This window comes from Zonotrichia leucophrys, chromosome 4A (assembly GCF_028769735.1).
Source record: "Zonotrichia leucophrys gambelii isolate GWCS_2022_RI chromosome 4A, RI_Zleu_2.0, whole genome shotgun sequence".
Classification (NCBI taxonomy): Eukaryota; Metazoa; Chordata; class Aves; order Passeriformes; family Passerellidae; genus Zonotrichia; species Zonotrichia leucophrys.
The window spans coordinates 5100475-5170622 of record NC_088174.1 but is presented as its reverse complement, the minus strand read 5'-3'; the positions used below and the strand labels follow the sequence as shown (position 1 = coordinate 5170622).

At 43.8% G+C, this 70148-nt stretch overlaps 3 protein-coding genes across 13 annotated transcripts; 1 reads left to right on the top strand and 2 right to left on the bottom strand.

Annotated features, from left to right (window-relative positions):
• Window positions 1–3278: 3278 nt before the first annotated feature.
• On the bottom strand, window positions 3279–6521 carry LOC135447955 (leucine-rich repeat and calponin homology domain-containing protein 2-like). The gene is made up of 4 exons (XM_064713237.1): window positions 6232–6521; window positions 5763–5800; window positions 4519–4582; window positions 3279–3745 (listed from the first exon to the last, which is right to left on the bottom strand). Exons 1-3 carry the CDS (start codon window positions 6509–6511, stop codon window positions 4571–4573), a joined length of 330 nt encoding a protein of 109 aa, XP_064569307.1. The 5' UTR covers window positions 6512–6521; the 3' UTR covers window positions 3279–3745; window positions 4519–4570.
• A 2536-nt stretch (window positions 6522–9057) lies between these two features.
• On the bottom strand, window positions 9058–21072 carry LOC135447953 (UAP56-interacting factor-like). 6 transcript variants are annotated; one of them, XM_064713234.1, is made up of 9 exons: window positions 20925–21071; window positions 18507–18650; window positions 14681–14823; window positions 13283–13407; window positions 12386–12470; window positions 11903–11946; window positions 11747–11821; window positions 11007–11118; window positions 9058–10249 (listed from the first exon to the last, which is right to left on the bottom strand). In XM_064713234.1, exons 1-9 carry the CDS (start codon window positions 21004–21006, stop codon window positions 10154–10156), a joined length of 906 nt encoding a protein of 301 aa, XP_064569304.1. In that variant the 5' UTR covers window positions 21007–21071; the 3' UTR covers window positions 9058–10153. The 6 variants fall into 6 exon arrangements, with proteins under 6 accessions (XP_064569304.1, XP_064569305.1, XP_064569300.1 ...); XM_064713235.1 differs by having other exon boundaries at window positions 11903–11943; XM_064713230.1 differs by having other exon boundaries at window positions 9058–11118; window positions 20925–21072.
• Window positions 21073–29097: 8025 nt separating this feature from the next.
• On the top strand, window positions 29098–69536 carry LRCH2 (leucine rich repeats and calponin homology domain containing 2). Of its 6 annotated transcripts, XM_064713223.1 has the most exons (22): window positions 29098–29387; window positions 42855–42999; window positions 44126–44252; window positions 45069–45174; window positions 45280–45416; window positions 45643–45776; window positions 45905–45992; window positions 46284–46395; window positions 46711–46808; window positions 46912–46979; window positions 47210–47314; window positions 48818–48895; window positions 52245–52313; window positions 53663–53711; window positions 54830–54946; window positions 56907–56951; window positions 57347–57397; window positions 58449–58506; window positions 59166–59278; window positions 60380–60517; window positions 60815–60892; window positions 62022–69536. In XM_064713223.1, the coding sequence occupies exons 1-22, from the start codon at window positions 29108–29110 to the stop codon at window positions 62139–62141; spliced, it is 2316 nt and encodes a 771-aa protein (XP_064569293.1). In that variant the 5' UTR covers window positions 29098–29107; the 3' UTR covers window positions 62142–69536. The 6 variants fall into 6 exon arrangements, with proteins under 6 accessions (XP_064569293.1, XP_064569297.1, XP_064569295.1 ...); XM_064713227.1 differs by lacking the exon at window positions 48818–48895; XM_064713225.1 differs by lacking the exon at window positions 52245–52313.
• The last annotated feature ends 612 nt before the right edge of the window (window positions 69537–70148 follow it).

Sequence of the window (70148 nt, the reverse complement as noted above, 5' to 3'; positions counted from 1 at the left end):
ACAGCCCGAGGCCATCAGACGCCGGAAGGGTGCTGGCCAGGAATTGCAGAGGGGCGTCGGCCTTTCGCCCTCAGCTAGTCGGATTCTGAACTTCGGGCCACATACGTTCATCTCTGCAGATATAACTGCACCTTATTCAAATCTCTGTGGAAAAAAGGTCTGTGGATGTTGATTTCTATGAATATATATTGTATGTACACAAACAGAAGTGAAGCATTTCATGTAAATGTAAAGTAAATGTAAAGAGAAACCAGAATACAAGGAAGCAGGGAGTTGACAAGTGATGAACAAGTAAATAATTTTATGTTCTCTAGCAATTTAGAGCACAAACTCCCAATTTGTCCTGCCTTTTCGCAGGAAGTGAGACAGACCACCAACAGCTCAGCTTCCTGTCAGGAGCTGATGCTTGATGATGTTTGAACTCAAGCCCTTAATAAAACCCTAGTTCTGTTGATTTGACACTCATCATGGACTGGAATAAAGGCAGACACCTCTTTTATTCCAAAAACAGAGGGGTTTTTGACCTTCAGGGTTTATGTGAGATCAGGCAGCAGCAGTGGAGCTGTGCTGGAGGCGCAGCATTGCTCATGATGCTCTTTGAACAAGCCCACGTGAGACAGGCTGTCAGCAGGCTGGGTATCACTGCCCGTCACTGTCACGGGGCTTTGGCAGGGCTCTGCTCACTGAGCCAGCCCAGTGGTGCTGGAAGATGAAGGGCTGGATATGAATGATGTAAATGTTCATGAATGGATGCACTGCGCTGTGATACTGGCTGTCACTCAGGCTCACAGAGTGCAGAGAATGTTATTCCGTGCTGGAGGAGCTGGGTCTCAGCAGTTTGAGGGGATTTCTGTTGTACAGAATGAATCCTAACAGACAAGATGAACTGCAGAGACATTTCCTGAGGAGAAAGTAGCAAACATGGGCAGGGATAAATGTTGACAGGGGTGGTTCACACTACATGCAAGTGAAAGCCATGAAATTGAAGGCAGAATTCCCCGAGGCTTTATTGTAACCAGAGTTTCTCTCTTGATTCCTAACCTGGACATTTGTTACTTCCAAGTACTAAGAGCTGCTCCCCCCTGCCTTGCCTTTCAGCAGTTTTGGTTTGGTAAACAGCCTTGACATTGTTTGTTAAACTGACTTCAAGTGTTTTTTGATCAAGACTTGGCTTAACAAGGTGTAGAATGTAGCCCCCTTTCTGTTGAAATGTTAGCTTTATAAGATATGTAATAATTGCCTTTATTCAATAATTATATTACCTCACTTTTTGATAGGTAATTTCTCTCAAAAATAATTTTACCTATGAGTCATCATTGGCCAAAACTGAACAGATTTCCTCCACTGGCAAGAATGATGGTGTAAGAATCAGACAGGAATGGCAATGGAGAGGTAGGAATGTTCTTGTATTCTGACTCTTGAATACAATCACTCTCCAGGTTTTGACTCGTGTGTCTCCCACAAAAAGAAACAATAAACTTAGGTTCATTGCTTTTTACTTTAACAAGTAGTTCCCAAAATACTTAGCACATATTTAAGAAACAGAATCTCAGGTTTTGTTTCTCAATTTTTATTTTTGCTTTTTAAAACAAACGAGAAACTACTGTGAAAAATACCCCTTGTGTGTCAGAGAGTTAAAAGGCAAGTTAAAAGGCAGAAAATAGATTCAAAACTATTTTTAATCTTGAGAAAAGGAGCATTAAATTGGTTTTGTGAACGTTCCTTCCCCATCCCAGTGATGGTAGTTTGGCTTTTCCCGGTGACTCCCTCGCTGGAGTTGTGAGGTGAGATTGAGGTGCCTAATGCAGGCACAACTTGCCATCTCGTGGCATGTTTGCGCACTACCGCGGTTTAAATTCTTACAATCGATTAAGGATTTTTACATCCAAGAAAGTGGAGATCAGCGAATGTAGGCCCCCATAAAGCACCTAGCCTCTCATGAGATAGCTAAAAACCTAAGGGGGGCAGGTACCCACTGTCGATTTATCAATCACGGCGTCTTTAATTGGCCTTGAGTGATGCACGGACGAGCCTGGAGGATCCCCCCAGCTCAGCGGCCCCGCGTGGGGAACGGACACACGACTAACGGACACATGGGCCAACGGACACACGGACTAACTGACAGACGGATCAACGGACACACGGACCAACGGACACTCGGACTAACGGGCACTCGGACCAACGGACGCATGGACTAACGGACAAACGAACCAACGGGCACTCGGAATAACGGGCAGACGGACCAACGGACATCCGGACTAACGGACACACAGTCTCGGCGCTCCGGCGGCCTCCCTGCCCCGCTCCCACTGTTTCTCTCGCCCCCCTCCTCCCGTCCCTCTGCCAGGGTCCCCGTCCCTCCCGGCCCCGGTGCCGCCTCCGCTCGGCTCCGCCCGTTCCGGCGGCAGCGCTGCCGGGCGGGCACCGGTGGAGCTGATGCCGTCCGGAGCTGTCCCACGTCTGTCTCCGCCTGGCTCGCCGTGGCTCCAGGAGGGACACTCGCTCTGCGGGCCCTGGAGCTGGGCCGGCCCTGACAGACGCGTCTGGCCCGCGGGGAAGGCGGAGGAGGCCCTGCAGGAGCAGTACGGGTGGGTTCCCTACTGGGGAGCGGCGGCTGCGATAGCACCTGCTCCGGGATCCCCGGTGAGAGCAGGGACGGAGGGAGGAGGAGGGCAGAGGAGGACGGGACGGGCAGCGAGCTCACACCGATGCCTCTCTTGGCTCGCAGGTGCCACCAGATGTGTATCCCGGGATCGCATCTTCTGCCCACAGCCTGCAGCACCCACCCTGTGCCGGGATGGGCCCGGGCTGCTGGAGCCAGCACCACAGGAACACCCGTGGAGCCAGGAAAGCCCGGACGGCACAGAATGGCACAAAGGACGCTTTGGATTGCAGGGACGAGCGGCCTGAGCTCCTCCCCTGCCCTGTTTTGACTCGCCCTTGATTCAAGTTTTTGGCCGAAGTGGGAGGGGATAAAGGCAAAGGGTTTTCTCGGCCACTGGCCGTGCTTTTCCCTTGCATGGAACAGTTGGGACTGCCCCAAGCCCCTTGTGCCCTCCTCCAGCACCAGGGGCATTTTTCACCACCCAGAGTTTGTAAACAAGAAACAGATGCACTCGAGAAGGCATCATGGGCCTCCTTCCAGCCCGGCTCTGCAGATGCTGAGGCTGCTCCAGGCTCTGCCAGGGCTCAGCTCTGGGCATGGCTGGGCCCACTCTCCCCTCCCATTGTTCAGGTCAGACGAATTGCAGGGTGATAAGGAAGAGACTTCAAGGGAATTGAGGTTTAACAGAGTTTTTATTCAAAAAACACGAGGGTAAAAACTTTGCTTTGACAGGCAAGGAGTGCAGTGCAGACAAACTCCAGACAAAGGGTCCAAAGTAAAGTGGAGAACAGCAAACAAAAGAGAGAGCAACAGAGTACAACAACAGTATGAAAGAGTACTAGAAGAGAAAGAGCAGAAGTGCAAGGATACTTATGGGGAGTTCATTTAAAAGGCTATCTCTTCTCCGGGGCATAAAAACAACACAGAAACAAAGCTCTGAGCATGAAGCCATTTCTGTTCTCACCATCTCTTTCAAAGGACCATCATGTCCAAGCCATGAGCAGCACAAGCAGGAGCCCTCACCTCACAGCTGACAGCTGCCATCCCTCCTTCAGCCAGATGTGTCTGTCTAACAACATCCTGTGAAGTTCCTCCATCCATGGACTCCATCACCAACCAGAGATCTTCATCAACAGGTAGCTGAAAGAAGAAGACAATGGCATGGAGAAGAACGTGCACAGCTAAATTACCTTATGGAAAAGACTGCAGGGGAGTTTTGCTTCCAGGTCACTTGTAAATGAACACAGAGTAAAATGGAGAGACATTCCTGTAGCTACACTGTCCTTGAAATCTGCACAGTCGAAAGGAGAAGGAGATGTGAAAAAGGAGATGCCTTTCATGGCAAACACATGAAAAATGTGCTTAGGAACACCCTAAGATCAGTCTGGAACCCACAACACTTGGTGAACCAGCTGGTTCACCACCTTAACTCAGCAATTCCATCAGTAACTCCTCAACTCTCAGAGTAATCCATGGGAGGGGACCACTTAGCACAAAAGTGGTCAATTGTCAGGAAAACCTTGCTTAAAGAACTTTCAGAAATGGGCAAGACAATTGAAAAATGGGCAAAATACAAGAATCTCATCTTCCTAGCATCTACAACAAAGGAAAAGAGTAGGGGAGAAGGTAGGCTGGGGCCAGGGCTGAGAGAGCAAGGCAACAGCAGCAGGCCCCAGCAGGAGCAGCCCAGCCATGATACAGTTAGGTTTATAGTTTTCATACACCCCAGCCTCTCCCAAAGTCTGCCCATGGACAGGAGACCATTGGTCTGGTCTAGACTTTCTTGGCCACCCATTGTGGAGACCATCACCATGCATTTAGTTGATGCATTAACATTTTTAGAGATTAAGACCACGCCAGCATGTCCTGCTCTGAAAGGTATCACTGCCAAGAAGTCACTGACTTGAACTTACCCTTGGCCAGCTGGCTCAGCTTCAGTGTGTTTCTTGGCAGGTTCCCCCAGGCTCACAGTGTTCCCTGAAAAAAACAACAGGAAAGGTGGTCACTCCAAGATGGAGACCCCACCCTGCAGGAGAGCCAAAATGCAGCTCCATGCTCTGGGTGGGCAGGAGCAATAAAGGACTCTGACATTCAGCTGCAGAGGAACACTGAGCACAGCTGATGCTCAGACACACACACACCTCACACCCTGCTCTGGCAGACAGGACAGGGAGCAGATGTGCTCAGCTGCATGAAGCACCTCTCTCCTCTCCTCTCTCCTCTGGCTGTGAGGCTGTGCTGCTGTCAGAATGCTCAGCCCATGATGCCTCAACAGAGAGAGGGTCACTGTTCTCTTCACAGACTTAAGGGAGGTTCACTGTCCTCTTCCCAAAAAGGTGGTGCTTCACCATCCTCTTTCCAAACAGGGGGATGTTCATTGTGCTCTTCCCACACAGGGAGGTATTGTCCTTCCCCTTCCCCCATGGTGTGATGTTCACTGTGCTCTTCCCACGCCAATGGATGTCCCCTGTCCTGGTCCCACGCCTCTGGCTGTCTGCCCTCCTCTTCCCACACTGTGAGATCTTTGTTCTCCTTCTTCCTGCAATGAGGATGTTCCCACTCGTCATCCTACACTGCAAGACATTCCCCATCCTCAATCCACACTGCTGGAGCTTTGCTGTCATCTTCCAAAATGGTGGCAAATTCAACACCATCTTCAAGAACCGTGGAAAGTTCACCCCCACCTCAGAGAACAGAGGGAAGCTCACTTTGTTCCTCCTCCCCAGCCTTCTTGTATTTCTGCTCTTCAGCCTTCTCTCTGGAGACAGACAGAGCTAGAGGAGCCCCTGATGCAGCTTCTGTGCTTTGTGGACAGACAGCAGGGTGAGGGACAGAAAGTTGTATCACATTTATGGCCTTATTTATCCTCAGCAGCACAAAGGAGAAATAGCATTCTGGGATGTTCAAACTAACAGTGGGCTAAAGTAGACATTGCCACTTATGCTTGTGAATTAGGTACTCCACCATGGCTAAAAGCAGCACGCAAATCTTCTGTTTGCAAAATCCTCCCTGTAGCTGTTCAAAAGCTCTTCAACAAAAAAGGAGAAAACAGCCAGGGATCCCTCAGCTTCTGCTGCTGCAAAGGCACTGACAGGAACTTTCAGTCAGCCCACCAGGCTGGCAATCGGCTGCAACACAAAGGTTCCTATCCACTCACCAAAGGAGGAGCTTCTCCGTAGCCACGCCTGAGGTGCTCTGCAATGCGAGAGGGAAAATTAACCAGATGCTATCAGGAAAATAAGCTGTTAGTGCTGGAAAATCCCACGCAACAAGGCAGCCCCGAGAGAGCGTTCAGCTTTCACAATATCACTCCAGGAGTCCTTTCAATGAAACGCCGCTGCCTGCACGGAGAGCCCCCCCAAACACGGAGCCTCCCCGCTGTCCCCCAGTGCCCTTAGCCAGCGGGATCCCCGCTCCTCACCCACAGCGGCCGCTCCCGTGTCACCCCTCGCCTGCGCCCCCAGCCCTGCCCCGCCACCGCGGGGATCCCCCCGCTGCATCCCCGCTCCCGGGCCCCGCACCCGCCACCGCCCGGCCCCGGCGGCCGCCACAGCGGCTCCAAGCCCCCCGCCCTGGCCCCGCTGGGCGCCCGCAGCCCCGGCCCGGCGCTGCCGGGGCCCCCTCACCTGCTTGCGTGGTGTCGCTCAGGTCGCAGCCGCTGCCGGGGAAGTCGCGCAGCTTCCTCCCGCTCAGGCACAGGATGCCCGAGCTGCCCGCCTCCTCCAGGGCCCGCTCCAGGCTGCGCACCGTGTGCGACTGCGGCAGAGCTGCCGCGCCCCAGTGCGGCCCCGACGAGAAGGAGAGAGTCAGGTGCGCGGGGATGCCGAGCCCCGCCGCTCCGCTCCCGGCCGCGCTGCCGCTCCCGCTGCCGTTGTTGCCGCCGCCGCCCCCCTGCCCGGCCGCCATCTTGACCGGCCCCTCCACAACAACGGCCGCGGCCGCTGCGCAGGCGCTGCGGGGCCCGCAGGGGGCGCCGCGGGACGGGGCGGGGCCTCGCGGCGCTCCTCGGCAGCGCCAACCAATCCGCGGCGGCGGCGGCGGTGTGGGGCGGGGCTTGGTGAGGGGGCGGGCGCCTGTGTGCCCGAGGGCTGGTGTGCCGCTAGGGGGCGTTGCCGGGGCTGAGGGAGCGGATCGGGATCCTCTTGACAAGGGAGGCATCCCGGGAGCGGGGGCAGCACGGGAGCCCGGTGCTTCATATTTCTCTTCCAAAAAATGGCTCTAGAGCTGTGATTAGGAAATGCTAAAGAAAGCCGCATAGACCCATATTTTAAGACAATCGTCATCTGTTTGATGAGCAGAATCTGCTTTTAAGCCTTGAACCTCAGGAAGATCCTTGAATTCTGGAATTGGTTTGGGTTGGGTTTTGTTTATTTTTGCATGCATATGTCATGCCTAATTGGGGGATCTAAGGGAAATTCCCTCTCCAGGGGCTATGGAAGAGACTGGCCTTCAGCCAGCAGCATCACTGACAGACAGCTGAGCCATTATTGATCACTGAGGGCCAGAGCTGAAATCCGATGTGGCTGATGGTGTCTGGGTGACATTCAGCACAACCACTGAGCCAGGATCGGTGAGCAGGTCCCGAACAGTGCAGGGTTCAGTGCAGAGCTCTGTGGGTTTGGGGATCTCCCTGTCCTGGCACACAGATTGCCCTTCCAGCCAAGAGACTCTTGTGCAAAATGCAGCTGTTGGGGGGGGTCCCATTGTCACCTGCAACAGGGTGGCTGTCTGCCTTGCCTCAGCTCCTCAGCTCTGCCTCCTCACGGGGGGCTGTGGCATTTCAGATGAATACCTGCCAATCAGTCTGGCTGGGCCACAGCTTCTGCTCCTGCCCTGAAAACACCAATCATTGCCTGGATTCCCAACAAGAAAATCAGGCCAGCCTGTATAAACACTGCTGAGTGCTGCCCTTGGTTGAGGTTCCAGCCAGAGGGGGTGGAGGGTGAATAAACCCAGACTGGTGTTGGGCCAAGTGTGTAGGATGATTTTGTCTGCAGACATGGAGCAGGAGGCACAGTGGCTCTGCAGCTGGTGAGAGGCCCTTTAGAATTACAGATAAATAGAAAGCAAAAAGCAATACTTGAAAAATCCTTCACCAGGTGCTGTGGAATGCAACGATACAAGTGGCTAAAGACCCAGGTCAATGGCACTGTGGTTTCAGTGCAGTGACCAAGCAGGGCCACACACCTGTGATGGTGTCCCCCCTGCCCTGGGATGCACTGTGGGGACTCTCTTCTAACCCTGAGCAGTTGCTTCTTCATTTTTAAACTTCTCAGTCACCATGGGAGATGTTACTCTGGAGGTGGTGTTGCCTGGCTGACAGAGAGCAGAAGATTTCCAGGTCACAGAGCTGCCCTGGTCACTGAGCTGCCCTGGCCTGTGTGCAGCCATCCTGGCTGGGAGCTGCTGCCACCCCCAGGTGGGGAACTGCTGGGCCACCTGTCCAGCACAGGACAGTGCACAGGAACTGAAATGTCAGATGAGCACAGCTCCTGTGCCCCAGCGAGGGCTCAGGAGGCAGCTGAACTGTGTCACACAAATACCCCCTGTGCAGGAGCTCAGCCTGTGCACAACAGCAGGGATAATTCTGTTAGGGACAATCACTCTGTGGGTTTAGAGACCATCCCACTGTGGCAGAATGGGGTATTTTATGCCTGTTGGGCTGAGCTCACACTGTGCCCTCTCCCAGTATGTTTTTTGTGTGATGCTTATGCATTTTGGCTGCTTGTGAATTCAGTGCAAAGCCTGTTTTATCTCCTGCTACATAAAAAGTCACCCAGCACTGCAAGGGAATCAAGCTAGGAAAAAAAGCAGGTTTTATCACCTAAGCCCTCAATATAAATTTCAAGAGTGGTTAAAAGATTATAAGGTACAGATTGCCATAAAGCATTTCTTTGGAGAAGAGAATCAGGGTGCGATCTGAACAGCAGAACAATGTTTCCCACTCAGCTTTCAGTTCTTTCAGGACTGAATGGCTCCATCCCTTTCCAACCTGACTGAAGAAGTGCTCAGGTTTTCCTAGTGAATCTGCCATCTTCTATCCATATTTATAGTCAGGAGGCAACTGAAATCAGGGCTACTGCCATTTGTGACTGTGTTTCTTGTTCAACTTTTGAACTTCCATACAGATTATTTGCAGAAAGGGGTGATGTCTCCTCCAGAGTTCATTAACCTGGGTGTTGGGGTACATTTGTTTAATTTTGAACACACAATTTTGAGTAGCCAGGACTGCTCTGATAATTTTGCCAATAACATTCAAGGCATAAGAGATCACAGCAAAGATTTTACAAAATACCTATTGAAAACCTCACACTGCTTTGGAGGCAGATTTTAAAGCAGTAAACTGCCTGTAGGTGGGCACCAATGGGGGCCAGTTTCCCCCAAAGCACCAGTGTCACACAGAAGCTGAACTTGCACCAAAGAGCTGTTGAAGGAAAGGAAATAACCAGAGGTGACATTTGACAAGTTAAGATTTTTATTCAGTGCACTGGACTCATACATCACTGCTTCATCAACTAAAACATTTCACACATTCCTATAAAACCAATGCCAAGTCCAGTCTCTTAAAGATGCTTGGTGTAAAACATAAAGCAGTCTATCAAATATTTCCTGTTGTAAGTATAGCTCAGAGCCCAGTAACAGGCTGTGTCCAGCATGTTCAGTGCTGGGTTCCAGCAATGGATGGAGGATGAAGCAGTTACTCAGGGTTGATGCAGGGCTTCATTACAAATGTCTAAACCCAGCTCATTTACATCTCACCCAATGTTTATCAGAGTGCTGCTGCTGGTTTGATTATGCTGCTGCTTTGAGTATGGGTGGAGCTGCAACTACAAAAACCCTAATGCAGAACTACTCAGCACTGGAAAGAAAATGTGATCTGGGCTGGGGCAGCCTGTCTGGCTCCGTGCTGAGGACAGTGACTCCAGCAGCACGGCAGGGCACGTCTCACCCTGTCCCTGCAGCAGCAGTCAGGGCAGCACAGCAATCCACAGAGAAATGCAAGCTGCTCAGGCCTGACTGGCAGGGCAAAGCAACAGGTTTCAGGGTGGAGGGGTCTTACACTGCAAACCTCTGGGCAGGGATGCCTGCAAACACAACTTGGGCAGTCAGGTGGATGCTGGTGACTGTGGACAGCTCCAGCATCCCCACTTTGCTCTGTCTCCCATGTGGGCAGGCACATGATGCTCAAAGCCTCCCACCCCAGACAATGTAGGGAAGGCTCCATGGTACACCCTCCCACTATCAGCCATCACCCTGGTCAGCACAGGGTGCCCTGGCAGGGGGACAGGGCTGGTGCCAGCCCTACAGCTTCCCAGCAAATCCATCTCTGCTCATCCCCCTCCCTGCCCGTGTCCCACCTGCCCCGTGCTCTGGCCCAAACGCTCATCCTGCCTGATCCCTGCCCTCACTCACTCATTCACTCTGTGTGGAAGGAAGGAGACAGCACATTGCCAAATCAGCTATCTCAAAGGGAATCTAAGGACTTTTATTGAGGCCGTGTCGGGGAGCCTGGAGTGTCCCAGGCAGTCCCTGTGCCGAGCACGTGTCCTAAGGCATGGTGACCGTCCGCCGGGCGCTCCTGGCCGCTGTAAAGCGCCTCTTATTCCTCAGACCAGAGAACCTCTCATCCAGAGTCAGGCTGGTCTGCAGGGGAAAGCGAGAGCGAGTCAGTCCCCTGTCCTGTGGCAAAGCACAGCCAAACTCGTAGCAGGGGTATTGATTAGAGCCCATCAGTCAGGCTGGTGATTCACAGCTGGTTAGTCAATTAAACCACTCAGCACACAGACACAGGGAGCTCGACAGACTGTGTGTGGCTGGAAAACCTCCAAGCAGCTCCCTGCCCCAGGACACAGGGCATCCTCGGCAAGAACAGGAGCAAGCAGATGGCATTTGAGCACAAGGCACCAGGTAAAACCAAACCGTCCACACAAGAAACGCCGGCAATGAAGAAGGTGGAGCAGGATTTCTCAGCTGCCCCAGGGCTCTTGGACCATACTTCAGTGTAAAATGTGACACCAAGAAGGGCACCAAAGCAAAGAGCGAGCAAAGCCCAGAAGTGCCACGTGTCTCTGAGGAATGGGAAGCACTGACAGTGAAACAGTCCCCTCTGGCCAGGACTACTCATCAGCAGGACCTCCCTGCTCCAAGCAAGCACACGGACAGGCCAAGACAGGCCATCAGAGTGGGGAAAACTGGGCCGAGTCTGTAGTTGCTGAACAGTCTTCTCAAGTGCCTTCAGTTTTGTGAACAACCTGGCCAACACAGCTACGGGACTTTCCTCCCAGGTTGTGTTAGATAAACCCAGCTGGCAGCCCCAGAAACCTGAGTGTGACGTTAAGAGCTCAGTGGCAGGGCTGCTGCAGGGAGCCAGGTGCCTCCTGTGCCGTCGACAATCCTCTACCTGGTTGGCCATGGCGCGGAAGTTGAACCTCAGCAGCACCCCCCTGGGCTGGGGCTTGGCCACCTGTGCTGGGGCTCTCTGGCTTCGCAGGAATGGGCGCTTGGATCCAGGCCTGGGGAAAGCACAGAGCTGCTGTCACTCAGGATGCTCAGGCAGCACTTCCCATCCTCTCAAACCAGCACGGAGAGAAGGACACAGCCACACACTCCACCTGTCCCATGGCATGTCTCCCTGGCAGAGCAGACATGCAGGCAGAGTCCAGCATGGGGACTGTCACATCCAGGCTATTGAGGGGTGCTCTCTGCACCCAGGACATGCACAGTGCCCTCACCTACCCTCCTCTCTGCCCCCAGCTGGGTGCCAGCTCCTGCAGCTGCCCCTTTCCAGCCTCTGAGCTCCTCTTACACAGCAAGCACAGGGTGTCCCTTTGGGGCACACAGCTTCTCCCAACACCCCACAACCAGCACAACCAGCCTGCCACCTCTTCCCACAATGGTGCTTCCATTTCTCCTCACTCTGCATAACAAATGAGGGCAGTGTAATTACAGATTACCATGTAATTACAGGTAAATAGAGGAGATTCTATCTCCTTCTGATATGGTGGGAAAGGAACCAGACATCATTTGCTAACCATTTTGGGTCTGCACACTCATTACAGAAGTGAAGCTGCAATAATGCTAAAGGGATTTGCAATGGCTTTTGTAGGGCTCCCACCCTAACAAATCACCTCATTTACTTACAGGCTGAGCTGGCCCGCCTGGGGATTAAGCACAGAAACCGTCAGAATTGCTCCCGGGCTGGGTTTCACTTGCCACCTGCCGAGACAGGGAGATTTATCCAGCTTCAAGCCTGAAAGAGCACTGTCTATTTGCATTGTGCCTTTGTTCACCAATTACCTTCTCATCCTTGGCGGTTTCCCTTCTCCTTGAGAATCCATCTGCTGTAAAATATATTTAAAAACAATTACTTCAAAGAATTAGCTCTCAGAAACAGTGACTCCTTTTCCAGGATTTTGTTTGGTGTATCTGAAGAGCTCCTTCCTTGTGAGTTGTGAAGAAATGTGCTAATCTGGGGTTTCCCACTAGCACAGTAATGTGTATGAGGTGCCTTTACCTTGCCCTGCTTGTGCTGCTCTATAAATTGCAAGGTTTATTTTTATCACCCTCCCAGGATTTATTTCCCAGCTGCCAGAATACCAAGCTGCATTAAAAACTGCCTGCAAATGCTTTCCTACCAATACATGCAGCATTCAGGTCTGCATAACAAATGAGGGCATCTCTCCCCCAGTTACTTTAGGAAGCAAAGCTGCAACTGGGCTGGTAACACGTGAAGGTTTGTCACTAGCAGCAGGCTGCAGAGCAAATGTCTCAAGCACTGACCCATCTCTGGAAGGGAGCTTTGTAGAACCATTGCTGCATCCGCTTCTGCTGGAATGCTGCTCCTCTGTTCAGCAGGAAAGGCCTGCTAAAGGAGAGAGACAAAGAGGTCAGCATCATACCAGGTATCTCTAACACTTAATGCCAAAATACCTAACCCAAGCTGGTCTAAAAAAGCAGTGTAAGAAGCAAATGAGGCTGTCTGTTACAGAGTTCAGCCCAACAGGTTTTTCTGCCAGCAAAGGATTTCAGAGGAACTTGATTTCCTGCTCAAATGAGGCAACAGTTTGTGTGTTCTGAGCTGTGCTCATTAAAAGCAAAAAACATGGGAGGAAAATCATAGAAAAAAATCAGGTCAGAAAGGACCTCTCAATGTTATTCAGTCCCTGTTCTGCTCAGAGCAGATGAAGGATTGCAAGGAGCTTCCTTTGAGCTCAGAGAACATAATGATCTTGATGAGACAGTGCCCAGCACCTGGCACACTGCCTTCCTCCCAGCTCCTGGGGCACAGCCTGCTCCTGCAGCCCCTCACTGGGACACACTCCCTGTCTGCCCATCCCTTATGGCTGGAATCTGTATTTCCTGCCTGTATGAAAATAAATGCTATTTCACCCTTCAAAAGTTTCCTAAAGCAACTAAGTTTATTAAAAATACAAACGTCACATTTTCTGTGCTTCCTGAAATAAAATCACAGATTAATATAGGCATCATTAACTATGAGCACGAGGCTGTTTCCTTTCCAAGTGCCTTCCTAACATACCCAGGGGTATTTTTCTAGTGCTGCACATGCACATGGCTGTAGCCACACCTAGCTGGCACATACAGAGAGAGAAACCCCATAAACTGCACAGGTAAAAACCACTGAAAGCCAAAATAACCCAGAGTTACCAAAGATTTTACCTCCTCCCTGGGGCACGGATGCTGGCAGCATCTGCTCTGAATCTCTTGGGGCTTGCAGATGGCTGTGGCTGTTCCTCCTGCTGCCCACCACTGCTTTTGGCAAAAGCATTGCTCTTCTTGGTGCCCTGAAAGAGCAGGGAAACTTCAGCAGTTGTCACCTGCAGCACAATCTTGGTACAAGAGCAGGGGGTGAGGGCAGGGACAGCACACGAGGGGCTGCTCTCTGCTGATAACAATCAGTCAGGGGGCGCCTTGCTTCCTGAACATGGAACTGCAGGTGCCAGGGAGAATGTTGCATTCTAATTCTAATTCATTTCATTCTGATGCTACAGAAACCAAAGAAGAAATACAAGACCAGTCCATGCAGAGTGAATCTCACAGAAGCTGTGCATTACAGCCCTGCTCAGGTTTCCTTTTCCTTGTCTGGACAGGTGCATTGCCTGGACCATGCCCTGCTGCATGGAACACACCAGAAGAGCCTCAGCAGAGTCTGTCCTGCAGTTCCAACACACACTGCCCCAGGCTCCAGCCTGGTGACTTCTGTGGGACAGCTACCATCATGTTAGTACCAACTAACTGAGGTCTATTTCCATATTCTTCCCCCTTGGTTTATTCCTGCAAAGTGGAAGCTGCTGTAGGATTCTGCCTCCTAGCAACTGCTTATTACTCTGTAAATACCAGCCACACTCAATATCTGAGTCATCCTGGTCTTTCTTTTCAGGAATAACCTCACTCCTTGCACATGCATGCTCAGTTTAGGGCTTTCTTATTTACACCCCTACAACACATTCACCAAATGTGCCATCCTGCTCAGCACTTGCATTTTTTTAAAAACTCACTGAACATCTATGACCTCCTAACTGAGTGGATTTTCATCAGTGCAGGAAAACCCAGCTGCCTCTCACACTCTGTCACAGCACTGGCAATCAGTGTCTCTGGTGGAAAGTATATCTCTGAACCAGAGTCACCTGACAAGTCACCAGTTCTGTCCTTTGACTTCATAGGACCTTGGAAAATGCTCTGGGTGGAGAACAAATAACAAAGAATCTTAACACACCTCCTCTAAATGATAATATTAAGATGAGGTGCCATGGAATTGATTTTTATGGAAATATTTTTAAACCTTTTCATACTAATTTTAAAAAATCTTTTTTAGCAAAACCCATGGGAACTGATCAGTAAAATTATGCTAAGTCAGAAGCTTTATAAAACTAACTGTAAAATTGCTATTCCATATTCATGTATGTCTGTACTCACCTATGCATACAAATGCTGTGCACAGGCATTAAAAGATGGTGTTTTTTATGCAGATTGCTCTTTGGGGTGATCCAGAATCATAAAATTGAGCAGATTTCCACATGACATTAGGGAAAAGCCAGACCTTCCTCATTGCCCTACCTCCTGGGCCGAGTCCTGGCGGTTCAGAGGGCTCACTCCTTGGAATGCAGCAGCCGCTCTTCTCTTGCCACCAGGCAGAGCATTCCTGAACTGCCTCCGATTGAGCTGCTGCTGTCCAAAGCCTCTTCTGAAACGCTGAGGTCCTAAAAACAAAGCCCTCTTACTTTAGCATCATTCAAAATTCAGTTTATGGCTACAGTTTTATAAATAGATTACAAGGTTAACTTAATGTGATACTACAGAAGTAGTGGTGCAAAAGTCACGCTGAATCATAGTAAATAATGAATTTTTCCAATGTCTCTCTAGCACTCTTATTGTATATAGGACTGCCATACACATTATTTGATGTGAAAGAATACAGAACAGAAAAGCCTTTCACAATTCTGATTCCTCATAAAGACAGGAACACCCACATCAGGAGACCTGTCAATCTCTTGTTAGAGCTCACGCTGCTATGAATTAACTATGAAACAGAAAAAGCCTTTAGATGCAGATATACACATGACTTGAGCATCCCAAAGCCAACCCCACAGCAGCTCTGAGGGCCTACATCATAGCACAGTTTTTATTTATATATATATATATATATATATTTGTTTTCTTTTAGCTTGACACACCATAGTTTCTCCTATTGTAATAGAAGCGTCCTGCTGTTCTGCCATGATACACACACACCCGCTGTACGTCCTGCATTTAACCTTCTCCCCTAAGCCTGCTGATGATTTTGAAGAGTGCTGAAGTGTTGAGCGACAGGAAAGCCCTGTCACACTGAGGCACAGTGCTTCCAAACCTAATTACTGCACATAATAAAATTCTGTAGTCGTAATGAGACAGCAAGTCTCTGAGTCACTGTGCGAGCTGCCACAGGCACAACAACAACAATCACAAAGCCTCAGCTGGAATGCCAGGATGGAATTTCTTTCTGTTACCTCACAAACCAGCAGATCCCTGAAGCAACACCTAAGCAGAGCCACTTGGGCACAGTCAGCAGCACCATTCAGCTTGGCCTGGTGATGGTGAATCACCAGGCTGCCCTCAACATCAGTTTATCAAGGGTTTGTCTGCACAGGGTCACCACCACGCTGTGCTCCCTGAACCAAGGCAGGGAGCTCAAGCATGTCCAGAAGGGTGCCCCAAGCCTACCAAACACCTCCATTATCTATAACCAGATGTTCTACTGCTCAGTGCACACAAGGGTAAACAGCAGATGTGTGCTTTCCTTCACTGCTGCTTCACACTTTGCCATCCCCAGCTGCAAGGTCACTGAAGCCCCTCTGTTTTCAGCCCATTTTCCCCAACAGCTGCTGTACCAGTGAGGTGTGCCCACACCTTGGGGTGAATAAATCAGGCACAAAGCTGTGCATGGCAGAGGGCAGTGGGAGTGCACTCAAACCCTGGATCTCACTGACACAAAGCACAGAGCAGTGAGGTGCATATATTGATCTTACATCAACTGCTATGTGACAGCAATTTATACTGCCTTGGAGCAACTGCAAATGAAGTGTCCTGAGGCAGCAGTGGCATGGCTGTGAGGGGCCACCACTGCCACAAGGAATGAAGGCTGCAGCCTCAGGGCGTCACACCAGCCTGAGCTGCTTACACTGGAACATGCTTCAAGATGATTTGAGCTGCTCTGGCTCTAAAACAGACGGGCACCAGGACAGGCCCGTGGGAAGCAGATCCCAAACACCATGGTGGGGTGCTTAGTGCCCCATGGCCAGAGGTGCTGCTTGGGAACATGCACAAAAACACAACACAGTTCACAAGCTCTGGGGCCAGCTGCTATTTCCTTTGCAGACAATGCCCTCTCATTGCAGGGGTGCAGGTGTGTAAATGTTCCTCTCATGACAAACATTCAGTTTCTTTTTGACCACATGCAGATTTGATGTCGTCAATGTCCCTTTGATTTTTTCTCCTGCTTCTATTCTCCCAGTCTGTTTTTGCCCTGCCTTGTTTCTCCTTAGCCCCTACCCTGGGCCTGTCCCTATCTCTTGCCTGTTGGCTGGGCTGCTCTGCTCCTGGACACCCAGCCTTGCTGCACAGCTCTCCTACACCCTGGAGAGGACAAGAGGCTGAGCTCAGCTGCCTTTCCTGGATACTCTCAGGGCAATGGCAGGGACTGCTGCAGAAGGCAGCCCTGACTAGAAAATCATGTCCCTGTCAGTCTGTTCCTATTAGAGAGCCTGTGCTCAGCAGGGCACTCAGGCACAGCTCACCCAACACAAATGACACATGACAGAGCCATCAGCCTCCAAGGGGGACCCCATCACACCAGCTGGGGACCAAGGCCCCGCTCTGTCATCTGTGTCCTGAAGTGTGTGACACATGGGAGGCTTCATGTCTGCAAAAGGTCTGGCAGATATTTAATAATGTAAGAACATTTCAATAAAACCCCACGGCATCAGCAGCTGGGGAGGAACCCCCCCACACACATCCCATGTTTGGGTGTGTGCTCAGAGCCTGGCCCTGAGCACACCTGGGATGGCCAAAAGGCACCTCTGCTCAGCCAGTCCAGTCTGGGCACAAGTTCCCATGTCTGACAGACTCTTTTTTCCAAGGAGATTTGAAATTCAAATTTCTTGTCATTAAAAATCATCTTTCCCCCACTAGGGAGGTTTAAGCCATATTCCAAGAGGGATTAACAGCACTTTGCTTGCTGGTTTAATCAGCATAATACCCTTCCCCCTCCTCTGTCATTACAGTGCTGGGCTCCTCAGATCATCATTTTGATAATGGTTATCACATCTCAGCCCAGAAGGGACTGCATTTCAGCAGGGACCAAAGTGAACTGAGCCCCTGATGAATTATGGGCTAAATTCCCAGTCATGCTGAGCTTCCCCAAATTGCTACTGACAATCAGCACCACACAGCATGGCAGGTCTCTGCACTTGGCAGGGCTGAATTCAGACTCCCTGAAAACCTATGAAATACTAAAACTAGCAGAAATAATTATATAAATTAACAGAAAAGCTCTTCCATCTAAAAAATAGGGAAAAAATATTTTATTGGATTTGCCTCTGGGTGCAGTAATTGCTTGAGTGCAAGAGAATATCAAAGCCTGTGGGTTCTAATAGAAAAATCAATTTGCTAAGGGCATTTATCACCTTTATGATTTGAACTAGAACAATCCTCAGTAAGGCACTGTGTGGTGGTCACCAAGAACACAAAGGTGGGAGGCAGAGCAGAGACAAGCAGGATTGCCCCCAGTGATCCCACTGTCCTGATGTATGATTGGCGCTCCAATATAAGACTGAAAAGATATTTCTGAAAAATATCACTAAAATCTTCAGGGAGTGACTTAGCAGTAATTAAAAAAAAAAAAATTCATAGAGATGTCATTTCATGCAGCAGACAACTTTGGTTTGTAGGTAAAAGCCAGTGGAACAAAACAAAGGTGCGATCACTCAGTATTATAAAAAAACCTCACCCTAAAAATAGCATGCTTGGCAAAAGTGACAGTTTAGCCTCAATAACTGAGCTATCAAATACAGTTACTGAGGGGGTAATTTTGATAATTTAAGTCTGCTCTGGGAAAATGAGGATTAGGAAGAGGCATAATTAAAATATGCAAAGCCAAGGGGAATACAGAATAGATGTTAAGTCACTTTAAATTAGTAATTCATGAGAGTGGAAGGGAGAGAAATGGATGAATTATGCTCTGAAAGGGCCCTGATATTCCATTGTTATGGGGAGAAAAGCTAATCAGGGCCTGAGCACATCTCATCCGCACACAGAAATTGGATAGGAGAAGGATTTAAGAGCTGGATTTTGCTAAAAATGCCTTTCCCAGCCTGGCCAGGCTGTGCTGCCTCAAGTGCCCATGTACCTTGCAAATTCCTCTGCTTCCAGGCTCGGTACCGGGGCCGCCCATAGCCGGGGGCCGAGCTCCTGTTCTTGACCTGCTGCCTTCTGCTGTCGCCCACGGCGCTGGCATCCGGCTGCTCCTTCCTGTGCCGCTTTATGATGTCATCTGGAATGAAATGAGGAGAAATCCATGGAAACTGCACTTTCCACCAACAGCCGTTCCCTCTCTGGGTGCTCAGAATTGTCCGTGGTAAACACAGAGCTTGCTGTTCTGTGAGCTCTGCTGGGCAGACAATGAAAGATTAAGCTCAGTTTAGAAAGTATAGGATCAATTTACTGGGCTCCTGCAGGCTGGAGATTAGAGAGCAGCAAATGATTTACAAATGTGCCACCATCCAGCACGTCCCCAGCACGGGCAGGACAGAGATTTCAGACCCCATCCATTGAGGGATCTGGTCCTGCAAGCTTCCCACAAGCAGAAGGGAAGATGTTCTGCAGGTGCACAGGAGCTCAGTGCTGGGCAGAGAACTTTTCTGAGAAGGTCTGACTTGAATTGCTGTAGGAAAGGTGGCCAAAGGGGGGAGGATGTGACAGCTGTTGAGCTACTTGGATCATGCACAAAGCAGTGCCAGGTGCAGAGCTCTATCAAGAAACACCTCAGGCCCCTCCATTCTCAATCAGCTGGTCTGCAATCAACGGGATCTTCTTAACTCAAGCTCTTCTGATGAAGAGGAATGGCAAAGGCAAAGGGATGTCTCTTCAATAATTCATGTCTTCCAGCATTTTCTTCTTTTAACCTCAAATCTTCCAGAAAATACTTTGCAAATAATAGAAGGCACATCTGTGAAGCTGCAGGCAGAATGTTTTAACTTGAACAAATTAGCAAGAAATGAAGCATCCAAAACAGGCCCTTTCCCAGCAGTGGCTACTCCAGCTCCTTAATGTATCTCTGGAGTCAAAGGACAGAAGTACCATCAGCTTTCAGCAGGTGCTTACCATGAATTCTCAGACCTCCAGCTTTGCTCCCTTGTCATGTCTTATCACGAAACTCCTGTGTCCAAATGAATATAAAGCCCAAGGAAAAGAAACTAGAGCAGATGTAAGAATAGGCTGCTTTTGTGATTTTTCTTTCAAGTCTGCCAGGAAAAGAATAGGCTGAGAGATGCTGGGCCACGTTCTTGTGATGAATTTGCTAATGGTCTCAGCGAAATGTGCCTTTGGGGCACATGTGATTTGGAGCACAGGATGCTTTGAAGCGTTTTGAAAGCATCCCTGCATGCTCTGCAGGGAGGTGACCACACTCATCCGAGGGTGGTCTGTCCACAGCATGAGGAAATGAGAGGGGCTGAATGCTCAGGTGCTTGATCTGTCACCTTTCAATGTCTTTTCTGTTTGGGTATGAGTTGTTACTCTGCCTTTTGTGCCCAAAAACATGATGGGGTTAACAGAGCGATGTAATGGACTACTACATAAGGCTGCAAGGGGATCCTGAGAGGTCATTTCTGGTACATCTATGCTCTCAAGTCAGAATGAGATCTATCAGGGCAGCTATAAAGCAATTCCAGCAGTTTTTTGTGACTGCTAACTCATGTAAGGCACAAATGTATCTGAAAAACCATCTGATGGAAAAAGTTCTTCACCAGGGGCCTCCTGTCTTCTAGCATGAGTAAGGTGTATTCTGGATGGAATATGGAGTTGGACCACAGGAGGTCTGACTCAGAGAAGCACTAAGGGAGAGGAAAAGCAAAGGGAGCATCACACATCAGCAAAGAAAAAGAGAGTGCAACACTATGTGAGAAAAATAAATCCAAAATGAGTGATCCACTGTTGCTATAGCTCCTCATAGAAACATTAAAACAAGGGTGCATAAGCCAAGGGATCAGTTTGAGTTTGCAGTGGAAAATGTTCATCGTTCCTAACAAATGACTCTTCGCTGGGAAGAAATGACACAAGGTTTCAGTTAGGAAGCTGACCCAGTAACAAAAGGCGCTGGTGGATTTCCTTTCACAGCAGAGACACCAACACGATAATCCACCAAGATCTCTCATCCATGCGTCAGAATCCAGGCCTGGGGAGTTCATGGCAGGGCGGCTGTCGGTTGTTTATGCTCACTGCACATTCCCGGTGCCAGAGGAATGGCGAGCATCGCAGCAAGCTGCTATAAATAGCACTGCGAGGCCATGGCCCCCTTCTCTGTCAGCGGGGCTGCTCTGCCCGAGCCCCCGGGCCGCTGTCCCGTGAGCCCCGGGCTGCTGCCAGCCCAGCCCAGCCCAGCCCAGCTCCGAGCCCGGGCCCGCACACGGCCCCTCCGCCCGAGCGGCACCGGGACAGGGACACTCGCACGGCGGGGCCACCTGCGGTCCGAGCCCGGCCCGAGTCACTGCGCACAGCCCCCCGGCTCCCCGCCCGCACGGAGGGCCCGGCAGCGCCCCGCACCTACCCAGGGACATGTCGATCTCCTCGGCGCCCGGCTGCGGCCCCGCCGCGGGGCCCGGTGCGGGCTGCGGCCCCGCCGCCTCCATGGGCCCGGAGCGCTGTGCGCTCACTGCGCCTGCCCGGAATGTGCCGGCCCCGGCCCGCCCCGGCCGCTCCTGCCCTCGCCCCGGCTGTCCCTACCCTCGTCCCGGCCCCGCCCGGCTGTCCCGGCTGCCGTGTCCGGCTGTCCCTGTCCCCGCCCGGCTGTCCCGGCCCCCGTGCCCCACTGCCCTGTCCCCGCAGCGAGCGGCACCGCCTGCAGCCAGCGCTGCTCCCCGCCCGCGCTCAGCCCTGCCCCGGCCGCCTGCCCTCCGCACCCTCCCCGGCCATCCCTTCCATCAGCACCTTCCCTCCATCTCTCTCTGCCTCAAGCACCGTGCCCCAGCCTCTAAACTGACACTTTTCCGCTTTTCCCCACGAATCCTCCTCCTCCGGGGTTCATGCCAGCGGCAGATGTATTTTAACAACCCGGCAGTCAGTTCTGAGCCGTGTGAACGATGGAATGACCTTGCTTCCTTCTGAAGACCAGAAAAACAAGCAACTCTACGAACAGAGATACTCGTGGCTCATATTCGTGCATGAAGTCTGTTCTCATTTGTGAGCGCCCGGAGGAGGATGCACCCATTTGGGACTGGTCTCGGGCAGCATCCCCATCACACACAGAACTCAGATTCTTCAGGGATCTTTCAGTCTCTGTAACATTGGTTATGGCACCAAAGCTATTCTACAGTTTGAATACAAAATGCGAGCTAAACAATCTTCCTCTACTTTAAAAGACAGGTGAAGAAATAAAAAAGAGATAGGAGAACAATATCTTCCAAAGGGCTGCCATGCATCAAGTGAAGAGCATGCTTTTCCCTGAAGTTTCCATAAGATAAATGCTGTGAAATAAACTTTCTCACCACGTACATAATAGGGGACACATAAATAGTGAACAGCATCTGCATGTTCTATGTTTTCAATACAGTGGTTTTTTTCCATCTTGCACCTCAAATGGGAGAGGAGTTTCTACAAACAATCAATCAGGGCGAGAATTGCCTCTTGGTATGTGTACAGCTCTTGGAAAGATCAAGTGCTTCTGAAAGTGTTGGTTGAGGGAGTTGTTCTTTCATGAAAGAAAACAATGGAACAGTGCTGAGGGAGCAGCAAATAACCTTTGCTGTATTTTGCAGTGACGCTGCAGAACGACCATGGAAGCAGACTGGTGTGAGATGTGAGGAACTGGAGTTGATACCTTGTTTGCAATGTTCTGGGGTACACAAGGTGTGCTGGGGCTTCTGCTGTTCTCTGGGGAACCTGGCTCTAATGCTGCCCTAGTCCAAGAGAATTCCTCCAAAGAGAACCCTTGAGATTTCCCAGCAATTTAGGCAGAGTATCCAGAGAAGCTGTGGCTGCTGGGAAAGAACTGGAAGTATCCATATAAGCCCAGCTTTTAGTGATGTACTGGGAGAGGAGGTTTAGAGCTGTATCATTTCCTAGCACCCAGGAAGGGTGCAGGACAGGGCTCTGGCAGTGTCCTGCAAAGCAGCAGCTCTCCGGAGACACAAGGGAAGGGCTGCAGCAGGGCTCTGGAGTCTCCTCAGCTACAGGCTGAATGACCCAGGTTTTCACACGGGGCAGCAGCTGGAGCTGGTCACTCTGTGAGGTCAGTGTCATGAAAGCTTTCCTGACTTTCTGTAAAATCTTGGACACTTGTATCTTCAGAAACTCTGGAAACAACAGCTGAGAGATTTCCAGCAGTGTTTCTATTTGATCACATTTAGTGAAACAAACATTTGGGACCAAGGAAGACAACGGCAGAGTTTAGAAATGGCAACTTCTAAAATATTCAAAGGACATTTTTTCATGGAACTACAACACAGCTTTTGCAGCAAATTCCACTTCACCAGCTGAGAGGTTTAATTAGCTGCTTTCCTTCAAGTGCATAGCATTAAAGGCAGAGATAAAACCTTTCCAAGCCACATTTCTTCATCTGGGAAGTATGAGCTGATATGTGCTCTTATCTCTCAACTGCCAGTCTGTGACCTCTTAACATCTTGGCAAGTGTCCCATTTGCTTAGTGTGTCTGAGCACTGCCATCACCTCAGTCCTGAGCAATTTCTCACATCAACAGTGGAGGTGACACGTGCTGGAGCTGGTGAAAAGGCCTGAAGAGCCAGAGCCTCCTCTGAAGCACAATCCCCCTGCCCTGGACTGCAGGTGTCTGGCAGACAGACTTCACTCTGCATCCTCAAAAAGAAATGTCAGGAATGTGACTTTCACAACTAAAAAGAGAGATAAATAAATGAACAATGAAAAAAGAAACAAAGAAGGGGGAAAGGGGGGAAGTATTTATGTTATGCTTTCTTCTAGAAGTGTTTTGTGTTGACTCACTGATACTGTGGCAACAAACCATCAAGCTGAGCCCTCAAAGAGCACTGGGGCACCTCTGCCAAGGGCACCAGGTATTCCTTCCCTTGTTAGGCACAGGCAGGACCAACTCGTTCCAAAAGAGCAAGTGTTACTTTGGGGCACTGGGCCTTTCAATTTATCAGATGCTCTCCTTGTCATACAATGAAACCTCAAGGAGCCCTAGAAGGCTTTTAGTTAAAACTAAATAAAAATAAACTCAGTAGGAGAAAGGAACACATGGCAGCAGTCAAACACTTGTATTATCTGAAATGTGTTCTTGGTCTCTAAGTAGATTTAGGAATCTTCTGCATGTTAAATTACTTGTCATGATTTATTGTTGCAACAAATCTTCTGCCATGATCTCAGAATTAACACTGGCCACTTTGTCTCTTACTCCCAGGAGCACCTCATATCACAGTTACTTAATACAAAATTGCAAAATATGTGACTGTTCACTTTCATGAAATGGACTTAAAACTACATGACTAAATTGCTAATAAATGTTTAAGTTTTTTTCTTGGGAACTAAGCCCTGGTGGCTGTAGGAATATGTGTCAAGGTAAGGCTTGGAATCTGCATGCACACATTTTTTATCTGAGGGTGTGGAAGCTTTCCAGCCTCTCCCAGAATTGCTCAAAGCACAAACAATCATTTAATTCAATGGGCCAAAACTCTGATCACTTTTGTGACACTGTATTTTGCCCACAAGGGCGATGTTTAGGCCTTTTCATTCATGAGAACCCTAGGACCATCACTCTCAGCACCTCACAAGGAACACTGGTAGCAGTACAGCTACAATAGCTTGCTCCAAAATTGGAGAAGCACCACTAGAAAGAGCTCATGTTCTATTGTTAGATGCTGAATGTGGCCTTTCAACCATATGTTACCACTTGAAAATCATCTTCTTGAGAAGATGGAAGAAAACAAAACACTTCTTCGGGATCTTGGAAGAAAATTCCAGTGACACCACTATTTCTTTATTTTAGCCATACCCAGAATGAACTACATTGATGATGATAATTCAGTTTTTATGCAGAATGTATGCACTGTATGCCATAAAGTGGCTGAGGTACACACATCACTGAGCTCTGCTCAGGGAAACAAGATCACATATAATGACAAAATCCTTTGCTTCTTACAATTTAGCAGATGCAGCCTGCAGAGAGCAAAACTGAGTTTTTTAGAGAGCAGTTATTGGCTTTTTCTCTCCCTCTCTCTCTGTATGTGTATTAAAATTGTCATCTCAGCCTGGCACATGCAAAACCACTGCTACAACACCCATAAGCTGTACCTCTGGACTATGCAGAGTGTCCCACAGTGATCCCATAAAAAAGCACATGAACAGGATGACAGGGAGCTGGAAGCTTCAGTGCAATCTGTGACCAGCCAGGTAACATTCCAGTAAATGGAGATCCACAGGTACACCACCCTTGGCTCTGCTGCTTGTTGTCATGTAGGAGTAGTTTCAGTTTATCCTGCTTTTAGGGACCTCTCAATGTCAAAGTAAACCTTCACTGAAAGGGCTTCATTTCTAATCTCTCCAAGAAACAATCAAGACAAGTGTGCTACTGCACAGCAAACAAGTCATTCAAAATAGAATAAAAGGACAAATCCTGCTTGAAATCACACCAAAATGCTCAGTGAAGGACAAAGGCCTCTGCAGCACCACAAAAAGAGATTTGCAGTGCAGGTAGCTGGGATAGGTGGGGATTGAAATGATGCCTGTAAGGAGAGATGCTCCCTCCCCACTGCCTTCAGAACTGTTTCCTGGTGCTCAATGAAGCATTGCTAGCTGTGCAATGAATCAGATGCTCCCAATGGGAAAGGTATCAGGAATATTCTCATTAATGGATCTGCTCTCTCATTGTGGTCTGTACAAAAAGACTTAAAGAACAGATATTGCTTGCCAAGGCAGACAGACAGAATCCTGCTTGCTTCTTTTCTTTTCAAGCATCAGATGCTGGAGTATTTTGAGCTGTTTCTAGCTCTTTAAAATGGTGTTTCAGATAAATGACTGCCCTTTAGCAGAGATAGAGTGGCATTTGCCTTTTGATCTAAGAAGGAATATATGTATAATTTCCTTGCTTCACTTTCAAAATGGGCCAGATGGTGCCACTTTAGTGTGAATCTTGAATCCAGGTATTTGGAGATTATTTTAACTGCCTGTGGGAAGCTGTGCACACCTGCAGGTCTCAAAGTAGAAAAGCAATATCCATGACATATATAGCATGTGCTGATAAGATAAGTAAACACAAAGGACTTGAAAAGGCATCAAGGAGATGGCACCAGGATCCTGGGAGTGTTGAAGGAACAGTGGCTGTGTTACCTCAGTGTCTCACCCATGGAGGAGTACTGAGTGTAGTTATAAAGAAGCACAGCAAGAGCAGTAGGAAAGCTCTTGTTTAATTGCTTAAAGCAAAAGGAAGTCTCTAAAGGATGCAAAAAAGATCAGTGCTGACATTTCAGGAGGATTTAATTTCTCTAAGAAAATGGCAGTCCAGACTGACAGAGCCCTGCTGTGTGTCCACCTCAAGGACTTTACTCAGGAGCACTGAAAGCTTCAGGGGTGTCCCTGCTGTTGACAATCCCTGCTCTTGGCCAGAGGTGGCAGAGCTTGTGGAGCTGCCAGCACTGTGGAGGTGTGGAGGGAGCATCACTCTGCACAAGGCCCTGGGCAGCACCTCGGCCTGTCACTGTGCTGTGATGTCCTCACCACAGCGCTGGCCTGCCCTGGGACTCAGCCTGCAGAGTGACAGAGGTGACCCAGGACCGCTCTCCTGCTGTCCCTGCTGCCACAATCAATTTCACAGCAACACTGCAGATAATCCTGTCTGGCTGTCTGCAGAAGGCAGTGCCCTGGGGAGCTCTGTGAGCCATGATGCTGAGCAGGGCTGAGAGGAGCAGCAGGCAGAGCAGCAGGACGGGCACACAGCTCTCACTGCCTGGTTCTGAGCTGTGCCAAGGGCTGCCTCACTGCAAGAGTTGTGAGCAACCACATCTTGCACTCCATGGTGAAAGTCAGATAGATCAAAGCCTGATCTAGATCTCATTCCTCCAGGCATTAACATTACATTTGTTGAAGTCATATCTTAATGAGGTTTCATCTCATCTGGGGCAGATGTGGGTAACCACAAAGACTTTCAAAGTGGAAGCTCTTCATGGCAGTGTGAGATTTTCAGAAATTTTCAAACTCCTGAAACTTGACTCTGTCTGGCATGGCTGCAAGAAAATATGTTTGTCTTGTGCAGTCTCATGACAACATCTGAGTGTTTCCACCTCTTCTTCTACTCAACTTCCATAATAAACAAGAAATGCAACAATCTCTCTTTTCCAGGAGAAACTGAGAGATGGCACAGCTGTGGGTCATTGTGCCAGGAAGGTTGGTTTGGGGAGCCTTCTGCCACTAGACTAGCAACTCTGGTTTTGCTTGTGAAATGACAAAGAAAGGAGGGCATGGGAAAAAAGAACTGTTGAAAGGCTGTGAAATTAGAAATAAAAGTAATTAGACCTTAGCATTCCAGACATCTGTTCTGGTTGTGCAGCTACTGGAGGTGATAAATGACCCCCACAGGTAAATCTGCTCTACCACAGGAATGTGCTGTCAGCTTTCAAGATTTTGCCTGACTCAGCACCAATTTGCTCAAGACAGTTTGCAGATTGGGAATTTTTGGTGAACAGTTAGGAAAAGCCTCAGACATTGCTTCCAGCCCACAGCATAGGAAACTTCAGTTCCTTTGAAGATGTGAGATGTGAGAACGAGCAAGCTTGGCTTGCTTTTTGTATGGGCACCTGCAGGTACAGTGATAAAAAGGCCACTAATATGTGAGAACTCTGGTGACAAAAAAATGCTTTAACTCTTTGGTAATTTGTCAGACCTATTTCATACAAAGAGAGCTAACCTTTTTCTTTATCTAAGTTGGGCTCTAAAGAGCAAGAGGCTGAGTGATGTGGCTGAGAGGGAGAACAACCAAACTGCACCTCTGAGCTGGCCCTGTGCCGTGCCACACACTTTGGAAACTCAGAGCAACTATCTCTAATGTTTAGTAAAATTTATGTGCTGGAGCTGGTCCTGGCTCCTGCTCTGCTTCACTCTCACCAGCTGCAGAGCCACTGTGCCTCCTGCTCCATGTCTGCAGACAAAATCATCCTACACACTTGGCCCAACACCAGTCTGGGTTTATTCACCCTCCACCCCCTCTGGCTGGAACCTCAACCAAGGGCAGCACTCAGCAGTGTTTATACAGGTTGGCCTGATTTTCTTGTTGGGAATCCAGGCAATGATTGGTTTTTTCAGGGCAGGAGCAGAAGCTGTGGCCCAGCCAGACTGATTGGCAGGGATTCATCTGAAATGCCACAGCCCCCCGTGAGGAGGCAGAGCTGAGGGCAGAGCAGGCAGACAGCCACCCTGTTTGCAGGTGACAATGGGACCCCTTCCCCAACAGCTGCATTTTGCACACAGAGCTCTTGGCTGGAAGGGCAATCTGTGTGCCAGGACAGGGAGATCCCCAAACCCACAGAGCTCTGCACTGAACCCTGCACTGCTCGGGACCTGCTCACCGATCCTGCCTCAGTGGTTGTGCTGAATGTCACCCAGACACCATCAGCCACATCGGATTTCAGCTCTGGCCCTCAGTGATCAATAATGGCTCAGCTGTCTGTCAGTGATGCTGCTGGCTGAAGGCCAGTCTCTTCCATAGCCCCTGGAGAGGGAATTTCCCTTAGATCCCCCAATTAGGCATGACATATGCATGCAAAAATAAACAAAACCCAACCCAAACCAATTCCAGAATTCAAGTATCTTCCTGAGGTTCAAGGCTTAAAAACAGATTCTGCTCATCAAACATATGACAATTGCATTAAAATGTGGGGCAGTGAGGCTTTCTTTAGCATTTCCTAATCATAGCTCCAGAGCCATTTTTTGGAAGAGAAATATACAGCACCTAGCAAGGACTGATTACCTGGTAGGAGAGGTAATTATCCATCCACCCAGAATGCCACCAGGTCTGTTTCATTTTATTCAGGTAACTGGGCCCTGGACCCTTCAAGGGGCTTCTGATTTATGTGTCCCCACTGCCCTTTCACATTCTGAGCTCGGCGCATTCGTGGGAGTGGGGCTTTTGTGAGCGTTCCTTCACCCATTTCAGGGTGAACCGCTCGCTCCATTTGCCTTTGTTCTGCCACAGACAATTCGTGGTGATTTTTGTCGCTGCCACACGCGGGGATCCGCAGTCCTTGCCGGCTCTGCGGGTGCCCGGCTTTGCGAGGCAGAGGCCACAGAGGCTCCGATGCTCCCGGCACAGGAGAGCTGCGGGCCTGAGGAGCGGCCGATTCTGTGCGGGGCCGGGGCAGCAGCGACGGCACCGGCGAGCGGGGCCTGAGGGCAGCGGGCAGAGCCGAGCGGGGCATGAGGGGAGCGGGCAGGGCCGCCCTCCCAGCGGCGCCAGAGCTGCCGAGCCGATGATCCTCCTCCTGGGCTCCCGCCGCTGCCGGGATGCCTCCGTTACCAAGAGATCGGTACCGCTCCGATCCCCGTCCCGCTCCCTCAGCCCCGGCAACGCCCCCTAGCGGCACACCAGCCCTCGGGCACACAGCCGCCCGTCCCCTCACGAAGCCCCGCCCCTCGCCGCCGCCGCCGCCGCGGATTGGTTGGCGCTGCCGAGGAGCGCCGCGAGGCCCCGCCCCGTCCCGCGGCGCCCCCTGCGGGCCCCGCAGCGCCTGCGCAGCGGCCGCGGCCGTTGTTGTGGAGGGGCCGGTCAAGATGGCGGCCGGGCAGGGGGGCGGCGGCGGCAACAACGGCAGCGGGAGCGGCAGCGCGGCCGGGAGCGGAGCGGCGGGGCTCGGCATCCCCGCGCACCTGACTCTCTCCTTCTCGTCGGGGCCGCACTGGGGCGCGGCAGCTCTGCCGCAGTCGCACACGGTGCGCAGCCTGGAGCGGGCCCTGGAGGAGGCGGGCAGCTCGGGCATCCTGTGCCTGAGCGGGAGGAAGCTGCGCGACTTCCCCGGCAGCGGCTGCGACCTGAGCGACACCACGCAAGCAGGTGAGGGGGCCCCGGCAGCGCCGGGCCGGGGCTGCGGGCGCCCAGCGGGGCCGGCGCGGAGGGCGGGGGGCTTGGAGCCGCTGTGGCGGCCGCCGGGGCCGGGCGGTGGCGGGTGCGGGGCCCGGGAGCGGGGATGCAGCGGGGGGATCCCCGCGGTGGCGGGGCAGGGCTGGGGGCGCAGGCGAGGGCTGACACGGGAGCGGCCGCTGTGGGTGAGGAGCGGGGATCCCGCTGGCTAAGGGCACTGGGGGACAGCGGGGAGGCTCCGTGTTTGGGGGGGCTCTCCGTGCAGGCACCGTGCCGGGGTGTAGAGGATGTGGGGCTGCAGTGTCCGGGCCCCTCTGGGCGCATTGGGTCGGTTCTGCTGTGTGAGTGTGGGGCGAGCCTCCGTGCAGGTGTAGCTGTGAGCGGGGCACGCCGAGCCTGCGGTGTGCGAGCGGAGCGGGGCACCCGGCGGTGCCTGGGGAGGCGGGGGTAGAGCGGTTCTGTGTGAGCGTGTGCGAAAGCACAGGGGCGTGTGTGAGTGTGGAAGGGCACAGCGCTCTGTGTGTGTGTTGTATGTGCGGGGGCAAAGGGGCTCCCGGCACAGCCCGGCCTGCCTGTCCGAGCTCTCGGTGCTCGGGGGTGGAAGTCGCTGTCCCCTGGGTGCTGGGAGCGGAGCCGGCGTTGTCGCTGTGCCCGGGCCCCGGGGCTGTGCGGGGCGGAGGGGAAGGTGCTGCAGTCTGTGTGCCTGCAGGGAAGAGGGGCGGTCTCAGGGAACCGGACATTTGTCCCTGTGTCGGTCCATACGTGCCTTAAGGTGGGGAATTGCAGCTGCTGTGTCCGGAGCAGGGTGTGCAGGGCGAGAGGAGCGCTGGAGTTCGCGCTCGGTGAATGAGAGCTCCGTGTTGTGGTTGAGTTGTACCTTCAGGGGTGTCTGATTCCTTACAGTAAAAGCTGTGTAAAACCTGGGTTATCGCCCTCCCTGCTCAGCAGCACGGTGGTTGCAAGTGCGGGTGCGAGGGATGTGTGAGCATGCAGCAGTGAGTGTGGAGAGCTTGGTGTGTTCGTTGTGTTGATATCGTGAGTGTGGGCCTGCATTCACCCAGGCTTTCAGGTGCAGTAAATATGGAGGCATTTTCCTATACGGTCCTGGAAAACAAAGCTACCTTTTCCACGGAGGTTCTCTCGTATTGTGGCTTATCTCCATTTGCTTGTGGGTTTTTTTGCTGCTGGGGTAGTTGCTGAAAATAGATAATTGTAAACAATGTGCTAGACGAAAATATAACTGTGAGGCCCAGGATCTTTTGTTCACAAATAGTAGTGGCTTTTCAAAATGTTGTTTGAGTGAATTGATGCTGTGGGAGGGTTTGTTTTGGGGCTTTTCTTTCCCCGTGGGTTATGAATAACTGGCATATTGTTTGGAATAGGAAACTGTCCATGGTGGCAGCTGGAAATAAAAAGAGGTTCTATGAAATAATGGAAGCTGGAGTTTTCCTTGTAGCAGCATAAAAATGTATTTAGCAATATTGTTAGTCACTGCTTTGTGTAGATACTCAATAACCAAAGCATTAGGTGTGTGGGTAATCTGTTATTAAAAAGATTTTCTGTATCCTGAAGCTGGAGCATCAAGGTCTGTACTTTTGTTGGCTTCTAATTATTGCTGTGTGCATTTTGGTAGGGTTTTTTTGTCCATTTATTTTGAATCTCAGCGTTTGAGTCAGAGCCTGTCTACAGTGATCTTGTGTCTGTATTCTAGGATGTAGTAGAGCTCAGTCATTCCCATCAGGATTTAATTGTTATTGTGAATGGTGGTGTGAAAATGTTTTAAGGGCTGTCTCTGGCAGAAATAGCTTTATTGCTTGCTGCTCTAAAATCCTGTACTGAAATAGTTAAACTGCATCTATGTAAGTCCCATCTTGGGAGAATCCTGATTTAGTGTAGTCCTGGTTTATGAATGAATCCTGGTGAAATACAAATTTTAGATGGCTCTCAAAAGATGCTTGTAAAAAAAGACCTGTAGTCTGTATTTTGACTTGATCTGTAGGAATTTTTGTCAAGTGTGTAAATGGTGTTGTGCTGGTGAATCACAGACATCCTTGGCAGTGTCAGTGTGGCCGGGAGCTCCGTGGGGAATCAGCAGCTGCCTCAGAGGCAGCAGTCCTGCAGTTACTGGTATTTCTGTAGCAGCTCTCCGTTTCACATGCAAATATCCCCACCAACAAGGTTCTGGACTGAGGAGCTGGGGGCTTGGGTCACAAATCTTCCCAGGGTTTCACTTTCTGTTTTCTGTCAGTGACTCTGAAATTCAATTCTGTGGTACTTGAAACAAATATTTTAAAAAACCCCAGTTTCTAGCCCGTGTGGATGTAAACAATTTCTTTTCCATATCACCAGCTCTTAGGCAGCAGATCTGCAGTGTTGCTGTAAACCCAGAATATTCTATCTTTATATCAGTAAAGTCAGCAAGAGCTATGTTGAAGCACAACTTCTGTTGATTTATCAAAAATAGCTTGGGATTTTATTTTGCATCTAACTTACATAATGGCTTGCCAATACTTAATTTGCAAATACTGAGGCATAGTTTTTGTACTTTAAATGATGTGTCTAAAACATAGTGACCATATCTGGCTGTTTAGCTCTTTTTGTTTGTTTGTTTGTTTTTAACTGTGAATTGTCCTTGCCACGCTTTGGCCAGGAAATCCTTATTTTGTTATATATCTGAATTTGTCTTCTGGCTGCCCAAACAGATCTTGTGTTGCTTTTAATGAACTTCTGAAAAGAAAAGAAAATCATAGTTCTTAAGATATCAGGAGATATCTTGAATATTCCAGTAATTTTATGTGTATCTTTGCTTCTGTCTGCATGAACAGCATTAGGCCCTCTGGCAGTTAAGTGATTGAGTCTATCACATCAGTGTAATCACAGTCTGCTTAGCTGGAGAGTTCTGTTTGCTGGTTTGTTTTTTTAAAGATAGTTCAGTCTGACAGTATGGCACAGGAACCTAAGTCAACCTGTGCTTTTAACGATTTTCCCCCTTTTTAGTGAGCACCTTTAAGAAATGAATGTAGTGAATAGGAAAAGTGTGCAATCAACAGCTCCAGAAAATGCAGTGGTGCCATCAGGCTTATTTGTTGATGGCTTTGTCACAACAGCTTCAATTCCCACCTCTTAATTCTGAGGAAACTCCCAGGCAATTAGAAGTAGGTGAACGTAAATAGACAAATGTTGAAATTTCTCCTTTCTCACTTCTGTTTTGTCCTCCCAGCATGGAGGAGTAACACCAGTGTATTTCAGTTTGACTGGGGAGTGAGCCCTGCTGTCATGGCCAGTGCCAGGCTTGGCATGGCATTGTTCCAGAAAGCACTGTCACCTTTATTTCCATGTCTTTGACTTTTTTACATCCCATTTCTGGCCCTTCTGAGGTACATTGTCATTCATGTGATCACAGATGAAACCCCCAGGGCTTAATATTGAGTGTGAAATGCATAAGAATGTTAATTTACAATGCAATTCTGCCTCTACATTATGCACTTCTAAACCAATTATATTTTCCTTTCTGAATAAAATTATTTCTGTTGATGGAGCCGATGTTGATTAAATTGAGGACAGTGGTGACTGAACAGCAACAACAAATCCAATATTCAGCTAAAAAAATAAACATTCATATAGGATGCATATCCTAAATCTTGATTGCGTTCTGGAAATCAATAACATTGCAAAATGTGGTTCTTCAGCAGCATTTCCTTCAGATTTGAACAAAAAGAAGAACTCTGATTCTATGGTTTTGGGGGAGAGGAGTCACTGTTTATGCTCTGAAATGCATCTGATGCAAAATGTGGAAGTGACGCAGTTTATAAACAATTCTGGAAGTTTTCTGCAGTGTTCGCACAGCCTGTGCTGTGTTTGGGCATGGCAGAAATGAGCTCTGTGTGCTTGAGGATTTCTTGCTGAGGGCCACTGTTAAAGGTCCTGGTTAGAGATACTTGGTGTGATGGGCAAGTTCAGTTCAGTGACTTGCAGTTAAAGGAGCTGATTATTACTATTTGCCTCCCTAAAAGGATTGTATTATGAAGAACACCACTTATATCTTAATGTTAAAAAATAAATTTAGTGTTATAGCCTTATCTGAAATACTGACCTACAAAAAACATGCAATGTGTAATTTTTTGAGTTTTTACCATATCCATCCATCAAAATTAAATTTGCCATTGCATTGACTGTTTTTGTGTTTTGTAATATCCAACATCTAAGGTCTGTAATATTTCTGTGTTTGATCAACTAAGGAACTTCTTTGGATACATGTTTTTATTTGTTACTGATTATCTACAGAGGTGGCAAATAATTTAGATTGTGAATTGTATTGCAGAACTTTCTGTGATAAAGAATAATGTAGTAGCTTTTGCTTTTTGAGGTACTCTTTTTGGTGAAGTGTTTTCCCATTTAAGTTGTGCTACTTGGTTGGAGCTGATTCAAAAGTACATACTCATATTCCCAGCAGGGCTGGCATTTACTGCTGAAATCTGTCCTTAGCTAAAAGGTAACTAAATCAGGCCTGAGGGCTGGAGTTCCACAGAAAATGTGAAGTGATTTGATACTTTTTTTGTGTGTGATAAATTAGTGGAATGGCTGTGGGAAGGGACTTCTGAGTTCTGTGCTTTTCTGTGGCTGTCCGACAGTCTGATGTTCATCGTTCTTCCAGCCTGGGATTGTTTCACACTTGCTAGGATAACGTGCTCACAGGTCTTGAGGAGGTTGCACACTTCAGGTGAAAATAAAAATTTAAGTCTTTACCCTGGTATAGAACTAAAATAGTTCAGTGCTTGGCAGACATGATTCTCACAAATGTGTTTCCAAGTGTCAGTGAATGACTTCTGAAGAAGGGTTTGTGTAGTTAAAGGCTGAAGGAGCTCAGTGGCAGCTGAGCAGCAGGTGTGACTGCACAGGAGCAAATCCCCGACCATCTGGGTGTTAAAGCAAGCCCTCCTGCCATTTGTCACCTCAGCACCCTTCCCATAGGGGGAAGCAGGATGCAGTGACCAGAACTCTTTCTGTTGAAGACTGACCTAGACCTAAAAGGTTTCTGAGAGTGTTTGCTCCAGGTTGTTACATGCACTAATGAGAGGTACTCTAGGATGATTTTTGAGCGAATAGGAGAGGCTGTGGCCGTTCTTAGACATTGCCATGGGGTCTGGCATGAGCAGGACAGAGCCAGTGGGAGGCACCAGGCAGTCAGAGCAGATGCTGAAGTTCCTACAGCAGGGGCCTCCAGGTCTCAGGAGAACATGGTGGGATGGTGGCTAGACCCTGTTCACCCAGTGCTCATGGACTGCTGGCTTACCCCATTTCTTCAGGTTTTTTTCTGCTCTCCTCTTAGTGCAGTTGCCTTGTTCTCCAATGTTCTTTGTCTTCCAGCAGTTTAGCTTACTTCAAAAATGTTTCTGCTCAGTTTACCCAGCAACAAGGCATTTTATCTGCACAAAAGATAAGTCATGTAGTAAACACTGATTATTGCAGGTTGGTTGTAGCTTGTCTCATGTTATTTAGATTGTAAGCTTGTCAGGACAAAGGCTTGGATGTGTGTTACTGAGCATACAGAGGCTGGTGTAAGTCTTGGGAATTTTGTGTATATTTGAGATATTCCTTAATAAACTCAGACTTTGCTTCATTGCCAGATGAGGATTACTTTCCCTTAAATTACTTGTCTGTGAGACAGAAATTTGGAATTAAAAAATTTCAGAGCCAGAAAAGAAATTGTCAGCATTAAACCAATCAATGATGGTGAGTTTAAGTGGGAGGAAGATGCCCTGTGCTGTAATATGGCAGCTTAAGAAGTCTTGCTGACTTGTCAAGAAAAGACTTTTTCGGTTAGCAAAGAGTTTTAGCAGCTATACTCTAGACTAAATACTGAAGTGCCAAAACAAAAAAGCTTCCAGTGGGATTTTCTGCTTTCCAGTTCAAACTCTGAAAGGTTTCTGGAGCAAAGACGCCTTCAGTAATGGAGAGGAAGATAATCCTTGATGTGAAGTAATGGATTATGTCCTTTTGGCATGGTATGTGAATTTACACCTTCACATGCCAGACTGAGGAGTGATCCTGGTTATGTGTTCTTTATTTTCCATTTAAATCATGCTGTGCTAAAATAGCTGAACACACTCCAGAGTTGGAGCACTGTGTTATCTTCTTTTGGAAATGTCCAGACCTTTCTAATGTTGCAATGTGCTGAAGAATTCATCTGTTGAGTTCATCCTCATGTTGTAAAATGTGGAATATGTAAAATTTTTTTGAGAAGGGGTGTTCCTTGATCTTTGTGTACTTTCAAGCCTGCTCAGCAAGGAGGTAAATAGCAACTAACAGGTAAGAACTAAGTGATATCCAGGTGTTAAAAAAACAAATTAGTGGTTTATGAATTGCCTTGTTAAGATTTGGGGCTTGACAGGCGTCAGTGATCTCAGATGTGGGGGCAGCTGACAAGGCTTGGGAAGAAGGATGTGACCCTGATAGTGGGCACAGGGAGTGCAGGGCTTACAGACCACAAGGACAGTTGGCAGAACCCCCAAGATAGGGATGAAGCCTTTAAAGCCAACTCAGCATCTCTGCTGGATCAGTTCTGAGTGGATCAGTTGTGGCAGGGGGAGATCACAGAGTGACTGATGGACCCCCAAGCCAAGAAGCCCCCTGAGCCAAAGGAAGAGACTGGGCACATGGAGTAATTAGTGTGAGAAACAAGAGGGGTCCTTAGCCCATGGAAGATGGAATATTGATTGTAAAGAGAACTGTTAACTTGTAGCCAGTGAACACTAATTCCTTTCTTTGCTAAAATGTATAAATAGTAAGAAGTTTTGATAGTTTGTGTGATTGACTTGTGAAGTACCCCTGAGCACCCAGGCTTGCACAACTCTGAAATAAATAATCAGTGCCTGTCTCAAGTGTGCTTGTTGCACCTCAAGTAACAAATCTGATTTGTGTGGACAACACTGGCAGAGCTGTGCAGCAGGTCAGCACCAGCATGACCCCCTCCTTGTTCCAGCCTTTAGATCAGAGCTTCTGGTTTAGTTTTCTCCTGGTAGAGATTTCAGGAAAAACCTCACATACCTGAACCAACATGTGAGCAGAGGCAGCTTACATGAAAAACAAGAATTGCTTGAACCAAACTGCCAATTCAGACATGTTCAGTGTGGGTGCACCCAGTGTAGACTGGGAGAGTGGGTTTGGTGAGGGTGGGCTGGAATGGTGGGTTCCTAAGGCTGCTTTGATTTCACAGCCAGTCTGCTGGGTCTCAGTTCTTTCTCCCTGGGAGCAGAAGTGTGAGACACAACCATTGATGGGTCTGGCCAGTTACAGAAACAATTCTGTCATGTGGAACAACTGTTCAGTCTGACAGGCTGTTTTGTTTTTTATTGAAGTCTCAAAAGCAGTAAAAGTGTGTTTTAAAAAAGCATTTTGTTTTTTGTTCAGAACTGCTGATTAGCTTGAAAAGCCAAGAACTCAGGTCTGTTAAATGGAATTTCTTGTTGCCTGTACAACCCTTCCTCTGTACTTGATAAGAAAACCCAATTATGTGGTTGTGTGCAGTTTCTTTGTAATTTTAATTGCACAGATCAACTCTGTAACTAAACTTGGGGCAGGGATAACCATAAAGCAGGTATTTCCTGGATCTTCATTTGTTGGATTTAGACTCCAAATACCATTTTGATACCTATTTGTAATACCTTTTCACAAAACCACAAGCTATTCCATGCTGTCAAATGCTCAGTTGAAAAAAAGTAAAAGCTGCTTGTAGCCATCTCTAGTCTTGGGAGTGTTTTTTTTTTCTTTTAAACAGAAGACAGACTGCTTTTGACTTGAGTGTACACGCCAGATAAAAATCAAGTTAAATATTGCTACATAAGCTTTTAAGAACAGACTTCAAATGTACATAGCTTTCCTTGACAATTTGTGGTCACTTTAGTTTCCTGAGAGCTCCAAGGTTTTGGCATTCTCAGCTTCCTTACTGTGCATAAGAGCTGATGGGTGCTCAGATGGTTCTGTGTTGTCCTTCACCATTGCTCTTGATGTTGGAGAGCAAATGTTGATTTGTATGAAACTCACAGTTACATAGATTTATGGTGCTGTAATTCTTGAACATTCTTTGCCAGTAAGTTCAACATTTTTGGTCTCCTTTGCAACTGAAATGGTTGCTGTTTATATCAGTATGGGATGGGAAATCATTCTACATCTGGATATATTTTAATTGTTCAGTACTTCATTTTGCAGCATAACTAAGTCTGAAGAATTCTGTTTTATATTATTGAATTATCCAGGTTTGTTTTTTCTTTGAAGGGAAATTTTAAAACATTTCTATCATTAATCATGCATTAAGATTGGAACTGTGAAATTACAAGTAGATGTGTGGAGTTAGAGGGAAGTGCTGGAGGGACATCCCATTTGAGGTGAGCTTGGGAAGCTGAAGAGTTCCTTTCTCCTGAGGCTCCTTCTCCAGTTTGCTGAGCAATTACCAAGGCAGGAAGAGATCTGTGTGCTGTGCCTGACCACAGAGATGGCACTGAGCATGAACAAACCATTTCATTGTTTGTGTAACAAAGCTTTCTGCAGCCCGTGCTTTGTAGACATTGACACTTGTGCTTCCTGCACAGACCACATGCAGCTGTCTCTGCAGTGTTTGAGGTTACTTTTTCCTTCTCCAGAATATCTTGCATCTGACAGACAAATGAGTTTCACACATATTCTGTGTGGCAATCTCAGATTCAGGTTTAGATTGACTAGAAGAGTAGCTTTGGGATCAGGTCTGAACACTTGTTTTTAAGCATCTCTTGTCTTCTGTAGGATTAATTTTACAGTTACAACTGTTCTTAGATTTTGGTTGGCTTCAGCTAAAGCATTGCTAGAAAAGCTGGCTAGGAAAGTCTATCTGTGATGAATTAGGAGAGCAGTTCTGGGTTTTGTGGGGTGAGGAATATGGGGGTTTTATCATCTTGTTTCTTAACACAGTTTTGGAGCCATAGCCTAACACCAATATCCTGGATCAGCAAGGTATTTTTATGAAAAATGTTATAAAATATCAAGATGAGGTTCAGTGTAAATTTCCTAGCTGAGCCTTGTATTTAAAATTCAACATGTAGTGTATGTAATACGTGAATATAAAAGGAGCTGTTCTGGTTTAAATAAAAAACCAGCGTGTTCCTGATGGGAAGCAGTACTGCATCCTTAGGGAAAAGTGCAAAACCAAGGCAAATGTGATGGTAATACTACTTAAATACCTGGCTGCACACTGCTGTAACCTGACAGCTTGTGCTTTTTGTTTTCCCTCTTGATCATGGCTTAAATTGATAGAAGGTAACCTCTCACTTCTTATAGCTTCCCTTCCAGACTGATTTCTTAGAATTCTTTCCTTTTGATCTTTCTATATATTGTTTTTTAATCACCATCTCATAGTAACCAAAGACTTTACTTTTTCTGTCAAAAGAAACCTAAAGGGCAACCAACTTCATGTTTTCTTGTTCCTCTTTCAAATGTAGCCTTAGTAATGGTGCACTTCTCACTTTCATTGTTCCTGCAGAGATAAGGTATTGAAATACCCTGTGATTCATGAGCAGCATGGGTAGTGTCTGCTGGTTAGTCCTCACACAGCACTCCCACTGAGAGTTCTCCAGTCTAAACTGGTTAAGCAAAGGATTCCTATCATCTCACCTCTAGAGGAGTTGTCAACCTAAATCATCTGTGGTTCTGCATTTAGCAGCTTCCCTTGCTCCTCCTCTATGAACCCTTACAAAGCCATTCTCATGCTAGCAGCCTGCTTTCAGGTGAGATGGAAGCTGGCTTGTTTATTTTGTTCCTAAAGTTCCTTCCTTTTTTCAGACTGGATTTGGTCATCTGTTTTATTATTAGTCTTCAAAAAGTACCTAAATTGCACATGTTTCACATCTACATTTTATTTACCATAACAGGCAATACTGTGTCATAAACTTTTTGCTTGTTATGAAAACGTTTTTGGAGTAGAAATCATCCTTTAGTTTGGATAAAAATAGCTTTACTTGATTTTAAAAAGCTGCAAGTGCATTCAATATTAGAATATTGTGGAAAACTATAGATACTCAAATCTCTATCTTCATAAAATCTGGACCAACCCCTGGAGCTCTTCTAATGCTGTTTTGTGGTGATGCAATGAAAAATTCCTTGGAATAGAAGTCATGCTATCTCCCATCTCTTTACTTACCTTTTTTATTTTATTGCTGAGAGATAGTGGGTGTCATTTCCTATTCTAATAGGATTTCTGGGTTTCATAATAAGAAAGTGCAATCCTTGCCCCACAGTGTCCTCAAAGGCATTGTTTCAGAGCAGTGGTTTCTGCAGTGATACATTAATGCAGTGCCCTGGGTCTGTATTTTGCTGTGCAGCTGTGTGGGCTCTGTACCAGGGCTCACTGAGGGGCTGCAGCCACACTGTGCTGCTCTGGTTTGTGTCAGCCAGGCTGGAACCACAGCTGCTGTGTGTTCCCTGTGGGTGTTACCCCCCTGCTCCACTCATCCAGAGCAGGGACTTGGTGCATGAAATAAACAGGGCCAGGAGACTTCTTCTCCTTTATAATGCCTTTATTAAAAGTGATCAGCTCAGGATTGGGCGTCCCGGCAGGGCTGCAGTCCCCGTCATGTCTCCCAGGGCGACTCAGAGGAGGAGAATATGCACAGCTTTGTCCACCAGGGGCAGAGCCAGGGGATCCGGTCCTCGTGGGAGCCTTTAGGGCGTGATGTCCCCGTCAGATGTCGATTTGTCGGTGCGGTCCCCCTCAGTCTCGGCGCTGGGGACGACTCCCTTGGTCAGGGCGAGAGGGGCTCCGCATCTCTGCAGGCTCAGCCATCGGTTCCTCATGTCCAGACATCATTTTAGTCTCTCAATTCTTATTTGGCTCGTTGTTTTTGGGGTTTTCTCGTTGCATTTCGAGTCGGGGTCCCACAAAGCATTCTGGACTTTGGAGTCACTTTGCATACCCCCCCCCCCCACCCTCTCAGATGTCTTCCCTATGCTGGAAGAGAGCACTGCCTGGGGGGGGCAATCTACCGCACCCAGCCAGGCCTTTTACTAATACAAAAGAGGAGATAAACTCTAACGCCCCGTGATTACCATGACAAAACACTAAGAACTTTGGCAGAGACAGAGACCTGGCTGCGTCCCTGTAACTCTTTCTCACAAAAAAATATTAACTGAATTTTTGTTCATAACAGTGCATCCTCTGCTCCTTGTCTGCCCTTGCCTCTAGATTTCATTTCTACAAGAAAGAGCAAGGCTGTTTTAACCTGGGACTTTGCAAGATGTGTGGTTGAGGTGTGGCTGGAAGCAAATACAGCAGCAAAATTTTTGTGGTGCCCTTGAGCCTCTAGTTCAGGTCTGCAGTGCTGCCCCTGGGACAGTGGCAGTAGGGTGGGATTCTGCCTTTTGTTTTGTGGGCTGATCTTTGTACCAGCCTTCAGTCGCCTTTCCAGCTGCTGATAAAGCCAGATCAGGAAGGGGCTTAAAGCTGGTTTTTGGGGTTTTTTTCACAATATTAAAGACTTTGGCATGTGCTGGAGGTTGTAGATTTGGACCAGCAATAAAACTGTGGGCATCTCTGTGCATGCAGGTGTTGCACTCAGCTGAATATTAGAACAGGAGAGCATTTGTTTAAAAAGGGTTTTGCAGAAAACCTTTGTGTGGAAGCTGTCATTTTTCTGTAACATTGAAAACTAATGTAGTGGAAAGGAGAAAATGAACTTCACTAGTTGTGAAAACTTTCTCAAGCATGCTAATTTTTTAAATAAGCTTTTTAGGTTTTGTTGAGATGTTCAGTTGTTTTTTGTTGAGATGTTCAGTTTTAGTTAACTTTATTCCATTTTTCTCAAAGTTTATTAGAAATTCCACTCCTTCAACCTAGAAAGGTATTTTTGTGCCTCTTGCAGGTAGAGTTGGCAGAATTCTGCATCAGCAGTAGATACTCAGATTTTTAGAAAGACTTTGTGATACTTAAGCTTGAAAATGTTTTTAAGAAATAATGGAATGACAGCCAGATAGCACGCAAAATTTCACAAATTTTAGACTTCAAGAGCTAAAGTTAAAGCTACTGCCAAAATTCACTCCCCAGGAAGATGGTGTTTCATGGTACCAGTCCATTTTGTTTGCTGGCCACCTGCAGCACAGTGTGGAGGCCATTCCCTGCACACCCTGGTGTCCTGCATTCTGTCCTCAGCCTCTGTTTGCCAGGCTGGTGAGGAAGAAGCTGAGCAATATTAATTCCAGTGCTGGCCCTGAGAAATGCTGCTCACAGCTGTTTGCCAGTTAAACTTCAGGTTGCTGAGCTCTCTTTGAACCTGACAATGACTCGGAGCCAATTTTCCAACCCTTTTCAGACTTTTTGCAGAACTGTTCCTTCCAGCGATAATGTGATGGGAGCTAAGCAGAAACAGTTATTCCATGTGAGTGTTAAAAACTGAGAACTAAAGCCTGAAATAGCAAGGGATCTGTATTGCTTCTCTGTTTAAAGAGTTTGTTCAGCATTTCTGAGAAACCACATCCTTTTGAAATGTCCTGGGTTGGCAGCCAGAGTTCCTTTCAGACTAGGCAGTTGTTCTCAAGTAAATATCTCTTCCTTCCAAGGTAGTTTGGTGGACTTTTGATGGCACAGGTTTTGGTAGCTTAGCTGATAATTTCCAAGATTCTTAGGTCACATTTCATTTGTATTTTCTGGTTCTTTTCAAGGTTTCATGCAGTCAGAGGTGCTGTGCATTTTGGTAATGCTTTGTTTTGTCATAACTCTTGCATGCAGATTTGCATAATGCACTCATGCATTGTCAGAATAACTCTGGCTCAAGAATTGTGTTTCCATGGTCAAAGATCTCTCCCCTTTCTGCTTTTAAGCCAGGTTAAATTGCATCTTGACTTTTACATATAAACACCTGTGGCATTGGTTTATGCAACTTTATCCCCTTTTCAGTTAAGTTACAAATGTGTAGCTGGAGAATGCCAGTTACTGTGTAAGGGTGCTTTGGGAACTTGGCTTTAGCATTGCAGATACATTGTACAATGGCATTGGATTCTAATGTAGCTGTCAAACAGGAGAAATAACTTTGAATTTTTGCCTTGATTCACTGTTGTGCCTAGAGTTGGAGGGGAAGAAACCCAAGAACTGCACAGAACAAAGACTTGATAGAGGAGGGACAATCATAATTGATATTCAGTGTCATTGTAACTGTGTAGTAGGAAATGTATTTTTGAATTCCTGTCACTCTTCTACTTTCTGTTGTAATTGCATATTGAGCAATAATCTTTCAGTATTTTAAGGCTCTTTTGTGTATTAATTATATGCAGTAGCATCTGGTAAAACTGAATTATTTTACACTTCTTGCAACACCTTAATTTTTAGGAGCATGACAAGAATAACAGTGGGTACTTTTATCTCCTCTTACTGAAGGGAAAGTCTTGACTAAAAAAGGAATTTTTTTTTCTGTTTGCTTCTAGATCTTTCAAAGAACAGATTTACTGAAATTCCTCCTGATGTCTGGCTGTTTGCACCACTGGAAACTTTAAATTTGTATCACAACTGCATCAAATCCATTCCAGAATCTATTAAAAACCTGCAAATGCTTACCTACCTTAACATTAGGTGAGTAATGGTGGTTGGTTTTGGTCTTTATTTAACATATCTCCTCAGAGTTGGCATTTTGCTTCATCAGGTCCTTGTGTTTGCAGAGTTTTCTTTGTTTGTGATGCTGTGTAGACAGACAGTGTTCAGAAACCCAGCTATAGAAATTTGCTGCTATCAAGAGGCTAAATTGCTCTGGCCAGAAAGTCCTGCTCATTTTGCACATTATTTACATCCACTGCTGTACTGCTCTTTTTAAACTTGGAAAACATATGGTTGGATTTTCTCACTAGCACAGAAGATGGATATGAGCTCTGGAAGGTGAGGGAATCTGGAAAACTCTCCTGACCCTGTTTTCCACAATACTCCTTGTTTCTATATTAGCTGCATCAAATCCAAAACAGTTTTCTCAGTTAAGAGCTATTTAAATCCCCAGAACCTACTGTGTCTCAAAATCTGCAAATACCAGTTCTTACAGTATGAATTCATAACTAAGGTGCCCTGTCACAGCTTTAAAGAGGATTAATGTGATACAAAACCACAGTATGTTCTGGAGGAAATAGGGCTAACTTTCTTCAGCAGAAGCCATTTCTCTTTTGATGGTGTTTGAGGTGCTGAATACACTTCTTTACACAGAAATGCTGTGTGTCCTAACTCTTCTTTCAGGAGTCAGCTCTCCTGATGATCCTTTGCCAAACTGTGCTTTGTCCTCATTTCTGTGCTCCTGTCCAAGGGCTGATTTGCAGTGCAGGAACATGTGGGCTGTAGCATTGGAGACCAGGCTAAAATCCTGCCTGACTAGCTCAGGGCCTTTGTCACAGGAGAAAACCACATCCTAATCTGGGCTTCAGATGGTGAAGAAGTGTATTGTGCATTTCATAAAAGCAGGCAGCTCCTAAAAACCTGAAAAAACCAGAGGAAATCTATGTAAGTGACATGAATGACTGCTTCATTGCCATGTTTTTATAGTCAGTTCAAAAAAAGTTTGCTTGCATATTTTTGCTTCTCATGCCTTCAACCAAAAAAGCCTGGCATATCTACCCAAAATGCAGCATCAAAAGAGACTTAATGCATATCTACATAAATAACTTCTCTGTATTGTTCACTTATAATTGAGCCTTTCTTGTCCCTTTTTCTTGCTTTCAAGTCGAAATCTTTTGTCAACATTGCCAAAATACCTGTTTGATCTTCCACTGAAAGTTCTGGTTGTCAGTAATAACAAGCTGGTCTCCATTCCAGAAGAAATTGGAAAGCTGAGAGATCTAATGGAGTTGGTAAGTACAACTGGGAATCTTTGTGGTCAGTACACTTAAAAGCACTATATATATTATATATTCATTATATATTCAGTATAATAAATTATTAATATTTACTACAAAATTTAAATGAAATTACTGTATTTTATTGATATTTTTGGTTTATTTTTCAAGTTGTGAAACCCAGAATGCATGCTTGATGGTGATTAAGGACACAGCAGAGAGTTTGATTCCAGTACCTGTGATGTACCTATTTAGAGCATAAGAAGGCTGGAAAGACTCTGTGATTGTTCAGTCACTCTGGTTTACATAAATTAATATTAAATTAGTGTCAGAAATAGCTGTTGTCTGTGTTCACTTGATGCAGCTTTGTCACCCTCTAGTGCTTGTATCCAAAAAGCTGGTGAGGCTGCTATGCTATTGCCTGCTCTTTTTAGTTTCATGGGTTGGTTCAAGGTTTATTAAGGAAAAAGAATTTTTAGAAGAGGAGCAGAATGCCAGTCAGTTGCCAGCAATAGCACAAGAAGTTTTTGACAGATCTGGGAACTGCACCAGGAACTCCTAATTCCTAGGCTGCAGTATTCATTTCAAACCCAGTATTTCATCATTCATTGATTTAACTTCTTGAATTGAATTTGTGGAATTACTCAACATTTTAAAATCCGGCAAGATCTGTTTGGTACATCTCCATGGAAAATCCAAGATAGTGTTGGGTTTCTTTTCTTGGATTTCTTTTCTTTTAATAGTATACTTTCTAATAGTTTTGATCACAGTATTCCTCTGTGTAATTTCATTTAAGATGTTCAGTTGATTTATTAATTATATCTTTCTTAGGATATTAGCTGTAATGAACTTCAAGTTCTTCCCCAGCAAATAGGAAAATTGCAGTCACTTAGAGAATTGAACATAAGAAGAAATAATCTCCATATGTTGCCAGATGGTGAGCTACTCATCTTCTTTCCATTGATGTGGGCAAATTAGGCAAAGTGTTAAGAAGATAACTGATTCTTTTTTTTTTTTGTTTGCTTTTTTTCCCTGAATGCAGAATTAGGAGACCTTCCCTTGGTAAAGCTGGATTTTTCTTGTAATAAAATTACAGAAATTCCCATTTGTTACAGAAAGTTACGTCACTTACAAGTTATAGTTTTGGATAACAATCCAATGCAGATTCCACCAGCACAGGTTAGTATTAAAGCACACAAGTACAGAAAATTTTTATTAGGATTTTAGAGGAAGCTGTTCTAAGTTATGCCAATCAAGTTTTCTCTTTTTTTAGCTGTATTTCTTGTGTTTCTCCTTTTGGGGTGTTGTGGCTGTAAATGCAGTGCTGCAGATATTTTTTGGGATGCATTCTCAGCAGACATGCTGTGTAATTAAATCTTTTTTTTGTTCCTGTGTTTCCCCACAGATATGTTTAAAGGGCAAAGTGCATATATTTAAATTCCTCAGTATCCAGGCGTGCCTCAGAATAGATAAAAAACCAGATTCCTTGGATCTGCCATCATTAGGCAAACGAATCCCCTCCCAGCCCCTCACAGACAGGTGAGTAGTGGAGGTTTTGAGTATAGAGAACATATATTGAAAAAGATGTTTATTTTCTTATGGAAAGTAAAACTACTGTTTATTTCATTCTTGTGTGGATATTTTGTGTGTTATTTTTCTTAATGTAGCATGGAAGACTTTTATCCCAATAAAAACCATGGACCAGACTCTGGCATTGGAAGTGATAATGGGGATAAAAGGTTGTCCACTACAGAAGTGAGTATTTTTTCACTGTTGAATTTGTAATTTCTGATTTTTTTAGAACTTTTTCCTTCTGTGTTTTATATAATTTGAGAAATACCTCAGTAAGTTGCAGTTAATATTCTTTCAGTATGTGTACAGTTGAGTTTAAACCCTTAGACTGCCATATCAGACACAAATTATATATTTCTTTAACTTTTCTGGTTAAAGTTGATTCTAATTAATATGATATGATGGGAATGTAGGAAATCATATAATAATACCATTTCTATGTCAGTTCTGCACTAAATGTGAGTGTCTTTGCAGCCATCTGATGATGATACAATCAGCCTTCACTCCCAGGTATCAGAATCAACAAGGGAACAGACATTAAGGAATGACAATCATGTAATAGGAAGTAAACTGGATCCACAGAAAGGTAATACCACTTGTGCATTTGTTGTTTTAGGTAACAGAGATACTTTGCTTAGGTAATCTAATGTAAGAAAATGGCACAGAATGACAGGATCATGTGTTGATACTGTATTTTCATCAGTTCAGAAAACAATGTAATAATCACAAGCAGAAAAGGCTTGAGAGAAAGGAGAAAAATTTATTTCTAGCTGAGGAAGGCACAATTTCTATGTTTTATCTTTATCTGACATTTTTCATAAGTCCTTACTTCTCTCAGGAATAACATTTGATCAAGAGAACTGTTTTGATGTCTTTCCTGTTCTTCATAAATCCTCCCTAGACCAAGAGGCGTTTGACTACATTGATCCCAACGCAGAGGAGGGAGCTCTTCCTGAGCAGGGAGAGGCACAGATTGGCACCCTGCTCTCCTATGTCAAGGTACCAGAGACTGACAAAAGAAAAACTGTTCAATAGCCTGGATTTTTTTCTTTTTTTTTCCTGCCTTAATTCAATTCTGACTTTTTTTTCCATTTTGTTGAAGGAACGGGGAAAACATCCTGAGAAACCCCAGAAAATAGAACAAAATGAGGACTGGGCAGATGAAAAAAGGTAAATCTTCTTCATCTTTTTTGAGTTGGTTTTACTAGTAGTGGCAGGGGTGAGAGTGGGGTTTTTTAAGCTCCTTGCATATGGAGGAAGGAGTTCTCATACTGAACAGAGTGTTCCTCCTGGACAGAGCATAAGCTTACAGGAAGCACTGCTTAGTTACTGCCATAATGAGCCATTTCTGTGTCTTGCTTCCCTGAAGCCAAGCAAATCACTGATGTTTAATTTTTCAGACTTCAGAAAGAACAGCTGCTGGCTGAAGATGATGATGAACTCAAAGAAGTGACTGACCTGAGAAAAATAGCAGCTCAGTTGTTGCAGCAAGAACAAAAACACAGGTAGAACAATATTATTAAAATAACTTCTGTTACAATTAATTTATTCTTTAACCTCTCTTATACCCAAAAGCTTTTGACACCTTATTTTGAGAAGAGCTTTGTCCAGCTGCTAAAGAGTGAAGTCACAGACTCTGTCAAGATACCTGTCCTGTGTTTCTTGTCTGAATTACACAACCTCCCTACAGTCTGTTTGTGACTGGTTATTTTTATTCAGATACAAGCTAATCTAGGTTGTACTTCCATCAGTCAATATCCTGTAGACTGAAGGGGAAATTTGTTTTTACATTATTCTGTCAAGTGACAATATCTGTGGATAAAAATAAATAATTTCAGCTGCCTGCCTTTCTCTGCTTCATTATGGGCATCTCAACAGAACAATTCCTGAAGAGGAGCTGTGGAACAAGCAGAAGATTAAAGGAATGTAATAGAACAAGTTAGCCACTGTGTAAAATGAAGAACAGGAAGGAATAGCTGGAGTCACATAGAAATGGCCAGGCTGGTGTAGGAGCAGTTTCTGTTCTGTTCCTTTAACAAGCAGGCAAATGCTGTAAGGTACTTCTAGAGTAAACTCCTCATGTGAAATACACATGAAACCCTCAGAGAAACTGAGATCCCAATACTATGAATTGTAGGGTCTTAAAAATTCACCAGCATTTTATATTAGGTAAATGCAGTAACAGTACTGTGCATGTGTGAAGGATAAAATGGGTTTTGCTTACAACTCCAAGCCCTGCATTCAAGAATTGGTTGTTGTTCACACGGAGGGAAAAATAGGAATGAAATCTTAATGCCAGTGTATTCTCAGTACCTAAAGTATTTCAGATAAGGCCAAGAATGCATCATTTTCTCCTATGAAGGAAGAGAGAATGAGTGTGTTTGATGGTTTTTATGTTGCATGAGGCTCTTGTGTGATTACGTGTTTCCTGCTTATCTAATCATTTGAAATGCCAAGCCACTCCTCTTCTGAAGTAACTGCAGCTTGAATTTTACTCATTATATGTTGTTGTGTCTTAATGCAGTGGTCTTGCTAATTGCTCTGCTTTGTCTTGAATGATGCAGATGTGCAATCTTAATAGTTCTTAAGCTTTATTTCTTAGTTTAGCATTTATATTTTCAAGTTGGCTTATGTATCTTCAGGTACATGAGCTCAAAATCTCCTCTAATAGAAAATTTAGCCCTGATTTTGAATCTGTGGGGTTTTTTACCTGGCAATAAGAATATTATTTAGCATTTAGTCAAGATACTTCTATGCTTATTTGTGGAAAATACAGTCAATCAGTGAACAGGGAAATTGTGAAACAGTGATCAGTCCTCAGGGAAATTAAGCATCACAAAATAACTCCTTACTAATCACGTTTGTTTGTTCAGTGTATGTTTTTGTAATATTATGCAGTCTCCTCTCCTTTTGCTTGCTATGCTAATAACTTCCCTGTGCTCTCCCATCAACCTCTCCTGCTTCCTCCTTCCGTCTGTGGCTTTGGTGTGCATGAAATGTGAATTCAGACGAAGGCCACTGAGCTATAGAAGTTCATTCAGTGAAAAGCTCTTCCAGAGGACCAGGGCGGCAGGACGTGCATCAAGGTATAAAGAGTTCAAGTGTGGACAAAAGAAATGCTCTTGGCCATTTCCTGTACAAACACAGAGTTATAGATTGGCTGAGTTAGCCTAAGAGGTTTTGTTATCAAAAACAGTTTGTAATACATTCTTTGTTCTTTAGGATTAAATATTAATTAAGAAAAATATTTAATTAGGCAATTCTCCAAAGAGCACTTTGAGTCCAAACCTAAAAGCTTTTCTTTAAGTATACAACCTCAGATAGAGTGCCTCATGCAATGTGGTGCTTTCAGTTTTTTGGGGTTTTGTTTGGTTGGTGTTTTTGTGTTGTTTGTTTGATACTTTGGTTTTAAAATTATGATATTCGGAGATAATTTGTTTTGCATTTGACCCATGGTGGAAGTATTCATAATATACAAACCCCACCAGTAACATAAAATTGGAGTATGGTGTAGAGTATACTCAAACATGTAGGTGTTGAATGAAGTGATTTCAGACTTGATTGCCTTATAAATTGAAGCTCTGTAACTTAGTCTGGATACTCCTTGTCTTTTTCAAAAGACAGTAGGGTAGTTTAGATTAATTATTTTCGTTGGTTCCAAATGAGCCTGTTTGAATTTGCATCACAATTAAGTCTGGGTTCTTACCTGGCAGCAGTGATTTCCTAAACTGTCTAAATCCAGAAGACACAGCTTCAGTCACAAAGCAGAGCCAGATGTGAAGTCAGTGGACTGCTCTGGAACAAGTTGGAAGTAAATCATTTTTGTCTCACTGCACAGGATTTCTAGTGTCTTTTTACACTTTAGAGATTCAAGGTAGTACTTGTGCTTGTCTAGACTTGAAGACAGCTAACCTTAAAATAACACTTCCATTTTCACTTCATTTGAATCTGTTAATTATTGTTATGTTTGCACAAAATCTGACAGTATAAGTGGCTGAGAAGAGATTCCACTCTTTAAACCCTGAAATTTGATAAAATATTTTCCAATATCTTTGTTGGTCTTGCCATTGCCTTTCTCTCATCTGGTCAAGCACTTTGGAGTAGATGCTGTGCTTGCATAATATAAAAGTAGAATATATAAATATGTGGTGTTGAGTAATTTAGATTTTGAAAATTGTGTGAGTTTTAGAACCCTTTCAGAGGATTAGTTTGTGTGCTACCTCTGTAACAACAGAATTGGTGAGATTTGTATGAATCATAAGTAGGAAATTAGTTGCAGTTCTAGCTCAGTCAGGACATCAGTATTTGGCCTGATAATTGACCTATACAATAAAGATTTGGGTTTAATGAGTGATGGCATGAATGACAACAATTGCTAAAAATTTGGACCATCAACACCACACTTGAGTGTAACTTCTGAACTCAAACTACTTCTACTTTCATGTTACATACTCTGCTTTGCATTGTATTTCCTGGAAGACAGTAATTAATGTGCCTGCAGTGATTCCCCCTGACCCCCTTTCAGCTGAACAAATTATTTTGCCAATTGTCTGCAATTTGCTAGATTCAGATTAATTTTCTTCACTATTTTCTTTTGTTAAAAGCTTTCAAGTTCATTATTCTGTAGGAAATTGAGATTTCTGTAACTGAGCTTGCAACATGTCAGATACTGAACTTGCTGTTACTTCTCCATCTAAATTCCTCAGTTTTTAAACAGGAGCTTTCAAAAATTACTGGCTTTGTTTTAGAAAGTATAAGAATATATTTTGTTTAAATAATTACAGTTCATTATGAACTCAATCATTAATTATATACATGTTGCACAGAAGTGGTGAAAAGCAGCTGAAAAGTGTATGTATATGTTAGAATTAGCTTCAATAGCTTTTCCTTGTGTTTCATATAATAAGTATAGAAAAGGAATAGCCTGTGTTATATATAATCATTGCATTTACACCACAATGTCAGTTTTAGTGCAGGTGTTGCATCAAACTGAGTCTAATTTTTTTCTTTACTTGTAATTGTTGCTTGCTACAAAGTCCCACTGAATTTCTCATTGCTGTCAGTTGAAGACAAAGCTAGTTGATATGGGGGTTCTCTGTAAAAAGTATTGACTTTAAAATAGCATCTTTATATTCTGGATTGATAACCCAGGCTCTGAATGTTTTTTTGGTTACAGTTTTTTAAGTCTGTAGTATAAATTAATCCTGGAATGCCCTCTCAAAACTTAGTTTCTGAACACAGAATAGAGGAGGCAGATGCTACAGACTGAGTGCAGCAGGCATTTACAGGCTTAACTTTTACAGGCTTTAACTTTTACAGACATTTACAGGTTTACAGGCTTAACTTCTCATAATCCCATTAAAGTGAGGGTCACACAATGAGAGGTTTATACTGCAAATGAGATTACTGAGCTCAAAGTTATCACAGTAATCAGGGAAGTTTGAAAAATCATCAGTCATTTAAAGTAAATGGCTGTGCTGCACTATGTAATGGTAAAGAAATATAAAAAGGGGCTGCTGTTTTACTTTCTTCCATGGAATCCTTGTGTTCTGATTCTTAATACATTCTAGTTCTCAATACAATTCTGTATAAATATGCTTCCATCATATTTCTGCCCATGAATTCAGTGCCAAAGTGTAATATTGCTACTTTCAAGAGTTCAGAATTTTTCACTTTAGTCAAGGTGATGCTTACTTGAACGCATTTAGTTTTAAGTGTTACTGATAATTTTATTTTTAACACTTAAAACATCCATAATAGCTCATATCATTTTTCTGTGTACGCACAAACATGTGGTATGTGTTTGCTCCAGATGAAAGCACCTTTCTGAATCTCTCTAAGTTCAGGCTTTTTTGGCTGTTTACCATTTAGAAAAATGGAATTTCCATTAAATTCTGCATTAAAATTTTTATTTAGTTCTTAGCCTGTGTTTCTCAATTTCCACCTCACGTTTTAACCTTCATTTCCTTTGCACTTGTGATGTTTCTTTCTCATCTGCCCCTCCTGACTGACTTTTTTGTGCTCAGTCTGTCTCTGTCCTTGCTGGTCTGCTTTAGGTTGACTGTCTGTCTTTAATTTTAGGGAACAGTGGGGTCTTTTGTGTTTAGAGCAGCATCACTTTACACAGGTGTGAGATAAGTTGGAATAGTATCTATTTAGGGAGAAAAATAAGAGGAGACTTCATTTTGGTTTGAGTTATCACCAAGTTTTGCTTCCTTAAAATACAGAACTTGAAATACTTCAAGGGCTGGAAAATATACTCTTAATTCAAATGGAAGCAGGAATGGGCCTGGATTTTGTATGTGTACACACACATTCTAGTTTTATGGAAAGTGCCACTTAATGTTCAAAACTTTTTTTATTTAAAGGAAATGTGATGCAGTGAAAGTAACATATTCTAAGAAAATTGTTTCAAATACCTTTGTTTTTTCCTAGGCTTCTTAATCATTCAGTTTCAGTAAACACAAGGAACAGGCCAAAGCAGCCAATGGAATCTGAAAAATGGTATTGATATACTTAAATATGTTACAGCTTTCAATCTTTTATTACTTTCATTTTTGTTCATTGTGTTACTACTGCCATCTTCTGTCATAATGCTTTTAAAAAGCTCATGATGAAATTGAAGCTACAAGAGTAATCTATTCTTGAGCTTCTTTCTTTCAGATAAAAAAAAAATCTGTTCTTCTGGGCATTTAGGAAAGTAGATGTCATAGAGGAACAAATTTGTAGGTTTGATTATGGCAGCAATTAATTTGTTTCAGAGCTCCAGTTCCAGTGTGGAGGTTGTAGCTCCTCCTGCAGGTGATGGTGCTGTGCAGGTGTCTTATCCTGTGTGACACAGGCTGGCACAGGAACTGTGCTTGGGCATCTGCATTTTCCAGTTTTCCTCCTTGGCAATCCTTTTGTGCACTTCAGAGCTGTTGGAAAAGCATTGCTGGGAGCTCAGCCTACAACACTTTTATTGTTTGTGGAGGGTGTGTTACTGAGGAATGCACTGTCTGCAGGAGCTGTACTTAGGCTTTTTCTTTGCATTTAAATCAAGAAAAAAGGCACAACACCCACACACAAAATAAAGCAAAAAAAACCCAAAAAACAAACCAAACAACAACAAGCCCAGAAATCATCAATAATCAGAAATACCCAAAGCCTTGCTTTTAGGGAATTGGGAAATGTGGGGAGAAAAGAGCTGGTGGTGCTGGGTGGCAGTGGGGTGGGAATGGCTCTGTGCAGTTCAGCTGCACCTCAGGGGAGCACCTTGAGCCAGTGCAGCTCCCTCAGTGTGACACAGCCTTTGCTGTCTCCCCTCTCAGTGGCACCTGTGGTTTGCAGAGCTGCCTGCCTCATGTGCTGTGCTTGTGTGACTCCTCCTGCAGCTGTTACCTGGAACCTTCCAGGCCCTGCTCACTTACCACAGCTTCTCTGGGAGCTGCTGTCACCTGTTCAAGTGTGCGCCTCTGCTAGGCTTCTTTATTAGAGGGAAATCCAGGAAGAATTACATTTTCCTTTTCCTCTTTTGTTAATGAAACAGGCAGTTCTGAAACTTAAAAACAAAACAAACTAGATATAATAGATATAATAGAGTCAAAACAAGTTTTATCTGAATAAAGTATTGTAGTATGGAAGACCCATTGTCAAGTTCTATTAAAGGAGAGTGAAATATGATTTCAGATTTTAGTTAAGTGGTCATACTTTGAATCCACATTGTGACATCTTATACAGATGGCAAAAAAATACTGTAGTGCTGTGGAGAAGCCACTTTTTAAGGGTTCACTTTTTTGTTATTTTCAAGTAACTTGTTTTAAAGTACAGAAAAAAGTAGTGTGCTTCATAATACTTTTCATCTTATATTTTAGTGTTTCAACAAATGAAGTGAATTCCTCAGTGTCCCCATACAGCTGGCAGGTAAATATTCAAATGTAAATGTGGTGGCTTTATATTGGAGTGATTTTATTGTTGTTGTTGTTTCCTTGATTTTGTCTCTGTGGCAGAAAACTTTATGCATTTGTATGGTTGTTTATACACATAGTCTTGAAGGTGTCTTAATTGTGGTGGAAAATATGAACTCTTTGGAGATCTTAGGCCTCAATTTGACTTGTTTGTAATGGAGGCCTTTTGTTTTAAAAGCATGTGGTACCAGCTTTAAGGTCTTGAAACTAATGAGGCATAAATTTTACTCTCTTGGGTTTAGTATGTCCTTCCATATAAAGGTATTGCCTCACCATAATGTTCAGTTTGGTTTTTGATGCAGCTTCTGGATGGGTTGAAGTATGAAGTATTTCATTTCCCATACCTCAATGAGAAGCTTGCATGATGTGACAAAATTCCAATTAAACTGTAGAGAGTACCTTATTATTTCAATCTGTTAGTTATCTAGAATTGCTTTAAATGCCCTCATAGTGTTGTAAGAGAAACAGAAATGTTGTGGTACCCTTCAGAAACAGTCCATTCAGATTGTCTACTTTCAATTTTCATATAGTAGGCAGTCATATATATTTATTATTATTTAAGAACCAATCTACTTTAGCTGTCTCCTCAGTATGTATTACATAATACAATACTTTGAAAGAGAGATCTCTCTTCCAGCTTGTTGGGGTGTAGAATCTTTTATGTAGAAACAGCCAACAACTACTGCAACTGTCTTGTTGTAGCCATCCTTTCTCTGTGTGATGAGTACACACAGTGAGAAATTAGATGTGCTGGTGGCTAACCACACTTGAAACTGATATTTCTGGCAGCCTTTGGTGGTTTCCTTACCTACCTACAAAATTGGTCTCAATGCTGAAAAGTGTTACTTTCTGAAGTATTATTTCATAGGTTCTTTTTCTTCTGTGAAATATTTTTTTTCAAATTCTAAAATAGAAGTGGTTTCTACCAGAATCACCATTAAGAGTGTTCAACTTTCAGGTCATAAAGCTAGATTGAGGCAGGCAAGCAATTAACAATTGTAGTTCATAATAATTTGTGCTAATGCACAAGAGAGACGTTTAAATTTTACATAAAAGTATTTCTGACTATTACAGCCACTGGAAAACCAGAAGGATTTGGTGGATGAGCAGCACTGGCCAGAAACACAGCCAGTAATCTGGCAGAATGAAGAAAGAAGGAGAAGTAAACAAATTAGAAAAGAGTATTTCAAGGTAATGGGGGGAGTGAGGGTGGATGACACTTTTTTTTAAATAAGAGTAGAAGAAGCTATAAAACTTAAGTAAAGGTAGATCCTCAAAGGTTGTGATGCTTTTAAATGTGCATGTAACATATAATTTTTTATTTTACTCTTTTGATTAATATAATATATGTATGTATTTAAGATAAATTTGAGAGTGCAGGAAAATCAAGAGGAAAGAAATTGATTGAAGATTTTGTTTATCCTTTAAAGAAAAGACAGTAATTCATTATTGTTTTCTGCCAAAACCGAAAACTAATTTTGTCATTGGTCCTTCACCATCTACTTGGAGGGATTTTTATTTAGCTATTTATGTACTTATTTTTAGTGCAAAGAAAAGATACATTGCCTTTTTTTTGCAGCATGGTTCTAGGAATGATTTATGCCTTTTGGGTCTCATGGCATGAGTTTTCATTTCAGAAGGAATATTTTCAGTGTGCCCTTGCTGCTGTAGTGTGCACCCTCAGTCAGCAGGTGCCAGTGTCTGCTTTGTGCAGAACAGAGGGGAAGTTCTAGCAGCACTGGGAAACATTTGTTTTGGGCTAAGTGGAGAAATAGGAGAGCTCTGAGCAGTGCTAGGTTGAATTAGAATTAAATTTGTCACTTATGAAATTAGTTTCTTGGGTCTTCGCCATCAAACATCTTTGTGAAATGCCAGGGAACTTCAAAGAAATTAAATTCTTTATGAGAACAGAGCATGCCATCCATCTCAGATATATTGTTGTGCTTACAGAAGCTGTTTTGTTTTTTTTTCCTGAAGAGATTATGGAGTTGTATCCTCTTTCCAGGGTTTTCATCCTGAAATTAATTTTTTATGTGGCTTTGGAGGAGAAAGAGAGAGAATCTTCTCAGTAGAGCAGAATTCAGTGGTTTGCCTGGTTAAAGAGCTGTGCTACCACTACAGAAGTGTTGCTCATAACTCAGCAGTCAGTTGTGAGCTCTGTGATGGGAGCAGATGCCTGAAATCACATTACACACAGCTCTAGATGGGTCTCCTAAGTGAATTAAACAGCCTGTAGCAGTAACAAACAACACTGTTTCATGGTTTCATTTGCAAACCAAGGCAATGAGCCACTGAAACAGAGCCTGTTTGCCATGGCAAACTGGGGAAAAAATAGACACCAGTGCTGTTGTGAAAAAGCAGTGACAATACAGTTGTCTCTTGCTTAGCCTGCATTTGTGTCACATCATGAGGAGTAGCCTGGCCGTGTACACCCCACAAACTTGGACTTGTGTAGTGATGGTCTCTTTAATTCAATCTGCATGGGGTTTCTCTGATTTTTACTGCACTTGATCTGTAGACAATGAAATACATTTCTTTTTTTAAATACCACTTTTGTAATTTTTTTCCTTCAATTCCTCCTTCATTTTCTCCACTTTCTGCATAATCAGGGAAGTGGGACAGTGCTGAAGGCAACACACAACAAATCAGCCAGACCTGTGGGTAAAGCATTGTCTTAAATACATAAAAGGATGTGATCAGGCTTTGAAGTTTTAAAGGCAACCTTAATCTTTTTTAATTTAATTTTTTGCAATGTCAGGTCAATCTCCTGAAGTGTAAGCAATCTTAGTCACTTAAAACATATTACAAAAGCAGCTTTCACAGGTTGCATAATGTTTTCTAAGAAATAATGCTGCATGTTAGCAGTTGTTAAGATCTTTTCACTTGGATCAGCTGTCACATGCAGAGTTTACATTATGAAAGTGTTTAGTTTTAAAATGCACTTATCTCTTCAAGTAACGAAGATCTTGTCTCGCCTAGAAATGTCATGTTCTTTTCTGGTTTGTTTCTTTTTGTTCCTTTGTTTCTGTAACATGGCCTTTTTTCTCAGCAGCTTCATTAGTAATAAATAACATCTGAGTGAAAGCAAAGCTTTTAGTTCAAATGGAAACCATGCTTTCATTTTAAAGTAATAATTGTGTGTGTTTTGCAGTACAAGTCTTCCAGAAAGAGTTCAAGTGGAAATGAAAATGATGAGGTGAGATGTAGTAATTGTTGGAAATACTAAGAAATAAATGTATTCTTCTGTCTTTTTTGAACAAATTAACTTTGCATTCCAAAGCTATAGCAGAAATAACTATTATACTCCTTTATTTGAAAAAATGATCATGATTGCCTGCTGGGGAGCAGTAGGATGTTTGCTTGCTTTGGTAATAGCAAAATTAATTCACCTATCAAGCAGAGGTGATGTAAAACTAGTATTTGATGTAAACAGCCAGCAGTGGTTCCTTGCCTTACATATTTTAAATTTAGTTGCTGCCAGTTTGTAGCATACTTGATAAATGTTACATGTCTCATGGATTTCATAATTTCATGTTTCTTGTTAAATCATCATTTTCATTTTTATAATTTCGTCTTTTTGATTTCTTTTAGCAAGACAGTGATAATACTAATGTGTCCCCACAGTCTCCTGTGTCGTCTGAGGTACAAGTTTGTGGGTTTGCTTTTCATTCAACAAACATTTCTTTGTGTTCATTGCTGCCACCAGGTTTTCATGCAGATACAAAGCTGTTCGTTTCCTTTGAAATTACAATTAGAAGTATTTCATCATAAGAAAAATTTAAAAAAGAGACAGAAACTAGAGACAGATATTGCAACTTGTTTTACCTTTGCAACTCTGGTCTCCACTAGAGTTGTTCTTTTTGACTGGTGTGAGGAAATGTGCATTGCTTTGTCTCCATTATCTTTCCTGATGAAAATACTAATGAAACAAAAACAGAATTTGCCATAGTTGATAGGCCTTCCTAGGGAATACTGCTCCTCAGGGCACATAGTCACTGAGAGTTTATGGTTGCAGTTTATGGTTTAGTACTTTATAAATCACCAGGAACCCAAAGGTGGTGACACTTCTTGAGGAGTTTCATCCTTCTCAGTCCTGGGTGTCACCTTTGTGGTGCAACAAAGGGGTGCCTGTGCATGGAGTGTCACTGGGAGAGCACTGCACTGCTTAGCTCCAAGGAAAGCAAATATTATTAACATTTCTTCCTCATGTCAGGGAGAGCAGAATTAAAATATCTCCCAGAATACACAGGAATGAAACAAGGTTATCTCTTGTACATAGCAAGATACCGAGTGCATTCCCTTTTCAGATGGTGAAATGATAAAAACTTGGTCTTCATAGTTGGAAGTAGATATTTCTTAAGAAATGTTTTGATACTAAATATTGGGAGAATATTTGCATCTGCTTACAGCTGGCTTAAACTCTGTTCACAGAATGACTTGCAGTAGTTTGAAATATTTTGAAATACATTTTAGATAATCTGGTGCTGCTTTCCTCTCTCTTTATGACAGTTTTATCTATATGTAGTAGGTTACATTCATTCAATTTATTTTATCTTGTCCTCTTTGAAAGACTTACAGTTAAGCAGGACTTACAGTTATCCTTAGGCAAGAATAATCTAAACAGTATCTTGATGGGAACAAAAGTTCTTTCTTTTAATGAGTGGAAGAAAACTGACTTCATCTCTTTTAACAGGATTATGAAAGGACAGATAGTAACACTCATGGTCCATTTGGTCTCAAACCAAGGTCAGGTAAGCTGCTGTTCTCTAGTGAATTTATTTCCCAGGCTGCAAGAGGCACTAAGCATTGCAGATGTCACAGTACAGCAGTTCACTCCATTTACTTATCACTGCAGAGTACTGGGAAAGCACAGACAGCTGCTTTGGCAAACAAATAATTGGAAGCTCCTCAAGTTGCAGAGTGATTTGTTTGGGATTTTTTGGGGGGGATTGTTTTTTTTAAAGTTTTTTTTTCCACTTCTTTATTTTGTGCATACTTAGTAATTGTCAAAGAACAGAGAAACAATACACAATTGTTCTCGAGGTTTGATGGCTTAAAGGCTTCATACTTGATTAAAAGTAAAACACAATGCAACTACTTCCAAAGCCAGATGGAGATTCTTGAAGAAGTGCAGATGGAGTTGTGTTGTCCCATACTGATAATTCAATACTGAGGTCACTTCAGTCTCCATATTTTCTAATTATCCACTTACACTTAAGTCAGATGATCTCTGCATTTTATTTGAAAGATGTTTCATAGGCAGCATCTTTTCTAGCAGGATGCTTAAATATGTTTGTTCTTAGAAGTGCTGCAGGTTTTTTCCTGTTTTTGTAGTTTTTGTCAGTTATAGATCTTTAGTTTTTGAATGTTTTCAATGTGAATTCTGACTGACTTCCCTCCTGTTTGACAGCTTTCAGCCGTGCCTCACGCCAGGACTACGGTGCAGTGGATCCTGGCTTTACTATGAGGAGGAAAATGGAACATTTAAGGGAAGAGAGGGAACAAATCAGGCAGCTTCGCAGTGTGGGTACCATCATTCACTCCGTGGGTGCAGTGCATTTGCTTTGCTCTGTTCCACAATTTAAGCCTTCATTTTAAAGGCCTCCAATTTGTTGTAAAAGGGCATCTCTATAGTGGTATTTCTTCCTAAGGAATTTCATGTAACAGGCTACACTGGTACTTGTTTGGGTCCAACCAAAATACCAACTGGGAATTAGTTGGGGTTGTTTTCTTTCTAAAAAACAAAGTGAAATGAATTTTTTTCTGAGGTTTTAAATTTTCTAGGAACACAATAAATCTGCTTGTGTTTGCTATTGTTTGACCTGAGATCTGAAGAAAAATTACTACTGTTTTCTAAATGACCAAATGCTTTTTGAGTGTAAAAAGTTGCTGCAACTTTCATAATCCTGAATGGGATCTGCATTTCGGATTTCTGGTAAATTGTTTTTTGTTTTCAAGGCGTTTAGCAGTTAGAGTTGTCTAAATCATAGCTGCTTTGCTTTTCAAGGCAGTGCTGAATTGTGGTATGACTTCTCTGAAGGATGTTTGTTTTCTGGTTCACTTCCTGAGCAGTGAAGTCTTGTTGTTGGGCTGGGAAAAACCATTTTTTGCCATCTCTGTTATGCAACACAACTTTTCCCACAGTTGTGTTCCCTTCTTTTTTTATTCTCATAAAATCTTTTTTTTCCTTCTCATAAAATCCTGTTTGGTTTCAACTCACAGATTCTGCCCACTAAGAACTGATCACATATTCAGCATAACATTTCTGTCCTTAAGTTCTGTGCTTTCCTGTTATGAACAGTGGAGTGTTGTATGGGCTTGAGAGCTGTGTATTCTGGTCATTGTTGGCAGAATGTCTTTCACAGTGTATGTTGTTGTGTCATTTAAAAAAACCCCACAAAATAACATAAAACACAAGAAAAACCCAACAATACAAACAAAAGGAACACAGAGCCTGTAAGGAGAAAAGGATGTTTATACTGAGTAAAGCATGAATTTATTCTGTTTATTTCACTTTAGTATTAAAATGTTCCTTTTAAACATCTACATGCTTTAAAATACCCTGCTTTTAAACTGAAAAGTTATCTAATGTTGAGAGTAACTTCCTTATGGCCTTTTTCCTAGAATCTTGAGTCCAGGTTGAAGGTGATCCTGCCAGATGACATTGGAGCAGCCTTGATGGACGGGGTGGTTCTTTGCCATTTAGCCAATCACATAAGGCCACGTTCTGTTGCCAGCATTCACGTCCCATCGCCAGCAGTGGTAAGGCATCAATCATTTATCTCATTCTTGGTGCATCTTACATGAAAAGAAGCTTTTGAATTTCAATATTAAACATCGTGACTCATGTTTACCACATTGATTTACTACATTACTCACTTTGGTTTTTCTTGGAAGAAGCATTAAGCGAGGCTCAGAAGTTTAGTTTAAGAGCTGTTTTCTTCATACTGAGTCTTCACAGAATGTGTCTTGTGTTTTAGTAACTGTAAGTGAATTAACATCAGAAATATGCACTCCTTCATGAATGTCTGATGAAGATTTTATATCCTGTCTTCACAGCCTAAACTCAGCATGGCAAAGTGCCGAAGAAATGTTGAAAACTTTCTTGATGCTTGTAAAAAATTGGGTGTTCCACAGGTACTCTAATTGCTTTATTGATTCATTAATAACCACAGAAAATGTCAACAAATACTGAGTTTGGGGGGTTAGGGGAGCTTTGTTTAGGGAGCAGTAGTGATTATGACATTGACCAGAGAACTTGAAGATCTGAACAGAAATTCCATTCCTGGGTTATGGGGTAAAGTTGAGGAAGCTACTTTATGGGTTTCTAGTCAGTTCTTAATAGTAAAAATAGCACTAACCTCCTTATAAAATATATTGTCATCTAAACAAAGAAATGGACTTGAGACTTGTTTTGTTATTTGAAAGTCTTGAGTTTAGCAACCATTTTGGCAGGAATTCAGTCTGCCTAGGAAATATCCTACACTTACAGAAGTCTGTAGCCTGAATGATTGACTCTCTTTTTTAGCATGGCTGTAGTTGCAGCCCATTACTTGTGCTTCTGTTGCCCAAGTGTATCCTCTTACTTCCTTTTATGAAGAGAAAAAACCTAAAAAAGAAATAATTTCCTGCATATTATGAGACCAAAAAAGATCCCTTGATATTCTTTAGTGCAAGAAGAAAATTAGTTGATGCATTTAGAAGCTGGTTTACTGCTCTGCCATAGCTTCTGTCTCTTGTGGAGCCACAGGCCATTCAGAAGCTAGAGGTGCTGAGATTTACCAGTGAATTACTTGTAACACCAGCTGGCAGTTGGGAACATTGTCCAGCTTGTGCTGAATTGTGGGACTGAATGATGATTTTCTTGGAGAATGGTTCATTATTGAGTCTATCAGCACTTCTAAGTTATCCCAAGAGAAAGACTGGTAATAAGTTTGCAGAACAGGGGAAGGGAGAAGGCCACTGAGCCAACAGCACCCACCAGCTTGTTTTTCTCTGCTTATGAAAAGAAAGTCCTTTACTTTAAGAGTTTAGCAGTCTTTTATGTATCTTCTGACATTGTCGTAGTTTAACCCTTCAAACAGATCCTAACTATGAAAAGTTTCTGCCCATTCTGTTGCTGGAGAGAACCACAGGGACATTTAAGGCCTAAGGTGTTTTCTCTGCAAGTTTCTTCCTGACATGTGTGTGCCTTCAGAGAATGTGTTTGTTACCTGCCCTGGGGACAAAGGCCAGAACTGGTTAAATGTCCTGTGTTCTTTTGCAGGAGAGACTTTGCTTGCCACATCACATTCTGGAGGAAAGGGGTCTGGTGAAGGTTGGCCTCACAGTCCAAGCTCTGCTTGAGTTGCCTGCATTGAAAGTATCCCAGCTTTCTGCCATGTGACACAACTTGGTGGCAGCTAGACAGCTTCCATTTAAAGCTCTGCTATGGATTGCTCTGAGGCACTGCAGCCTCCTACACAGGAACACCCAAGCCATCAAAAACTAAAACCTGTCCAGATGCTGTAGAGAGCCTTACTTTGGAGCTGTGTGTGAAAACCTTGGAGTCAGTTCACAGTTAAAGGAACATAACTGTTCTTTTTTTTTTCTTTTGTAATTGGATGTACTAAGAGAATGTGGTAGCATCAGGTTCTCTTTCTAGTTAAGTTAAAAGCTGCCATTTAACATCTCAGTGTTAGAGTTAAATGCTGGATTTCTTTTTTTACATTGAAAATGTTGTTTGAATTACTTTTCAAAGTACAAAGCACACCCCCTGTCACTTTATTTTTTTGAGTCAATCATTTGATTTTAAGATAAGTCAAAAATGTAGCGATGGTATGATGGTAAAATATGAGCAACTGATGACTTGTAATCCCCTTTCACTCTCTGAAAGCTTAATATTTGCGTTCTAATATTTGTTTTTTGCACTCCTGATTGTAACTTCGCACTTCTAACATTGCCAGTATTGAGTCTGAGTGTCTGGTGATTACACAGAACAGGATACAGTGAGAAAAGGACACAGTTTATTGAGTTTTTCCAGTCTTCTAGGTTGGTGCCAAATATTTTTTTTCAGTTGTACTGTAGATTGTTTACCTGTGAAGTGCCTGTGTAATTGATAACTCTTAATAGTCTTAAACATTTTTGAAGTTTCTTTGTTTAAAATAGATAAAATGGAAATTTTTTAATATTTTAATAGTTTTTTTGTAAAATCAGTATGTGAAGATTTAAGTAATACTTCACATTTTTGATGTTGGGTGTTTTAAGTTTGTTGCACAATTTAATTGTTGTCTAATAATTAGAAAATACTGTAAATACTTTTTATTTATGCTATTTAATTTGATAATAACCTAATTACTTTTGGTTTATTGTATTGTTGGACAAAAACAAAGTTGTTCTTTCTTTGGGACAAACAAATACACATGATGAATAAGACATGAGGACTAGTGATTCATACAGAGTAATTTAGGACATTTTGATAAAACTGCCAAAATCTCAGGTTTACGCTGTGACGTTCAGGATTTTGTGTAATATTGCTCCTGATCTCACATGACATTTTTACAACAGGAATATCCATAATTTAGCTGGGAAGTATCAGTGTTTATCTTTTTAACAGGGTTTATTGTGTAATTTCCATGCGTGTAGCATTAGCACACAGGTCAGTTTGTACAGATGTCACTGTGCTGAGACATTGGATCCATGGATAAATGTGAAAATGAAACATTTCCACCATGGTGTTCTTTTGGAACTTCTGAGTTCATGTATCTGTTTGCTTCTGAACAAATTCTTGGCGTGTTGAACCATACACAGTTGAGTTCTTCTCCAAACAAGTTACAAATAATTTCATCATTTTTGTAGTAGATCTGTTTGTATTAGTTTGTTCTTCATGAATAGGTAGCTCAATTAAAATAATGTTTTGACTGCCACAGATTTCATATTTCAGGCTAAGTTATTTTCAGTTGAGGGATATGTCTGCCAGGCATGTGACAAGATTTGATTCTGTTCTTTCCAATTGACCAAGACCCTGTGTAAGATAATTCATTAAAAAATGAGAGAGGAGTATTGACTATTGTACTCCAGTCTTATAGGCAATAGCTGACAGGAAAAATAACCTTTTTCTGATCATAACTTTAAAAATACCACTTATTTTTAAATCCATTGAAACAAGTTTATGTACATGTAATAGCTAAAATCCACTATTGTTCATATAGTGTTGTCTTAAAACACAGCTTATGGAGAGGCTGGTGTATAAATTAATTTGCAAAGTCCTAGATATAAATCTTAGGTTAGATAAATGTGTTTAAAGAAACTGGATTGCTTTGACATTTGAAATATTGTATTTCAAATCTATCTCTGATTGGTTCTTGCATCTCTTCTAATGGTTGTTTTAACAACTTCAATCTCTATTTTCATTAATGCCACTATCTGAAAAGTCATGCAAAAACTAAAGAAAAAGTTATAATTCACTAAGCAAAATGCTTGCCTGCTACATTTAAAAAACCAGCCACTCAAAAAGAATTAATCCTTGTCTTTCATTTCACTGTTGTTGCTGCTACCAGAGCAAAGTTCTAGTTCAGTGTTAGCCATGGAAGTGCTAACTATAAATTGTCACTTTGTTATCTGAAAACTGATCTCCACTGCTATTTCATTGTCATATTTTAAAACATTTTCTGATCTTAAGGTAACATTTTTCCTTCTTGAACTAATTTTATTAAATTGTATCACAGTGTAAACATTAAGAATTCCCTTGAAGTAGCATGGCAGCTGCTTACTTCTTGGGGTTTTCCAAACTCCTTAGTAAGTTGAAAACTGGATATGACACTGATGTACTCATTTTAAACTGAAATCTACTAAAACAATTTTTTTTTTAGTACTCTGCAGTTCTTCCCCACAGACTTGCTACCCACAGTCTTGCTTTGCCATTCCTTGGAAATTATTGTGGCTGCCTTCTTGCTTATGGGGAAGGATAATCATGATTCTTCCAAGGCTTCTCTTTTAGCATAGCAAAGATTAAAGCCTTCAAGTACCCTTAAGAGCAGTCTGAGAACAGATCCACTGTGCTTGGATGAATCTTTTTCTCATCTCTAACTGCTTTTACTACTAATTATAATCTAGAGCCTTGCTAACATTGGCTTGTACCACTGTGATTTCTTTAACAGCAATTTCAAAAGTGATACTAAAAAGATTTGAATTTGAAGTTTTTATTTCCAGGAAGCTTGTGGAGATAGTTGTGTCTTATCTGTACAAGAATTTGCATATATACTCTACTCCTTTTTCCCCTTCCTTTTGATTCCCAGCATCTTACTTACTTCTGTTCATTCTCAGATCTAGTGCATTCAGGCTGTTGGTTACTCTGGGCCACTTCCCTTCTTCTCTTGAATTTTTTAAAGAATTTGTACCAGTGATTCCAGAGTCCATGCTCCAAACATTTCCTGTGTTTGAGATACCCATTTTCAGTCTTGTTTAGGATATGATGCCATTACTCAGTACTTGATACAGCTGATAGGGGTAGGTAAAAACAGAGCCTGCTCAGTTCTTGTTGCACTCTTCTTTTTTCACTTAGAACATGAAGAAAAGTCAACATTAAAAGCTTTAGGAAGGTGCATTAAGTTTTCCTAATAAACTTGGCAATAATGTGGCATGGACTGTAAATTACAGAGTGGATCAGCATAGTGACAGGGCTTCTGGCCTTGTGTATGTCCTGTGTTTTATGTCACTGCATGCAGTATGTCACATGTAACTGATCTTTCACTTGAGCAATAATGTCCCACATATGGTGAGGTCTTACAGCAGTGACAGTGAAATAATTGTTGTGAAGTGTGGTGTCTTCCCAGAGAGAGTCTCAGAAATGCTTTTAATCTGTTCTCCAGCACTGCCAATCCACTGGGGCACTGCTGGGGATGCAGAAACCATCCCGACCCCTGATCTGGAGTTAGATTCCAAAATCTAACTATGAGCATAAAATAGGGAGGAGTGGATTTGAAACAATAAACAACTGACATGAATCTATTTTTTTATTTTTCTTTTAATCCTAGGCTTTACTGAAGTCAAGGCAGGTTTTACCCTTGACTTCAGTAGATTCTCACCTTTTTGATTTGTGGAACACCTGAGCTGGAGACCATAGCAAACATGGCTTAAACTTGTTTGACACTAGCAAACTTTAGTGTCAGATTCTTGACTAAAATAGTGATCCCTGGTAAGTCAAATGAAGTTGTCAAATGTTATGTGGATTAATTTGATAAAAAATTTCTGATAAGCCAGACAGTATTTAGATGGTAGGAAAAATTACATTGAAGTGAGGTGGGAAGGTGGTGTTACCTCAATAAAATTGTAGGTGAGGACAACCATTAGGTTTTTACTGCACTAAAAACTTCATTTCAAATACCATATCATTTAGTGGCAGTCTCATCAGATTTTGACATAAATCTGTAGCTAAATCCAAACAAAACTGAAGACATTTATTTTCACTAAAATGGAATTTTTATGTCATGTTCGTACTGAAGAGAAAGACAAAGGTCTGGCTCTTCTTCCCTTTGCTGATTCCTTAAATGTTTATTTGAAAGGCTGATTCCACTGATTTCAACTGAAAACAACCTGTGGGAGTTTTTAGCCCTTCTGCAGATAAGAGATGTGGTTTGGTGTTGGCAAATCAAACATCACTTTTCCCTCACCAAATCAAGCTAATGTCTGTGTTTCTGTTAGAGGATCTCTGCTTGAAAAGCAAAAGTAAATAAGCACAGCGCAAGACACACATTTGGAATTAAGAGAGTGTCATTAAGACCAGCAATGGGAAAGGCAAAGTAGGGTTGTCCAAGCAGAGTGCTCTGATTTCCCAGTGAATCACTCCAGGAAAAGCCTTCAGTCTCAGTAAAGAGGGATGTGTTCTGTGGCTGAGGGCTGAGGATCCTGGAGTGTGTGGAGCTTTCAGTAGAGCTCAGAACAAGCAGGGATTTGCCAGCTTTGTGTTCCCAGAGCCCCTTTGGTGTGGCCAGCTGTGTCCCAGTGCTGCGGGAAGCGTGGCTGATGCTGCAGGGGCACTGCCCATGGGCAGGGGACCTGGCTGGTGCCGCCTGTGCTCCCTGCCTGTGTGCCAGAGAGGCTGTGCAGGACAACTGCTGACAACAACACCTCCCTGCTCCTAAAGAGATGCTGCAACCTGAGCAAAACCACCAGGGGATAATTTGAGAGTAATCATTCATAGTTAGCAATATTTAACTTGCCCCAGCAGTGGGTGATGCCGTTTTTGCTCTGGGATGCTTTTGCTCTGGGAACTGCAGACCTTTTCTGGCTGCAAATGGCACTGTGGCTCTGAAGGGGTTAATGTGTGCACTTCCAGGAGGGAATGCAAACAGAACTGCTGGGTTTGTTCCATATGCCACACACTGGGTCATCTGCCATTCATTTACAGACAGAGAGACAGGTAAACTAACTGTTCTTAATGAGCTATGTTATGGTACAGGTTTGTTTTGGAAAATATGAAGATAAATTTCTCTTTTCCTGTGAAGAAAAATTCTCCTGATCTTCACTGCTTAAATAGAGACTATATGTGATTAATTGAATTTTCGTTTAAACTTGCCACTGCACAGAAGCAGTTCTGGCTCCTGTGTTTGTTACATAAAAAAATTACCTTGGCTTTTGCTAACATACTGTCTTAAAATTGTGGTTATATGAAGTCTTTGTTCCCTCATTAGGTTTGACCATTATTTTTTCAGCATGAGAGGCAAAGGGCAGCAAGATTTCTGCAACTGCGTGGTCAGTTTTAGGGAAGGCACACCAGTTATCATAAAATGACATCTAATCTGTCATCTTTAGTTTAAATTATATATAGCCAATTGCATTTTCAAAAAAGAATTTTCAGAGTGTTTTTTACGTTTTAGAATCTTAATCTTAAAACAAGCGAAAACCGAAAACTTTTTCCATGGCTACTCTAGCATCTTAGGAAATTCTAAAGCAGAAGAACAGCTTGGACTGATAGCAATTAAATTGTTTTGGAAAAGTTTTGATTTTGGCAGTGTTATATTTACAGTTGAACTTGATCCATTTCAAGTCTCTTCCAAACTAAATATCTATTATTGTAAGGCTTCAATGAGACCAGAATTTCCCTCCAGAGTTTTGTGACTCAGTTACTGCACAAAGTCAGTCATTTAAATTAAATTCTTGGCACTAAGGAGGATTTTCTCAGTTCATTCAAAGTTAAGTGAAATAAGGCAAACATAACTTTTTCCATCACAGTTTTATGAAGGCAAACTGTAAAATAGAGAATATTTGGAAATGCCACAGGGATACCTTTTCACTTTGTTTCATTTTAAAATGAGTGAACCAGTGAAATATTTCCAAAATGACTATATTTGTGTAGGGTTTGGTTGTGCCGTGACTGGCACAGGAATTTGCAGTAGCTGTTCAGTATTAATTTGTATTCTGAAGCTGTGCAGGACTGTGCTCTTCACATGGAGCTGCTGATGCAGTTGTGTTTGCTGAAGGGATGTGATACCTGGAGCAAATCCTGAGAGTTCCTGGCAAGGCTGACATTCCCAGGAGGAATACACAGGTGTAGTGAGAAAGGGTAGGTTGGTGGAATACATTGGGGGTAATGTGAATACTTTTTACTATTGTGGAATGTCTAGAACAATGAAAATGTGGTTGCTTTACAGTTATCATTCAGTTGGTATTCAGTTATTTTATTTTGTAATTTGTGGTTATGAAACTCAGAAGATGCCATGTAACCAAATGGTCAACATGTAAATGTGTGCAGGATGTGGCAAAAGTAGTTCTGAGGGCACAGCAGGAGAGTGATTCTTAAAAATAGATGCTCAAATTGTGTATATACTTGCAAAGTTTTTGATAGTGCATTTCAATTGATTTTGCATTTCATGTTCTTGTAAAGTGCATCTTTCATACTTTTGAAGATTGTCTACTTGTACTATACTGTATTAAGCCTTTTTTCAGGATTTCCATTATTGCTGGAGCTTCCAACATACATGTTTCTTTTGAAAGATGTTCTTACTGTTACTTGTTTTTGTAAATAGTGTTTTGTATTAAATTTGCATGGATAAACCCCACATTTCCAAAACCAGTGTACATACGCTGTGTATAAAATACAAACTGTTTCATAATTTTCATGTAGTCAAGTTATTCAATTTGATTTCATTTCAGTTTATATATTTGTAGTAAATAATGAGAATTTGTTGTATGTTCTCTCAAATGTCTGTGTTTTCATTTTGATAGATAAGTGACCTGCTTTATTATGTCAGGAAATACATCCTCTGGCAAACAGAAGGAAAGCTAATTCCTGGTTCAGGGAAGTAGAACACATCCACATATGTATAAGTGTGTTGGGATTTTGGTTTTGATCAACAGTGGTGAGAATACACAAGGATCAAGCTGCCCTCATTTGTAGCAATCTTTATACATTTACACGCTTTGCTGGGAGAACCACCCAATGTCTTCTCACATTTATATTTGGAACAACACAGGTTTTTGAGTCTTGCTAATGATAACCTTAAAGCAGCACAGAAATTCCTCCTGACAGAGGTGATCTGCTTCCCTTCTGTTCCCTGGGCTGGCTCTGGCACTAGCACAGATAATCTGTGTGGTTTGCAGTCATCAATTGCTTGATCCAGCCCCAGGGAAACTGAACTGCCAGGTTTTGGAGCTGCAGTTGAGTTGGGTTATTCAAATGTAGGTTAACAGAGTGTTTTATAGGGCCAAATTTATTTTACCTTCATTTCTTTTAGATTATTTAAAGATGTAGTCAATTTTATTATTCGACCTGAATATTGAAAATAAATACTCTGTTTTGAGAGATGTTTTTCCCTGTGAGACCTTATTCTGCACCTGCACGCACCCAGCTGCTCTTTGTTTCCTTATGAGGCACACTGGGGACAGTAAAGCAGAAACTGAGGAGCAGCATTCCAAAGAAAGTGAGCACCATTCCTTGACAAAAGCATTTCAGCAGCTGGAACTTTTTTTTGCAGTTGCCAGTGATGGATTTATAGTTGAAATATTCTGAGTCTGTTGTTTAGTTTTCAGCTCTGAAGAAAACTTTCCTCTTATAAAAAGGACATTCAAGGGCAACGATGCCAGGTTCAAAAGCCTCTGTTCCGAGCTGAACTCCGCAGAGTTCAGGTCTGAGGAGGAGCAGCTGAGGGAGCTGGAGGGGCTCAGCCTGGAGGAGAGGAGGCTCAAGGGGACACCACCACCCTCTGTAGCTCCTTCAGGAGGTGGAGCCCGCTGGGGGTTGGTCTCTTCCCCCGGGTAACAAGTGACAGGATGAGAGGAAACGGCCTCAAGCTGTGTCAGGGGAGGGTTCGATTGAATATTGGGAAAAATTTCTTCTCTGAAAGGTGGTCAGGCATTGGAACAGTGCCCAGTGGAATCACCATACCTGGAAGTGGGCAAGAGCTCTGTGGATGTG

Coding starts and splice junctions, on each gene's coding strand:
- LOC135447955 (XM_064713237.1), bottom strand. CDS start 6,511: ATGGCGGCCGGGCAGGGGGGCGGCGGCGGCAACAACGGCAGCGGGAGC. Junction 5,801..6,231: donor GAGCGACACCACGCAAGCAG/GTGAGGGGGCCC, acceptor CTCGCATTGCAG/AGCACCTCAGGCGTGGCTAC.
- LOC135447953 (XM_064713230.1), bottom strand. CDS start 21,006: ATGGAGGCGGCGGGGCCGCAGCCCGCACCGGGCCCCGCGGCGGGGCCG. Junction 12,471..13,282: donor ATCCGTGCCCCAGGGAGGAG/GTAAAATCTTTG, acceptor TCTCTCCTTTAG/CAGGCCTTTCCTGCTGAACA. Junction 11,947..12,385: donor AAGCTCCCTTCCAGAGATGG/GTCAGTGCTTGA, acceptor TATATTTTACAG/CAGATGGATTCTCAAGGAGA.
- LRCH2 (XM_064713223.1), top strand. CDS start 29,108: ATGGCGGCCGGGCAGGGGGGCGGCGGCGGCAACAACGGCAGCGGGAGC. Junction 45,777..45,904: donor TCCCAGCCCCTCACAGACAG/GTGAGTAGTGGA, acceptor TTCTTAATGTAG/CATGGAAGACTTTTATCCCA. Junction 54,947..56,906: donor TTAGAAAAGAGTATTTCAAG/GTAATGGGGGGA, acceptor TGTGTTTTGCAG/TACAAGTCTTCCAGAAAGAG.